The 72,089-nt window shown below is 38.0% G+C and overlaps 1 protein-coding gene across 4 annotated transcripts; it reads left to right on the forward strand.

The window, feature by feature from the left end:
- The first annotated feature begins 8,886 nt into the window (after window positions 1-8,886).
- LOC126848181 (LHFPL tetraspan subfamily member 6 protein-like) lies at window positions 8,887-38,291 on the forward strand. Of its 4 annotated transcripts, none has more exons than XM_050588856.1 (5): window positions 8,887-10,401; window positions 14,122-14,240; window positions 18,456-18,631; window positions 19,508-19,603; window positions 38,052-38,291. In XM_050588856.1, the coding sequence occupies exons 1-5, from the start codon at window positions 10,312-10,314 to the stop codon at window positions 38,183-38,185; spliced, it is 615 nt and encodes a 204-aa protein (XP_050444813.1). In that variant the 5' UTR covers window positions 8,887-10,311; the 3' UTR covers window positions 38,186-38,291. The 4 variants fall into 4 exon arrangements, with proteins under 4 accessions (XP_050444813.1, XP_050444811.1, XP_050444812.1 ...); XM_050588854.1 differs by having other exon boundaries at window positions 8,888-10,401; window positions 19,505-19,603; XM_050588855.1 differs by lacking the exon at window positions 38,052-38,291 and adding an exon at window positions 21,285-27,222 and having other exon boundaries at window positions 8,888-10,401.
- Window positions 38,292-72,089: the final 33,798 nt, after the last annotated feature.

Below are 72,089 nucleotides of genomic sequence, written 5' to 3' on the forward strand. Positions count from 1 at the left end.
ATAAATATTATGAAAATAAATATCGTTTAGAAATAATTTGTGTGACATATCCGTATTTTAAAGCAATGAAAATATATCGCTGATTTCATGATTACTACGTCCATGGTTATTTAATCATCATTAATACAACATTATACGTGAAAAATGCACGATGAGAAAATAATATGCCAGTTAAAAAATATTATTAAACAATTCATTTTCTGCATTAAATAAAATTAAAAGCTATTTTTGCAATGTACAATTAATCAATTATAAATTAAACTTTATTATTAAATATCAAAATATATTACATTAAATAAATAAAAAATAAATGTTAATATTCTAATAAATAATTAGTGAATTATCGTTGTATAATTTATGATTACGTAATTAAAAAATTATAATTTTTTTGAGAAAAGAAGAGTATATTAATATATAGATATATTTAAATAAAATGCACATGAAAATAAGCAGAGCTAGTAATTATTAGAGACTCTTAAAGGAAAAAAATGTCTCTCTTTCTCTCTTTCTCTCTATGCGCAATGATATAATAATATTAAAACATTCCTATGCTAGGAACGATGAAACTTGACGGCGCCGAAGGGATGACTAGTGGGCGGATTTGCGCTGTCGTATATTTACTGGAACAGCGGCTGGGCACCGTCGCGCAAAAACGGCGAGGCGCAACCGAGCATTCGGTCGTATATTTGACCGAGGCGTGAAATTAATGCTCCTCGAAAGTTGGACGCGCCAAGAGCGCGCCGGTTGTGACGTGATGCAAAGTTTTATCACGAAATACGTAATGTGGAAATCCCGGCGGCGATGGCATTTCCCGTGAATATTTTAATGTCATTAAGCATTCATAAACCCCCGCCGTCCGCGTCCCCCTATGCCAACTTTATACTTTCCTTCGCAAATTTCTGATTTAATTTAATATTAAATATTTTCGCGGCGTATGAATGATGGTAAAATTCAAAAAGCTGTAGATATTGCGCGTTCGTGCGGATAACACAAATCGTTTTATTGAGTTTCATTATGAAATATCAAAGATTGAACAAAGAACAAATCATGAAAAGCGAATTAACTTTTAATAAAATGCGGATGAATTGAAGCTGCCATTATCGTACGAAATAAAATCGTTTTGACATAATCCTCGCACAAAGGAAGCACTGTTTCGCTTCACCTTTTTTAAACAACAACCAGTTTATGAGAAATTCAAAAGGAACGTATAAATTCTCCGCACATTTTGCATACGCGCGGTGTTTGAGCTATTTTAACGGCAATTCTGTCAATTCAATTTAATAGTACATTAAATTCAGGGCAAAAGGCGCACGCTATTTCCATCAGGAATCTTTGAAATAATGTATAAGCGCGCTCTTTTATTATTAATGTATCGAGCGAACGATGACTCTTTCATGCGCGAACGATGTCGCGTATTTTTACATTTTTGCAACATTATGCTCTATGCGCTCGGTGTATGCAAATTATTTACTGCAAACGCATCCCTCGTTATTTTTCGCTGCTAGACGGCTACGCAATATCTTTTAACTCCCCAACGAAGTTTGCCAGAGAAAAAGTCGGCGATGCGCATCGTGGTCGTGTCACGGTGGACGAGAATCGTACATATCCAGCGTTATATATTCACGCCTCTGTGCGATTGCATTTCGTCGAAATTTTCCGTAAACTCGTTCTCTCTCTTTCTCTCTCTCTCTCTCTGTCTTTCGTGAAAGTGGCAGCAGAAAAACAACGAGCCGTATCCGATGTCGTCCGTATATTTCGTGACACGTAGCCGTGAAATTAATGCGTCTTGAAGATCGAAAGTTTCACGGCGGAATAGTCGAATACACGCGGCCGATCGAATATCCGCGAATATTTCATTAAGCATTCATAGCCTTTTAGTGTTTCCGAGTTATTGCGGCGTCAATAATTCCTGTTCGCTTGCCGCAATATTGCGTTGTACGCGTATATTGGGTTACGTGCTCGTGTAGCAGATCTAATTTAGAAACTAATGTCCATCCAGTCTGAGCCGATAGTATTTTTTAAATCGGTGCGCCGATAATACTTTCGATTGTATTTTCAATTCAAAATTTTAATTAAAAAGCGTGTAATTATATATTTTTAAATGATTAAATGAAGAAAAAATACACAAGCAAAGAACGTGGTTTCAACTATTTTGGAAAGAAGAAGCAAGAGATGAGCGGCGCAACATGAAATAACGTGGATAAAAATTTCAGCAGTTGTTGTTGAGTATATGAAAATTCAAGAGATACAAATATATTCATAAATTTCTACAGAGAATTAACAGCAACATTTTAAATCACGTATATAAGCCCATCGCTATCAGTGTACACGTTATATAGGAGCGTGCGTGCCGCGTGTCGTATCATCGTCCCACAAATTTCGTCCGTGTTTCATTTCCTCGCCCTTTCTCGTCACCCTACCCGTCTCTTCTCCACCACTACCTTTGTCGCCCTCGTTTCATTTCATTTCGCGTTTCATTCTATTTCATCTCATCTCATTCTACATCGCGCGCGCGCGCGCGTTACGACGTGCGAATGCGCACGGTAAGCGACGTTTTCTCGTTTTCATGTTTATCTTTTTTTATCTTTTTTTTTTTTTTGCTCGACACTTTTATTTGGCGGTGCTCGAGCGAGACGGGACGAGACGGGCAAAATGGACGGGGTAGGAAGGAGAAAACAAGGTGGGGAACGTTAGGTTTTATTCCCGTCGTAAACAATATTTTTATTGCCATTTCATCTGGGGGAAAAACGTGGGGCGCTAAAGTGCAATTTCGGGGATGTTTGCCGTTTCTGTGCATGCCGACCGAATCGCTCCGAGGCGTAACACGTTCGTTTTCGACTGACGAGCCGATCCTCGCGAGATGATGCAGCAGGCCTGTGATTCATGCTTAATCAACGTTTTTATGCGTAAACTTCTTCGATTAAAAAAATGTATAAGATGAGCAGTCATAATAATTTGGAATAAAGATCGAGCGAAGGATAAAAAAATTCGCTGCTGGCAATTTGATAATAATAGTCATTTTCCAAGAGTTTATAACATAATTTTTGAGAGATACGCAATATATATAAAACTTTAATAGCTTTAATTATGTATGAGAATAAATTTATAAATTCATAAAAATATTAAATGTAATATAAGAAAGAATAAAAATTATTAAGAAAAAGTAGTAAAAAATTGAGTAGAATAATTATGATATATTAACAAAAGCGTAGTATGATGACGTTATAAAATAAAAATGTTATAAAATTAAAATTTGATTTAACCGTAGCGAATGTACATAATTCATATTCGAAACGCATATTTGAAAAGTAACGTAAAATAATAAAATTGTCGATTGGCTGTATCATAAATATTCGTGCAAATATATTACCATATATATAATCTTTATATTTTATTTAATAGGAACTTTATATATCTATTTTTAATTATTTTATAATTTTTCAATGAAAGAAAAATATTGGCCATTTACATGATATTTCGAGATACGTGTTACTGTGTTTACTTTCCGCAACTTACATTGAAACGCGTTGAAACAGGTACGAAATTGTTGTACCGCGTACAGCTGATAATTTGCAACTGTCTCGACGTGAAAATTTAAGCAGATACGTTAAACGAACGGTGTGCTATCTATCCGATTCGCGCGTTAAGTACGAATTTCAATTCGGATTTAACTAATGGATAGAACAATTTATGGATGGACACATGCATGGATGTACGAGAGTTAACGGCGGCGGCGATTCCACAGAGCGGGGCTAAAGCGTCAATCTCGAGAAAGTTTCGAGTCGTTACGGCTCGAAATTTCGCTCACGTATTCGCTAACTTCGTCCGGCTATCGAGAATCGAATACAATCAAATTGCGGCGCGTACAGATGCATATACATATGTATGCATGTGACGTAGCGCTCTATTGCTATACGATTAGTTTGATATATTCAAATTGTCACGCAAGTTTCATCTAGTTTCGCATTTATCTCTGTGTCTCGCATGTCATCCTATCGCTATCCTCCCTCCCCCCTTCCGCCCTCCCTCCCTCCCTTCTCTCTATCCTTCTCTTTATACCGATAATTGATATCTCGCCGAAATAAAGACATAGATTATATCGCAACTGACTTTAAATTTTGATCGAACATTTTCTGTCATATTTCGATAATCCATTACAAATCCATTTTTTACGTTCTTATTTATCTGATATACAAAAACGAGAATGATAAAATTTGCCATGTTGTAGATTAATATTCTATATATGCGGTGATAACAGTGTACCGAATAACAGAGATTTGCACGTATTTTATGATTCCAGGAAGAGAGATATGTTCAAAATTTTTATGTCGCGTCAAAGCGATGTGTAAATGCCGGTATTTTATTTTTGTCAACAACCGTCATTTACTGTTTAATAATGCATTCTGTGATGTGCTGGCAGGCGAGTTTATTAGCATGATTCCCGCCTGTTGTCTACGTCGTCTAATGTTGGAGGACTGACGGCAAGACGCCGTCAGGTCGACGCCGAGGCTGACCCTCACGATCCAAGTTGGATTTCTGTCACTTAAATACTCGATAGCGACAGCCTCCGCGCTTCACGTTAACTATCTACCTTATTAAGCAAATATCTGATCTTTGTCATATAACAATGTCTTATCGATATTTCTGAGTGCTGTTATTTAATTAAAATGCTTGGAAAGTGCGGATCGCCGAATAGTCCCATGAGTGTCTAAATATGATGACGGCATTATCCATTTTAGATTCAGCCATAACGATGAGGCTTGGGAAAAATAAAGTGACGTTAAAACTAGCATGTTGGGGCCATGTGGCGACCATTAAGCCGAGGGCTACGTCAGAAAAACTCGTGGAAAGCATGACTAAACACTGCCAAGCAGTGTTCGATATGGAGATATGGAGATGGAACAAGTTGGCGCATAATGCTAATTTATAGCAATATTATTACAATTTTTCGATCTTTCGAACAAAAGATCGATCATTCCTAACATTTCTAATTAAAATAAGAGTTTTCGTTGTTTTAACTTCGGCATCACGTTCGTTTCACTAGTGATTCATGACCGATCCTCTCCTATTGGGAAGCACACAATTCACTCTCTTTCTTTCTCGAGTTAGATGACCGGGGATAGATCGGATGGATAGAATGATGGAAAAAATGCGCGTAATTAGGCATCTACGGGAAAAATGAATTCTTTCCGGCGAAAGGATTAATTCGAGCGCGGAGGGAGGGGCTCAGAGTCATTTATCGCGTGTACGCGAGAGGACGAGAAAGTTTCTCTGTGTTAGGTAAACAATTCTGTGCAACCTAGTTATTTTACAATTTTCAATATTATATTAATCCGTCATATAATAATTCATATATAATATCTTCATTCATACATAGGTTACATACTATTATTTATTAATTATTATTAATAATAATTAATAATAATTAATAAAAATTAATAAATAATAGTTCATACCACAATATCATGTATAAATTATTATTTGTGTGCACAATATGAGATATAAATGAGAGTTTGTAATTATGTCGCATGAATATTACGTAGCAAGAACGGCGATGTTTTTGCTCATAATTGTTTTCACGGCCATTCGTGAGATACTTATTCTCCCTCTTTCATGCTTCCTATAAGAATATTCTTATATGAAATTTAACAAAATAATATCACTTCTCGATATTTTCACGTACTTCTTTCTTCCCTTCCGCGTGCATTTTCAAATCCCCGCATTTTACATCTTACGGCGTTTCGAGTCCAGCCAGACAAATCGCAGAATTCTTCGGTGACGCGTCTCGAATCTCGACCTGTATTTATTCAACAGCCAGCCTCGCGACCGCTCGGAGACGTTCGGAGATAAGAATATTCTTTTCTCCATCCAGTAACCGCGCGCAAGAGGCGAGAGAGGAGGATCGGGTAAATCCCAACCCCTTGCGATCTCCTTTTGTAAAATCTATCTTATCGCAAGACGAGAGAGATAAAGATTCGCGCCCGAGGCACTTCGTTTGACGCATCGTATCGTAACAGCCGGAAGCGCGGCGCCGCTATCCGATAAATCATCTTTTTCAAGTGCCGCCCGTCTTTTGATCCTAGCGCGATACGTAATTTTCTCGGGAACGTGGGAAATAACGGTTCGTTATTTTACGCGCATCTTGTACGAACACCCGTACAGTTGGCACAACGTTAAACGTCACGCCGACGGCTATACAGCGACTGGGAGAGCTCATTATCCGAGCAAACAGAGGAAGATAAGAGCACGGAGATGGAGAAATGAGAGATCGTTCTCTCTCTCTCTCTCTCTCTCTCTCGTGCGCCTCTCTTCTCATCTTCTAATTTCCTACACGCGATCAACCGCCCACGCGTGCGGTTTGCGATAAACACGAAAGCGTATTAAAACTGATTCGTACATACGGTTGCTTTCGCATTATAATGCTATCTCCCGTGAAAAAGGGAAAAGCGTAATCCCCGATCGATTCCCTCTCGACACTCTTGGACGCCGTTCGACGATGATTATTTTCGCTCGTGTTGCTTCCTACAGAGGAGCGCCGCTATATATTTCACGGTGTCGTGGTTCCGAACACCGCTATCGAATCAAGGGAGAGCGGTGGTATCAGTTTGCCTCCACATCCACGGCGCGCAGATACGAATGCTGGGATCCGACCGTAAAAATAAATCCGAGACTCATAATCTGTTTGAGGGGATAGCGCTTTTCTCGTTCGACGGCGGAGGAAGAGTCCGGACCATCGCGATGATATCGCATGGAAGGAGTTTACTCTCCGTTCTCGGAAGTTTCTTCCCTGCATTCATCGCTCCATCTCGGACCTTCTCCTTTGAGTTGATTTCCCTGAAAGCGCTTGAACGTTCCCTGAACGTTTGGAAATATATAAGACATTACTTGATTTCTCTTCTCTTAACCCATATCGTTCTCTGGATATACGATATAATTAAAATTATGATATAATTAAATATAATTTGATACATGATATAATTAAAATTACTCTTGCAATGTTATGATCGATAATGTAAGCGCGTAAAAATGCATGTATAAAGATACGCTTACGCACAAATAAGATATCTCGCGCGTTACATGGTAACCGCACTGAAAATTCGATAAAGTTTACACCGAAATGAGACTTTATACGAAATCGTCCAAGTACTTTGCTCTTTCTGCTTGTCAGGTGTAGCCTGGATTCGTGTATATACACGCTCGTAAATGAGCACTGGTTGCGCTCTTTCTCTCTCGGCAGAACGGAAAGTTTTATACCGTTCCACGCGAAATGAAACGTTACATCGTCGCCGTTTCTGCTCCGAGTTGTCAGTCTGTCCTCTTTTCTCCACCGCATTTTCCGGTCTCGCTCTTATCCTTATTTCTTCAGGCTTTGTAGTCTCTCTTTATATCTACAGTCGCCGTGATACTCGCGAGAGAGAGAGAGAGAGAAAAAAAAAACAGCGGTTCATTTTCCTAATGCGACTGATAGCGATGCCAAAAGGGACACTCGAGTCCGTCGATAGCGCGGCGAGTATGAGCGAGAGCATCTCTATGTCTTTATGATGGATGATGGAAATGTTAACGAGATTCCACGATGGACGTAGAGCAGCATTAGCTGGAACAACAATGCGCTGGCAGATTCATCAACCAAGCGGTGTGTATAAATTTAAAAGATATAAATAAGCAATGGATGTATGTATATTAGAAAAATATATGAAATAACATGCCAAGAGTAAATTTTTAATTTTTTATGAGCGTCTCTCTCTCTCTCTCTCTCTCTCCCTTTTTAATCTTCAAATAATGTTTTTATTACTGGCCTGGTGGATTCTCCAATTTATAATGGCTCAATGATACAGGTTAACGTATTTTCAATTTCGACCTTGGAAGTTTTTACGGCAGAAGGGCGCATTGACGTCTCAAATCAATATTCATGAAATTGGGAATAACACAAATTCATTGACAATTATAAGCTTTTGTATTTTAAGCACAGAGAATTTGTACAATAAAAATGTCTGATTTCTGTTGTTTAGAAACAGAATCATTCTTCAAGCTATTATCTCTGGATTTGCGCCAAGAGTTCGGTTATCAAATATTACTTTACTGTTTCTCATCCGTTCATTTCCTGTGGACTGTGCAACCGCATATAATCTCTAACTTAATAATAAAATCCTCCAATCGTAGCATATTGCGTGTATAACAAATTCAAATAAAAACAAAACGTCTATTGTATAAACTGCGATTTTATGTGTCGCGATGTTATTAACGAGTAGTAGTATACAGTTATAAACTCTCAGTTATTTCGGCTTAGCGCATAACAACTGAAGCGTCAAGCTCTTCATCCCTAAATTGATACCCCAGGGACCCTGTTAAAGTCCGTCAGTCTATCGATTGACGTGCCGTTATACGTGTCAAAAAAAAAAAGAATACACGCAAGCATGATTAATGCTCGAATAGCAGCGGGATAACAATGAACTCTGTCGTCGCATAATAATCGGTATACGAAAAATAGGCCAGCGCGAGGCAATGTTCCGTAATCATCATTTATTTCTTCGTGGTTCACCACGACGTCGCATCGCGTATTCATCGCGCCGGAAACTTCGAGACAAGGACGAGAGATTATTTGATCTCCATTAACAAACGGGTACGGCCGACAATGTGATTCGTACACGTGTTACATTGCGCACGCACACGCCCGTGCGGTACACACGCGTGTATATGTACACCATCATCCGTGTGCCCGCCAGATGTCCGAGAGGCGGGATGCTGCGTCGCGGCACTCTCCGTTCTCCCACGCAGTGCGGTCGGGGCGCGGGTGGGTAAAGAGAGAGAGAGAGAGAGAGAGAGAGAGAGAGAGAGAGAGAGAGAGAGAGAGAAGGAGGAGGAACGCGCTGAATGTGGAGAACGGAACCGTTCAGTCGCAGCCACGAAGCAGCGCCGTGCGCGACGACGACGACGAGAACGACGAGGCGACGTCGGACATTCGCGCACGTTACATTTCTTCTCGTCGTCGGTCGTCTCGTTTTCGTTTCGTACGAAAGGATTATCTGAGAAGGAGTCTGAAATTAAATTTCGACAGTCGCGAGATCTCATTCATTTCGATCGAACGAGCCAACGCGGGTGATTTCTTCGACATCTCCCGCGTCGTGAGAGTGCGGTGTGTGTGTGCTCCGAAATGGATCGTCTCGGATGATACGACGGAGCGAATACTTATCGGGCACGCGGCGTGGATGGTGAACCGCGATGTGGCGGCCGAGTCTATAATTAACAGCGAAGAACGCGTCTGGCAGCGGAACGAGGTACCATCCCTGCAAGAAATTAAGCGACCCTCGATGAAAACATTCCACGATAAATCAGACGCAGAGTGAAAAAGTGAAGGATGTGGCCGTCGAATTACGGATTTATCGCCGGACGTGTTTCGATAAGCGTCGCGTTTCGAACTGTGTGTCGGTGAACTAGATCGATATGAAATAATAACGCAATCTATTTAAAATATACATCGAGGAAAAAATAAAGATCATAAACGAACAGCGTTGACAAGTTTTACTGAATAATGAACTTCTCTCTTGTTGGCAGTATTAGGATGTCAAAACGGAACAGATCGATCTTGAAACTTCATATATAGTGGCTGATTGTCTGGAAGGATAACTTCCTTATTAGTTTCCACGCACATAAATACGTAGTAACTTGAGATATCGTGCCCTTGTTTCATCGTCGTTCAATATCAATTTCCGAGATGCGACGAAGCGTATTACGGAACAAGAATCGAAATTAACTGCGTGACTCATTCGACGAAGTGATACTTTCGGTCACGTTTTACGAGCGGGATAATCTGGTAGAGGCCGAATTAACCACGGCGAGCCGAAGGTTCTTGCCAGCGAAAAACGACGACGCAGATCGGGGATGATGATTAGAGCATTCATGCTCAAAAAGAGAACGCCGGCATGACTTGATCCACGATTAAGAGATCGATCGAAGCTGATCGAACGCTCTCGCTCTCCCCTCCTCCTCCCCCTCCTCTTGAGAGCATCAAGCGAGCCGCGACGTGACCATCAATACCCTAATAAATGTCACTTGCACGATCGATTGGTACCTTTTGCCAGCCTATGACATAAAGAGGGGGCGATTTAAAAGCGACAGAGACGACGGGTCAACGTTGTCGAAAACGGCTGTCGACATTGGATCGCGATCGGATGGAAGGACCCTCTTCGTACGGACAAAGTACGTAATCGTGATCGCCGACGATCCACTTTCGGAGACTTTGATAATTATCCACGAATGGAGGATGAACAACGGTGCGTGAGGGAGAGAGGCGGACACTTTTAAACCGATGAGATGACAGTGCTGTGCGTGCTGTGGGCTACTCTGTCCACCGTAGCCTCGATTCTGGCGTGCTCCGGTTTTTATTTGCCTTACTGGATTCAGGTAAGCGATATTTTTTTTCCTCTTAATTGTGTTATATGTTACTCTATAAAAAAAAAATCAGAATTATCTTGCAAAAGTGTTCTTTAACTTTTTAATGTCATTAAAGTTTTTTAAGAATTGGAATAGAGTTAGATAATCTTCTCAAAGGAATTTAAGAAAGTTTCGAAGCAGCCGTAGATAATTGATGAAATTCAAAATTTTCTCTCCTTTTCCGCGCATTTTCTCTCTCCTCTGTCCTTAGATATAAAACTAGCATTATAAATATATATTCCTTTTATAATTAAATCAATACCTATTGCATCGTGCGATATTAATAGAGTGATAAAGCAGCCATGTCGATAAATATGAGAACGATATACTATCGAATCAGATAACACGCGATAGAATAGCATTATTATCGATCATAATCGAGTTAATTTTTCCCGACGATATACATGTTGACGATTCGCTCAATTTTCACATATGACTAGCGAACAGCTACAAAACAACCGACAACTTTTAGCCGATAACTGGCAACATCTAAAATTACACTTATCGAGTGCGTGGGGGAACTTCGCCGCGGCTACATTTCCTCGTTCCACGGTCGTGCAACTATACGACGTCGTTCTCGCGTTCGTGCAACTTTGCCGAAGGATCATTCCGGATTTTGTACGATCATAGTTCGCGCATTTTCAGGACTTTTATTCGTGTAAAGTACACGTGCACGAGCAACGACTTATGCGAAGACACGAAGAAAGCCGTTTTTCCTCCCCGGGGAGTCGTCGGACGGGCTTTGTATCGACGATTTTGATGACTCTGACAATTTCTTCGGGGCGATCGTAAAGCAATTTCACAGACATCGCGATAAAACCGGTGAAATTTGCGTGCTCGGCCCGTAAAATGTCAGTATCGAGATTCTCGTGAGCTTACGACACGTTTCACGATTGCGATAACATTAAGTTTATTGAATAACGAACGATTCTATCTCGATGTAAAAGTCCTAGTTTACGAGAAGATAGAGTTTGCATATTTTTTTTTTTTTTTACGTTATTTTTGCACTTTGTTACATTCGAGTATTCAACCGACGGTCCATTTATCACTCGCGCAGTATTCATCGGGAAATCGAATGGCTAAAACTCGTAAACTCGAATTTCAAGACTTGCCGAGGTCGAGTTCCGCGCGGAATGTTGAGAGCGACGCGCAGCGGCTGCTACACTCCACAATATCCATTAATTCTTGATTCCTGCTGCGTAATTAAGTGTAATCCGATTATACGTATATCGATGTATTTCAGTAAATTAGTTAAAAGCCGGAGATGGAGCGTGCACCTCCGTTAGAATACGGATTAACGGATTTTTGCTTTAAAGCGCCGTTGCACCTGAGCTCTAATGTTAAGACTGCAATGTTATTCGAGAGGATACAACATTACCTCGCACATAGTATTTACTTTTCATTTTCACATCGTTTCGTTCGTGTGCGCGAGATGTAAAGTGAGATACCAGCATCTGCGACAAAGAGGCGAGGCACGGGAAAACAGTGAGAAAAGAGCAACTATAGGAGGGAAAATAAAAAAGCGGAGAAGCTAGAGAAATAAGAGAAAGAGAGCGGCAAAGAAAACGTGAGAAATCGAACAAGCTCGAGTCGTCTGACAAGATGGATCGTGGAGCGGCGATAGTAATCGGATTCTTCGTTCTAAACGGCAAACGAAACAACGTAACTGAAACATTAATTCTACAGTGCACGCGTCTTAATACAAACACGTCTTTGTAACTTACCCGAAAAGAAACTCAGAAACAAAAAAAAGAATTATGACTAAAGATATGCAAGAAATATATCTCAGCGCTAAGAAATACTATAAATAGAACTCAAACCTATTTATATATTTTTTTTATTAACATAGAATCAAACTATGCAATGTTAATAAAATGAAATTAAAATTTAAAAAATATATTTTTGTGACAAAATATTGTTGCGACAAATATAATTACGTACCGGAATGATATAGTTTATTTTGTAGTGTAATTCGGATAATTGAATGATTTCGCGATGTAACCATGTAGCAAGCATTGTCAACAAGTGTAACAACCTTCTGGCCGTGATGCGAGGCAAAATTTCGGTCCTTGAAATTTACCGAGACGTTCGTTACGCGTACAAGATTCTTGAACGAGACAAGAACGCTTCGGGCACCGGCAACTTGGTCGAGAGAGAAGTTGATGGGACGAATACCGTTGGGTAAGGGTAACAACTTTGTACTTCGCGCGACTACTTGCCTTTACTTGGTCGTGGTCTAGTCGATGTTGCGTTGCAGATACAAAATACAAGTTTACAAACAAAGTCTCATTTTCAAATGGAATAGAAGACCAACTTGTTCATATTCTTCGCATCGCATGATAAATGAAATACTCTTGAAAAATAAAATTTTATCTACCAATTAAATGATTGCGGGTCTGTGTTTCTTTTTATTCGATAAATCTATTTTGCTTCTTCTAGGCAACAGCTAATTTGTACAATTTTTTTACAAACTTTTTTATAAAATGTAGATTCGCGGATAATGACAAAGTTAATATACAAAAAATTTTCTCTTTTCTAAAATCTTCTTAAATTATTGCTTGTGATTCTATTTCTTTTTAAGTTTGTTTATACTGCTTAAAATTGGTAATCTAATGCTACTTCGCATTAGAGAATCACTGAAAGAATTTAGATTCATAAGAGGAGAGACTTGCAAAAATTTTTTATATCATGTATAATTTTTTATGTATTTTATATCAACATTCAATAAAATAAAAATTTTTAATATATTAACTGTTTGTATAATATGATCACTTTCAGGATTTTTTGTTTCAAAATAATGATTTAATTCTTTTTCCATTATTATGTCGGAAAATCGAGTTTAATATAAAAAGAATAATAAAAAAATTACTGATACGCCTCTTTTGTATTGATTATTAAATATAGCTTTTCAATATTTTACATTTATTTATGGATATTATGAAATATTGAAAAAAAGAGCTTGTTTACAAAATCGTGCAATTTTACCTAGACACTTTTATTACGGTTTGTTAATGAAAATAAATGCGAAAAGAACGAGCTCTCTGAAAGAAAATAGCATTTGGTAAACGACAAGCAAGCTTATTACGACCTCTTTCCGCTTCCTTGTCCTTTTCCGACAGACGGTTGTGTTATATTTTTTCCGTATTAAGAGAAGCAATCAAAAGCATTCAAACAAGGCGGCGAGACATTTTCCGTTTCTTTGGCGCCGCTTGCAAAATTTCTTAGAAAGGGGAGAAAATTTTTCTCAATACACTGTAATAGGGTTTCGCGTATAAAATATGTATTTAGAACACCTAAGTGTCTTACTCCAGATGTTATTACGCTCGATCGACACAATGATTTTCCGCGTCGGTATTTAAATAATGTTGACGTAACATCTATCTTATATTTATTCAAACTTTTAATGTTTTTATTATTATTTTCTATTTCATAAATACGTGATTCAAAATATTATACTTAAAAAAATGTAAAATAAAGTCGCAAAGTTTTTTGTAATATTTATGAACATTATTCAACTTTTTTATTAATATTATATAATTTTAAGTACGCCTCCTCTTTAGATCTTATTAAATTTATAGTTAGCGAACTGCCCTTCGATTTTATAGAATCTTATTATAAAATCTGGCGCTAAAACACAGTGCAACCACAGTAACGTAATGGTTACCGTTTCTGCGGCCTTGTGTATTTCAGGGACGACTTCTGGGAAAGGCAGACGCATACTTCAGTTCCTTTCGGCGTTGCAATTACCCGCGAATCAGGGCTCCCAACGCCACGCCCGAGATAGTTTACGAGTGCGCGAGGTACTCCAGGTATGTATTTTCGCATTAATGTATTCCCACATCAAAGCATAGTCGGTGCACAGCCTCCTCTATGTCCGCGATTCCTAAAGTGCGAGAAGAGCGAAGCTCGCCCACTAAATATCTCTTAGATTATGGAGATTATTTCAGAAAAATATTAAATATGATAAGACGTAAAACTTATATATTTTTAGATTAATAAATATTTAGTATAATATATATATATATTACAACCACCGAGAGAGATATAATCAAGAATTAAGGGTTTGTCAGAAATGGGCTTTTATCGCGAATTATATGTAGCAGCTTAATTATACAAATTGTTCTGTGCATGATAAAAACAGGAACTTTACACGTATTCGCGTATTCCTCGCGCAGGCGCGAGGATGAATATTTAAAATTCAATAACGGATTAATTTGAGTTCGAGAAGTGAATCCGAATAATTTAAACCGAGCTCAAGTGGCTTGTGTAATTCGTGTCACGCGACCAAAATAATTTCACGCTAATGCTCGTGCAGGTCGAGAGAAAACGGGGCATAAGAATTTTTCTTCCGAGCGATCGTAAAACTCGCAATTGGCTCGCGGCATGAAAACTATACAAAGCATCGTTATTAACGAAGGAAATTATAAAAAATGGAAAGGTAGGGAAACGGCGCGACTTTTTCTATGCATGGAATAAAAAGTTATATGAAATATCATAAGTTTCAGTCAAAATATCATGACTCTTTAATCGTTTTACTCGAATAAAAGAGAATCTCTCGATTATTAATACAGGAATTAATTCGGGATCCGTTTATTTTAACTTTTGAATGCATACGAATAATTGAATTAAATGTCAGTCATTCGATCATCTCTATGTATATTTTCAACAGCATATCTCTTTCTCCTAAAATAATAATAAACTATGATAACTTTAAATTAAATTGCTTAATAAAAAATATATGCATTACATGTAACCTGCATTAAGCACGCGTTAAAATAAATTTTCCTATATTAATAGTAATTATAATAGAGGGAATTAATATCAATACAGTAAATTAATCGGAGGATATATAGATTTGTTTGCGCTCTATTCTCTATTATATGGAACTGATAATGATAATAATGGGAATAACAATTATCTCACTCGCAATAACGGTGTGTAAGCACGCGAGATTAATAGAATTGAATTGCGCTTTGGGAATGCGATGTATTAAGGTATCCATGAATCATGTGTTTTTCGAGTACCGCTCTATCCGATCGGCAGCTAAACGATGCATACCAAATCCCCGTATTCGCATCGTAGGATCAGCGAAAGAGTTAAAAACAAGAATTGAGCTATTCCGCGCATTCGTATTAGCGCCCGTTATCGACTACCGCGAGCGTTTGCCAGAAAGGATTTCGATAGATGCGGTCGAAAATACGGAAAACTTACCACATTTTCCGCGGTAAAAGTGACGTAACGATCCGCGGTAAATTATAGAAGTTTCATCTTTTTTTTTTCCACACTCGCGTAAAGTTGACGAGATAACGACGTGATTTGCTCAACGCGCGCGTCGATCAACACGTGATCGAGAGAATAATTTATGTCGAGTTTGATCTTACTCAAATCAATAATATACTACTTTACAGTTAATCATTTTTTTTTTTGCAAATGCTTGAGAGAATTAAAATTTTCACGTTATATGAATTGTAACAGGCAATATGTTCGGTTCAGCGATATATGTTGATGACGTCGGTAGCGGAGAATTGTATGGAAATTGTTCCGACAACCTACTTCATGACAGCACGTGTACAATGATGGAAAGCATAGAAAATAAAGTTAACGCGTGCACTACTATTGCGTATTTTTCAAAGCGCTCGTCAATAGACACGGAAACTTTATCTTTTTGTTTTTAATATACATTATGTTTTTGAATTATTTTTAAAGAGAACGTGATGCAAATTTTTGTGTTAATACGTAATATTAAAATGTTTAAAAAAAATTATAAAGTAAGCTGAGAGAATTAAAATTATAACATATGTATATTGCTTTGTTTATGTATATTTCCACATCCATTCCACAAAGGTATCGTTATAAAACGTATTTCTCTCGCCGAGAATAGTGCACGGGGAGACAAGCGCTAACAATGAGTCACCCGCAAATTTAATTCCAGATATACTCTTTTGCACACGAGATCTCGCTAGCACGCTACGGAAAAATGATAAAAAAAGTATATTCCGCGTATGCGATCTCTGATTTAATTTTCGCAAATTCGTATGTAGGTCGGGGCTTCGTTGGTGTCAGTACCATCTGACGAAGCTCTCTCCATCCTTCTTTCTTTTTCATCGCGATGGCGATGTATTCGATCCGAGCGAAGCTTTACTTATTCCGTCAGATTTCATCCAATGGAGAGTCAATTGAATATAGTGAGATGACGTTTGCTCCAGCGTAATCTCGTGTTCGATTTTTCGGCAAAATGCCGGTAAGCTTTCGACAATGTCTGTCCTTAATTTTAATAATAGATTCATTAGAAGAATTCGATCTCTTTTGAAAAATTTATTGTGCATGTCAATAAAATTTATGTGCAATGGCAGTATCGCAATCTGGACACAAGATTATATTTGTTGCACTATCTAATTAATGTTCAGTGGTGAATCGGGTACAACAAGCGATTCTCGATTCTCGGCTAAGCGCGTGTGATAATATAATTGTACGCGTGTAAAATACGTTTCTATGCGCGACTCTCCTCTTCTCATTCCAATGCAATTGGTATAAGCACGGTAGGTGCTAATAACAAGCTCATTCTCTGCAAATCGAGATTGATTTGATAACTCCATCTGTTTCTATAGACTTGTTATCTCTCGACGTGGAGTTACGATAACTCGAAAATTCATGCAATCGTTTCATTACACAAATCTTAGAGAAAGAATTTAAAACGAATTGTAAAAAAAATAACACTTATATTACATTTCGTTAGATACTATCTTTTAATTGAACATGTAACAAGATTGAAACATATATTTGAGATAATTAGAAATATTTAAAGTTATACAAAGCAAAATTAAGTTACTTAATTGAAATCGTGTAATATAATTCACAGAAAATAATCCCAAAAATCTCTATGAGAATAATGAAAAATATTCATAACAATGTAGCATTGACTACGATTAATATCCCATTTTTTTCGAAACAGGAGAGCGAACGATACGATATTTTATGTCAGAATGTGCGCTGCAAAAAAATATTACATTTGGTCAGTTTAACGGGTCAAAACTTTGGGAAGCTAAAAACAGATAATACGATATTTTACATCACGATATCTCTCGCAAAAAATATTTGCATAAAACAAAAAATATCCTGCATAGTTACGTGGTTTTTCTCGACATTGATAATCTCACTAATTTTCTTTATTTGAAATATTCAATTTACATTTTTCAAATTACTATAATAGTAATATGAAATTTATTTTTACATCCTAATTATTTATGTGGCGCAAATTGTTTATTATATTTTAAACCAATAAATCTCGTTATAGCGGAATATTTTTTACATTTAAGAAATTTGAGACAAATCTCTGATAGAAAAATTTAAATTGGAAAATCGCCAATTAACGTGCCAATTCATGGAATAATGCGATTAAATTACTAATTATCGCATTTATTCAAAATTCTACAAAGCAATGATATATAATTTATGGCTAAACTTTGTTTAATTTCGCCTTATGACAATTTTAACTCATTACATACATACATCAAAATGCAATATAATTTTATGTTTGAGTTAGTAGTTCTCGTAATATTATTACATCGGGATGTAATTAGAATAAAATATATTTGCTTTTTCGTTTTGCTTAAATACTGGCTTCGATAAATCCGCGCTAATTTCGTCATATAAGCCGCATCCCTTGTTATATTAATTAATGTAGAACAACTACAAATACGTAAATAATATAATGAATAAAGCTTATTCCAGTTTTCGATAAATACGCCGATTAGAGCTTTATTCAAATTGTTCCATTACATTATAATAAAACATTATTTTCGTGCAAATAGCTTGTTGGATTTAACGTTTTCTTTTTCCTTTTTTAATTGTACTTTAATAACGGGCAAATATAAGAATGAAAAAAATATTTACGAATTTTACGATTTGAAACATATTCTCTATCAACTAAAATTAAATAATTTTTGATATATAAAATGTGAATATTAAACAGGCGACTATTGATTTCAGGAATTTATTATCGTGAGTGTGATGTTACATTACAGCTTTTGGGACATACCGAGTGCCTGGTGGCAAGCGAGTACAGTCACGATGGGAATCGGCGTTGCGATTGCCGTGATCGGCGCCTTGACGCTTCTGGCAGCAGCGTCATCATTCCTCCCACACATTCTAAAAACACCGAAACACACGAGAATACTTGGCTCCTTGCAACTGCTCGCTGGTGAGTGTCATATGCGCGCATTTTTTACATTTTGTAATTAAAAATTCAATAATTCGATTCGAAATTAATTTCATTTATTACGCGTCAAATGCCATTATCGATGTTACATCAATGTGCCGCAAATACTGTGAAAAAGAAAAATACATATCGCACACACACACACACATACACATTGAATTATAATTAAAAATTCGTAATTTAAGTTCTTTTTATATCTCGTACACAAAAGAATGATGCACCTTTAAAAATAACCAGGCACATCTGTCCGGTCACATCAAATTGATGGGAGGTAAACGTAATGGACCGACGAGAAATTCACATCTCGCGACGAAATAATGAACTGTCCTCGAATAAAATAGATATCATGGTAACGTCATCCTTCTTCCAGCACATTGACGTATTCCATTTACGCGCTTCAAGTTAGTTCGTTGTTCTCGATTTGCTTCTATTCGCGTTCGAGGGTCGCTTTCGAAAAATGACAGAATCGCCCGCAGGCTCTCTGTAGGACATGATCGATGCGGGATGACGTTGGGAATCTCGTAATACTGATTTCTCGGGAGAAAAACGCGTACGTGACATCATGTTAGATTCGCAAAATTCGTTACTATTTCTTCCTTCTAAAATTTTGCTTTTTTATAAATAAATACGACACGCAATTCTACAACATGTGTTTTCATTTTATATATTTAATATATATATATATATATATATATATATATATATATATATATATATATATATAAGGCCATCGAGAAAATTGCAAAGAGTGGATGGAATAAATAAAATCTATTAATACGCTTCTTAATTAAGGCATATTAAACTCTAGATAGCATAATTTATAATTCATTGACTATTTTTATCTATTTGTTACAGCAGCGATGATATGCGGCGGTCTGTTCATGTATCCGATCGGCTGGGATAATCGGGAAGTCCGCGAATCCTGCGGGAAAGGGGCCAATGTTTACAATCTCGGTGAGTATTCTCCGTTCGTATTCGGTATAGAGCGATACGAACGATACGGCGAGCAGCGGAGAATGGCAGCCCGGAACTTAATTCCGGTGGAATGCGGCGCGAGTTATCGATCTAATTCGATAACTAATTAACGCTCGACGAACTCGGGCGCGCGCGGGTGGAAGGGGGAGGGGGGGGAGGGAGAGGAGGGGAGTTGCGCTTTAGTTCCTCGTTTCCTAGTTTAACGACGTCTTCAACGAGAAATTGCCGTTCCGATGTGGCGCAGTAGAAATCCGCGGACGTGTGTCTGTACGTGATTACTCTTAAGGCGTTACACTACGACGGCGACGACGACAACGACGACGGACTAGCATCGGCGGTGGAAGTTTCCCACACTTTCGCAGGCGAATTCCCGGAACATTTTACGGAGCACTCAACGACCTACAGCCATTCCGAGACTTTACGCAAACCGGTCGAGACTTATGGCTCTTGTAACTTTGCGGGCCGCGCAATCCACGTCACGCTGGTCTCGAACGCAATTCCTCTGATTTTCTCGTAATTTTACAGCGTACCCGTAACGATCTGATTCGACGTTGGCGATCGGGTGGTGATTTGCCTTTCAATACCCGGGGGATTGTTATTGATTTGCTGCGAATTTGCTGTCGTGACTGCGGATGCGTACATGTTGTTGTATTTCGCAGGATCATCCATGATACTAAATTTGCATTCGGATAGATTTGCCACGCGATATAACTGGGGGAAAATATTTCTCTATATATTCGCGGCTGCCTTGTATTCTCGTATTAAAAAATTTTTTATTTCTCTCTTGTAATTCAAAAACTCTACATCGACGCTTCGATATTTTATAAATAGGATAGTAGGAAGGTGATTATATTCTGAAAAAGAAATATCGATGCAAAAATTTTAACTCCCAAAAAAATAATCCGGAACATTTTACGTGAGCGCGGATCGTTCATTTTCTTATATTGACAAGATTTTGTAGAGTTATCTGGTGGATGGAGAGAATACATATAATCCATGCGCTCTGTGTATTCGATGCATAGGTGACAAGCGTCCCCAGGTGAATACCATGGAAATAGACCAGTTGGTGGGTCAGACCGACATCAAACCAAACGTCAAAGCGATGACGGGATCGTATATATTTCGATAGCACGTTCCGTCTGTTAAATGATATCTCCTGTGGATTTTATAAATTGAGTTTAATTGTAAACTTTGATAGAAATACGAAGGTAATCTCGTATTTCAAATTATTTAAAGACAACTGATTCGATCGCTGTAGCGAGTATTATATTGTACATTTACCATTTATTTATAAAGTAAAACAAAATATTATTAAGAAAAAAAACTGACAATTGTAAAATATTGTAAAATGTTTCAAAATGTTAAAATGTTGTAAAATTCTTTTTATTCGGTTATTATTAATCATTAAGAAAAAAATTTCTAATTGCAATTCGTAAAAAAATAACTTGTTGCCTTCGGGGCAACTCGTGGAATAAATCCGTTCATGTCGTTTTATTAATCTACTCCGCGAGCCACTGATTAAGTCATTACGGCGACAATCAGATTCAACCTCTCGGCACGACGATTAGGCGGCCGAGCTATCCGCCGGGAAATTCCCGGGGGGTGTCGACGCCGCAGAATATTCGTCGAGTCGATGACAGACGGATGCCATCTGTTTCAGGGAAGTGCTCGCTGTCCTGGTCGAACCACTTACTGATTGGCTCAGTCGCGTTGCTGATGCTGTGCTTCGGCCTGAGCTTCTGCGCGGCGCAGCACAAGCCCACGAATTCGCACACGGATCCCCTGCGCATTTGACAATCGAGATACTCGCAGTCGATTCACGCCTACGCCTCGCCGAAGACGACCACGCTCTCCATCGTCACGGTCTGTTGATCGTCGCGCCTGTTGCGTGCATGCGCCGTGCGTAAGTATGCGAACGTCGTCGCCGCCGCCGCCGCCGCCACCACCACCAGCGCCTGTCGTCCACCCACATCGCGGTGCGAAACAAGATATACATGTGTTATCGCGCGCATATAAACACGTCGCAACATTTGCGCGGGATCTGTCACGCGCGCGCGCGCGCGCGGAATATTTTCGCGAGTCGCGGCGTACTAGCGTGACGACTGCGAGTTGCGGACTCGCATCTCATACATATTTTACGTATTTTTCGATTCGGGGCGAGAATGCAAATTTTTGCGCCATTTCGCGTCCGTTTAATGCATGGTTTAACGCAAACGCGCCAGCTGCGTAACTAGCCCTTTCCCCCCATTGACACATCTCACGCTACCGGTCGGCATGACGCGAGCACTATAAATGAGCGTCGAGCTCATAACATAGTTCATCGATGAATGAAACGATTGACTATTGAACGATTAAGTGGGTAGGTACGAGTTGACAATTTGAAAAAATTAATTTTCCTCTGCGTACTCTAAATGTAATGTGTCACATTCACATGTCGAACACGAAAAAAGTATACGATCCACATTTAAGCTTGGTAAATAACTTAACAAGCGTGTTTCCCGTAGAAAACGTTTCTATTGTGAAGAAATTTTCCTTTGCAAAAATTTAGAAATTTTTGTAAAAAAATTTTTGATATCTCCGTTTTTTTTAATATGACTAGATATTTTTCCGCAAAAAAATCTCAGGATTGCATCCAAAATCCATCCGGATCTCGGAAGATTGATGAAACTTTTGACAGGTTAACGCATATCTACCCTCTCGAGGCAAATCTTGCGCCTCTGTATATAGTATACGCGACCTGTATATGTACGTATGTATATACCGCGCTTAAAGTGAATCTTATAGTCTTGTTTCACAGCACAGAGTGCTCGAGAACTGTTACAGTATTTCCAATTTGATACCATAGTAAGCCCCGGGTGGAAGCGACGAAGCAATTGGCAATTCGCCTTTCAGCACTTTCAATTCTCTCGCTGAGTATATATACGGTGGCGCGCAAAGATTCGGACCGAGAGAAATACGAACACACATACACACCTCTTTCGCGCCGGGACTTTGCATTCAGATACGTCGTAACGATCACGGTATCCGGGTGGACTGCAGCACTCTCCCTTCGAAGACCGAGAAATCGCTATGTGTATCCCGGAAGAAGCCCTTCGGATATATCGATCGCACAGACATGGAGAACGTTTCGACTCTCCAGAGATTTGCACGTTTCTCTTATTTATCCTCGTCTCCGATTCTTTCCTCAAGATGCTATTTCTTTCGTGAAAATAATGATATTGGTTTAACGATGATTGTCAGTGCGTGTTTATCTTAGAATTTATCCAAATAAGATCCCAGATTTCTTCGGATAATACGTGTCATATTTACTTTCCGCGCAAAATATCTTTTTACCTGACATTTTTGTAAAATGACAGAAAAGTGTTTTAAATATATATAGGAAATTCTCACGTGGAGCCACTCTATCAAACAAGTAATTGTATCCATATTGAATCGCGCACGCAAGAGCGAGAGAGAGAGAGAGAGAGAGAGAATGTCGAGAAAATTGGGTTTAAGCCAGACGCGGAAAATTTAGCGGCTAGCGAAATCCGCGTAATTAAAAGATAAAAGGATCAGGAAAGGTCGAAGTTCTGGGCTTCTATAGCTGCGGGTAGTAGTTTATTTGTATCGTGGCTTCTATCTAAACCATTCGCAGATCTTCTTGGCTTCATTCTATTTTCCAAACAAAAGAAATCGTAGGACTGAGCCGAATAGTTAAAAGAAGAAAAGTATTTTATCGTTTTATGTTCGTGATCTGCCTCGTTTGATCTCCTATCCGATGGTTTAATCACGAATCGTGATATGTATAAATGATATATAATTTTTGTAAGAGCATTCACCAGAGATATTTTATTTTTCGTTGCTTGAGAAAATTCGAAAACAATCAGTGCTTCCGAAAGTTTTGTCGAAAGGAAAAACGGGTTGCGCGCAATCCGGTCTCGCGGAATCTCGCTATACAATTGCGCATTCACGAATATTGAGTCACCCTGTACGACTCTCAGGTAAAAAAAAGTAGCCTGCGGTATTTCTGCGCGTTATAAAAAATGTAATATTCGGGATACGTATATGTGACCGAGGTATATAGGTGTAGCCTCAGTGAAATTCACAACTGCGGACGCGGTTGAATTTCACGTGTTGACGGAATGGCGCGCACAAACGATGGGCGCGCGTTATTCGGTGAAGGCATCGCTATTGGCCGGATAAAAATCCAAGCTGAACAAACAGACCGGAGCACGCGCGGGATCTCTATGCATCGCTTACTTCTTGCATCGGGGATTAATCGCGGCTTTTTTTCAACCGCATACACACACACACACACACACACACGCGCGCACGCGTGCGCACGAAATAACGTACTCGTCGTGGTTACGCGTCTGATAAAAACTGTTTCGCCGTGAATAAAAGAATCCGCGGTGATATGGTTACTGATTCTGATGCACTCTCTTTCGTTCTCTCTTTCTCATTTTTTTTTTCCATCGATACGCGCACGAAATATGCGGATCATGGAGATCGTCGCAAATTCGAAAAATATCTCGGTTACTCGTTATTGACGCAAAACGAAGTCATGTTATATGCGTTGACATGGCTTTCCCGAGGACAATTTAGAACGCAACTGGTAAAGGTGTCATAAAACTTGAAAGCTTTTTGGATTATACGCTTCGTAAGTTCAATCTGGATAGAGTGCTTATCAATGCATAACGTTTCAAAAATATTGATAAACGGATCCCGGATCGAGAATACTGCTCTTAAAGAAAATGAAAAATTCGAATTTAAATATTATATGGAATAAAATCGAAAACAGCTGATATATAAAGCTATATATAGAGCTGACAATTGCGATGTTATTATAGTTTATTTGAATATTCTTCTCTCACATCTATCAACGTGCGCGTCATATCCTTATTTTCCAACAAGACTTTCAGTGACTTTCGCATCTCAAGACTCTCTAACTCGATTCGTTCGTTAAGTCGTGATTCGCTGACAGTATCAAGAGGTGGAACTACTGCATCGTGTTTTTCTCACGAGCTATAACTTTAGGCTCCGTCGACGTATCGTCCCCCGAGCAAAACTTAGCTAAAAAAAGGAAAGAGAAAGAGAGAGAAAAAAAATGGGAAGGAAACGAGCTGCTGGTTCGGGATCTATCGATCGACGGGTCGGTTTGTTCGCTCGTAGAGCGGATGTACCGTCGTCTCCCTTGAGAAACTTTCGCGGTAAAACCTCTCCCGTTCGCATGCGCATTTCCCGTCGCAGTATCCCGTCCCTCATTCATCCCGTTCCTCTTTCTCTTTTCTTTTTTTTTTTTTTCTCTCGCTCTCCGCTCCTCTCCACTACTCTCGTATCACACCGATCCCTTTCCCTCTTCCATTTTTCGCTACGCGCTTCCACCACACGCCGCTGCCCGATTCCACTTTGCCTCTTATCGACTTCCGCCTTCCTTCCTAACCTAAGGACTCACCCGGCCATTTCTCTCTGCGACCACTGTGTCGGCCGGTGAGGAAGGTGGGGAAAAGAGATAGCCGGAAAAGCGAGTTCGTTCTCGTGACTAATTGAGCTATCGGTTTATCCGCGAGAGAAAGAAAGAGAGGAGATGGAGAGAGATACGACGGGAGGGCTCGTGGGGGAAGGAACGGAACGATTCAGGGGTAGAACGAGGAATGTTTCAGCAAGCCAACCCATCGTTTCCCTCACTCGGTCTTTCTTGTGTTTTCGCTCGCTCGACTCACGAGCACTTATCGCGTGACCGGGCAGAGCAAGTGGCGGCCATTTCACTGTCTCCATAAACGTACAGTTTTGTAACCGGTTACCTTGCTTAGTTGTCCTTAGAGAGGCCATAAGGGTCGCGAGCGGATTCCTGTGTCGGTTTATTCTCTCGCCGCTCTTCCGTTTAATCTTAATTTCGCTGAAGTCGTTTCGGCTTACCTACCGCGTAATTCGGTCTCTCGGCAACGAAAAGTGAGACCAACGATAAAGTACATCTTACTTAAAAACGTCTACGAGAATTTCCTGTCTAATATACATTTATATTCATTATCGCCGTGGCAAAAATATGAACAATAACCAGATCTAAGTATTATTGCATTAATATTATAGCACTTTGTCGCGAGTCGTAATGACGTATAAATGTGAAAATAGTTAACAGGATTACACGCTCTTCGACGTTATATCGAGAAATGTCAATTTCGATAGCGAAGAAGAAACTTCTTCTAACTTAGACGATTTCGATGCCTCCATTGTTCGCGAAGTTTCCGTTATGTGAGTCTCGTCGCCACGAGACAATTTACAGCGATTGGTCGTGCGATCAAATAATCTCCTCTTTTGTCTGATATTTATTAAATACTTCTAAAGTCTGCTTATTGATTAATTATTGATCTAAATTGCTGCTGTAGTTATTAATTGTTTATGTAATTTATATAACTTAGTTATTTCACTGATTTGGTCCCGTTTTACTATTTTTGCAGATGTAATTTTTTTTTAAGGATACCGAGTGTGAATTGATGAGGATGCGAGTGTGAATTTTCTCCTAATTAGCGTTTGCTTGAATTTTTACGTCTATAAAATTCAGAGAGTTTTTTCTTCCAATTTATGATTAATTAATTGATATTTAATTCCTATTCTTCAATTATACTATTATTCATCCGACAGAATGGTTACAAATTGAACTGTTTGGATGCAAGGTCGCAGCACAAAAGAGCCACGCTAATTCATCTTTCGTGTGCCCTTTGATTAGCTTCTGCCTGTGATCGAACAGCGTAAAGCTTTCTCGCTAATTTGACACTTTCGATGCGCGATCCAATAATGAAGGATATTGGTTGACGGTGTTTCCCGAGAGTCTGGGCGATGGTTGAGCGATTGTGATTAATTCTGTCAAATTGCTAGCAGCTTCATAAGACGATTATCATTATAAGGCAATAAGGATTCGATTGATCGATCGGTTATTACCTACCACATCCTTAATCGTTTGTTTATTTTCCTCACAGCATGAAGGCAATTGGTCTCAGTTGGTGTTATATTACGACCACATAATTTTTTAAACATTTTTATAAAAAATTTCTTAAAAAGTTAGGTTTTCCTCTTTTTATTAAATTTTCCAAGCCATGATCGATATATCCGAGCAATATGCGCGTAAATGAAATCGACGAGGCAAATTGATTATGACATCCATAATCAATCGCGCTTCCCATATGTCGTTATATGTACATTTTTTCATCTTCGACCATACTATCAGAATCGGTGTACCGAATATTAACTATATTAACGTATTTTCATCTAGTGCGATTTCATATTGCAGGAATTAAGGACCACGCTAATTCGGATCGATACATCGTGAAAGTGCGTGTAAATATGAATTCTTGATGAGAAAAAGAGAGAGAGAGAGGCCATTGCTGTTACACCTATCGTTTTGTAAAAGAAAGACGATTGTGCGTTAGAGAGTATGCGTTAGAGAGTATGCAAGCATCATAGTTTTATCAAACTATTTTACGACATTCGCGGAGAAGCACGTTGCACAAAATAGTATTCAGAAATAATATCCTCGCAATAACCGATCAGTCTCTAGAGAAGAGTTTTGTAATTAAAAGTTTTACTTAAAAATAAATAAATTTTTTATTAAAAACAATTAACTTATCATATTGATTTGAAGCTTTAGTGTATAATAAATATTAATTTTTTTCTCTTAAATTTTCATTTTTTTTGTATAACGTGTTTCACATCGTGGAATTCTGTCGTATCATTACAATCAATACATTTCAGCGTCAGAGGTAATCATTTCCTTAATGTATATTAAATGCGCACGTGATTAGATGCTGGAACATAATAATAATATTTCGCTGATAGCAGTATTTTAAGCGAATGTGCTGAAGAAGAGTTTTCGAACTAACTAAATATTTGCTTTTGATCCTAAAAATGTAAATTTTTTCTGATACGGTGCATATTAAGATCTAACAAAAAGCCCACGAGACATTCGAAGTTGCCTCCAACTTCTTCCCAACTTTTTCCTTTAGAACAAAAAGAATGGAAATTTATTCGTTAAAGTTTTAAGAATAGTTACACGAAGAGAAAAAGGAGAGTAACACGAACAAAAAATGTTGAGATTTGTTGAACTTTAGTGTGCATCCGCAATGGATAATTTTAGGCTAGCAAGATTTGATATGTAATTTTTTTGTAATACATAACACATAATACATCTCGTAATGTCAAATGCGTTTATGAAATATTATATTATAATTTATTCGGAGAAATATTATTAATCAGATCTCATTGGTTATATTCGGAGAGAAGATGGAGCGTATATAAAATATTTGGAGCGTGATCCGCATATATGAAATGCAAAGGAGCGTGACGAGCGTGCGTTTAGTTAGAGCTCGTGCAAATAACAGCGCGCGCATATGCATTCAACGTGAAGGTAAATAAATGCTGTTCGATGTGCAATCCGACACACAATTAATTGGGATCATCTCTTTTTTTATTCTCACACATTACTGATTGCAAAAATCAGATGATATATGCTGTACGACGTGTTATTTACGATATAGGGCACATTATTATAAAACCGGTCCTCTTCCTTCGTAATGTCAACCGTGACTATTTCCTTGTAAACGACGAATGTGTACATACTATTACATGTATTCATCCGATGTAAATTTTTTGTTAGGTATTAATATATTTTATAATAAAAAGGAAATATATATAAAATAAGATAAAAAAAATTATTGTATAGATTTTCCCGCCAATTCTTCCCCTCCAATTAATTATACGGGTGTTTGAAAAAAATAAATTAATTTTAAAAATTATTTCTTCTTTATATATTTTATTATACATAATATTATACATTATTTAAAATTTACTTTTTTAATTTTATCCAATTTATTATACAGTTTAATTTAGTATATTTTAATACATTTTTTTATTTTAAATCCGTTCTATGTACACATATATGTTTTTATAAATAACCGTTCAATCATCGTGTGATAACGATCTAATTGCGAACGTAGTCTACGCCAATCGCATCATCTTCTCTCGAACAGGGCGGATGAGAGGATTTATGGGAAAGGTCGCTTTTGAGAGCAAATGCTCTTATGGCATGAAGTAGTTTCCTATAAGCGGACTAGTGTAACGGAGAAGAGAAGGTAGAGGATAATGACATTGAAACTGAGAGAGGAAGAGAAAAGTGGAAGAGAGGAACGTGGTGACGCGGCGAATCAATGTCACGATAAAAACAGATGACGAGATAAGTGAGGATGGAGAAAGCTGCATTGTACGCTTAAATGAATTGGATCGATAACGATCGCGGAGAAAAATTTCTGCTTCATTAATTCGATAATATTTCATGTACAGAGAGGCATGCAAGAGGAAGATAAACGTAAAATAAATCGTGCAGCGATGAGTAATATTAAAACAAAATACGCGAGAATAGAATAAAATACGCGATGAAAGAATCGCATTATCTTAATAATGCGTGTTTTTTATAGGCACAGTTCTTCGACTGCACGCGTGCAAGTAATCGTTTAACGGGAGACATTACGAGAACGACGATGATAAAAGTGCAAATAGCAAGGAGTAATTTTTTTGCCAAATGCATTTATTGTGCGAGAAGAAATGTAATAACACTTATAGGAAGCTCTCTCAATAATGGAATAAAATTTAACTTGGCTTGTATGAAAAACTGATCCGCGAGAGGAAATAAAAAAAGAGGAGAAAGCTAACAATGAGAGCTCGAAAAAAATATTTGAAGTCGTTCTCTCGCGCGGCTTCCACGTGGATACGTACGATCCTAAATTAGAAGAAAGCCTCGGCTTTCTTCACTACTCGCAAAAAATTGATACGCGATTATAAGAAGACTTTTCGCGGCTGCAAACCAGGCGTTTCTGTAGGAGTTCGGGAGAGAGGTAAGGTAAAGTATAATCCGTGTCTACGGTAAGATCCCGGCGGGTTAGGCGATTCGTGCTCTGAACTCCGCAAGAACGGTAACGCTTATTAGAGTTTGCTCGTTAGAACAATCGCGGAGAACAGACGGCAGAATTAGCGGGCATTTGCTGATAGTTGCGCGCACGTTTCTTGAGTAAATTATAATTAACAATGGAAAATTGTCAGCTATTTGTTAGATCAATTGTCGTTTGCGTCAAATTGATTTAGAACCATTATGACTGTTCTCTTTATATATATCTCTCATCTTTCTTCAAATCTCTTTTTAGCAGATGAAAATGAAGACTTTGCATCGACGCATTGTATAAAGTAAAAATTAATGTTCGCGATGAAACACGTTGGAAAATGAAATAAACAAAAGATACGAATCATGCTTTAGTATATCAAATTCATTAAGAATCTAATTGCATTCTAATGTCTCGACAACGCGGATAAACCTCTTCAACGTTTCTCGAGCGCTCGATAAACTCCATTTAGAAGACGAGCGTAAAGGTCGTGCCTTCGCACGAAGTAATGCAAAGCAGAGACTTCGCGCCGTCGAGGTAAAGTCCCGATAATGCAAAACGGAAAGGCGAGTCCGTCGCGAGCCGAGATACCGCATTGCTAAGGAGATTGGAAACTCGAATCTACGTGCGAAGTAACACTTGTCGTTGCATTCCCTCGTCCTCTCTCCGAGAAACGACGCCGCGCCGTGAAAATATCTTTTCTTTGCACTTTTCCAGCTCGCGCCCGAACCCGAATCCCAGTGGCTTGCAAACGAGAAATCGCGGCGTGCGTATCGAATTACTTTAAGGAAAAGATAAAACCCGAGGAATTAGATCGCTCTTGAATTTTATTGCCCGGGCTTTCGCCACGCTCAACTCATCTCATCTTGTCTCATTCCCTTCGTAGAAAATATAATATAATCACTAAATAAAAAGAGAAATCATTTCCTGACCGTACTTTTTCTTTTATTTATGACTCTAAAATGTTAAGGAGAGAGATATACGTGTAAAATATTATATATAAATATTATAAATAAAAATTATAAATAAAATTATGCAAATTCTTATATAGTGGGATAAAAAAAAATATTCACCGTTATTTGATCGGAATGTACGGTTACGTTCGCTGTTCTTTGTGCAATTTTCATGGTAGAGGGTCTCTTGTATGCATAGCTATACATATGCTACGCAGTTATGAAGTCACTATGGTTACCTTGCGCCTGTCAAGTTGCCCGGAACGGCTTAATGTAACGACACGGCTTCTAGTTTGTAAGTTATAAATTCGTAATTCTATATGCAAAATACGTATGCTATAACTGAGGATTCTCGCATGTAGAACGTGTATTGTTTATTTTCTCCGGAATAGATTTAAATGTGCAATCTTTGTACTTCGCAGAAAATAAAAAGCTATTTAAAACTTGAGCGTAAAAGTAAAAAGTAAAGTAAATTTTATTTGAATAACTAAATTAAAACTTAACTCGCTGAACGGAGATATAATCTCTATTCGCCATGCAATTATCGCGCAATTTTAATAAGACAGTTACAGTTTATAAAAAATTTTCAAATATTCGAAATTATTCATTTTGTCTGCGTATCTGAATCATGTGTGCGTGTATACATCTCTTTAAACTTTCAAATCTTGAATCGTACTCTCTCAAGTATTATATTCGTTTATTCGAAGATTTATTCCTACTTCGCGAGAAAGTGGAAGAGCACAGCTACGTGTGCGCTCATGTATGTATACAATATATACATTCGCCCGGTATGTCACGTACAACGTGAAAAGTGCCGCTTAACTCGCAAAGTGATTCGAGTGGATGGAGAGCTAGTCCGTAGCTTCTCTCGAAAAACGAAAGTCCCTGCCAATTCCTGTCCTCTTCTTTCAACGTCGAGTGCTTCAGTTGTAATGACCTCTTGAAATTGAAAAACGGAATTTCAAAGCTCAAAATTAAGACCGAGAATACGATTTAATTCTAACGTTGCCGATAATGTGGAAGATAAGGACATTTAAGATCATTAAGATCATTTGATTCTTTTTCCGTACAAATTTAAGCGCACAATATTTATCGCAATTTTGAATTTTATGAAAAATTGCTTCATCGATTTTCGCGTGCGAAAATAAATAAAATGTGCTTACAAAAAAAAAAAACAAGAGATTAAAAATTTGCGTAACTAATTGACCACGGGGTACCATTGCTATTCAGACCTTGTCGCTGCCTAATATTTACTCGCGTTCATTAAGGCAGCCAGTTTTCAGGCGGTACAATTTGTCGAGCTCCTGCTCTCTGCAATGCCGCCGCCGTATTTTTCGCAATCCACTGCTAATCTCCATCTTCTTGAGTCTCCCGCAAATGGTCGCGAACGCGAGTCGCGGACTACGTGACTACGTGAACTTTTTAAGCTGTTTACCGAATGTCGCGTCTATCGCGAGCGGTTTTATCGCGGCTTATGAACTTAGTTCGAGTTCGAGATGATCGAACCCGGACGAAGGGGTGGGAAGTTATAAATTCGTTATAACTCGTATATGAAATATCGACAAGATGCCATGGAGAACGATGACATTTTCAAAGTAAACAGACGGAGGATCCTACGCGTGGTTCTTTACACGACATGTTGCATCCATTACACAACACGGCGGAACCTCTTAAAGGTGCTTTCGAAGGAAACCATAGGGGCACTGTCTGCGAAGGGATTCTTAAACGTTCCCTCGATGTTTGTATCGCAGATTATTATTCTCATCACGGCGCGAGTTCCGGCGAAGGGCGGGTTTTTATTATAGTCGGGAGGTGTATATCGTTTCTATTCATTCTCTCGCGGCGACGACTGTGTGAAACGAAATATTGTACTTTGTTCCGGCGATTTAAATTCACCGCGCCTGCGACGCTATTCCCTTTACTTCATTCGGCGCGAGGGGAACTTCGCCTCGACCAACCACCTACCTGGCGGAAGTAAAAACTTCCTCGAGAGATCGGGATAAATGAATTAAACGATACCGTACTCCTCGCGTTTCGAGCGCGCGAGACATTCGCGGCGCACGCTCTTATTCCTCGTCTCGCCTTAAATTCGCCTTACCTGTTCGCCGATATTGTTTCGCCTCCATGCCGGCGAAAGTTTGTTTTTAATTACTTTACTTTCGGCATAAATTGCTTGTAACGCTTACTGCCGCGTGCAATAACCTTTTGCTCATGCACGCGATCGCAAATCTTTGAAAGTGCACACTTGCCGCGTTGTACGACTACACGCGCGGCTTTACTACTCACGTGCGTATAATGGCATTTACGCGAGACTGTATCGAGAGATCTCACCGTAACATTATAACATTCTCACGTGTTTCTCGCAAAAATAAATATTTCTTCTTCAAAGATATATATCAGCGCAGAATTTTCAATTTTTTTATAATTATGAATTGAAAAAAAAAAAATGAAAAAAAAAAAGAGTTATGTCTATTGATACCTTAATTTTTAATATTTCAATTCTTTTTTCTTTAATAATATACTTTTGCAAAAAGTTAAAAATTTCTATCTCAATTGATACCTAAAGGAAATCAGTATATACCGAAAATAAAATAATATCTCGCGATAGCTTCCCTCGGATATTTTTCTTTCGCGCTATCCCGTAGAATCCCGTATCATCTCCTCCGCGTCATCTTGCACCACGTCATCGTTGTTTCCGCCAACGTAACAACTAGGGGGCAACTTTGCTGGCAGGTAGAACGATTATGTTTCGAGACCTGAATGAATATTTGCTCGACTTCTCCCTTCCGGGAGATAGATCGGGCGGGCACACTGTCCCGGTATACGGTGGCTATAAATACTGCTTTGTATGCATGCCGAGTGAGCGGACCGCCAAGCACGGATAATAGGGAAGGAAGCCTCGGAGAAGCTACTTTGTCCCTTCGTCCTTGCCTCGGCCGCCGGCTACTCCTCCTCCTTCACGTGCATCGATGTTGTATAATGCGGTAACATAATAACGCAAGGCTGCTCTCGCGACGACGTCCGAGCCCCCGTGTCCGTTCACCACACCTCTAATTATAATTATCAAAGGATTGACGGTGTGGCGGCGGCGACTCCACCACAGTCCTCGTACCTTGCGAACATTATTTTGATCCTTGCGGCGCTTGTTAATGGAGCGATTACCCGTACGTGTGCTCGCGCGTGCTTATTATCTGTTACTTGCAATAATTTTCTCAGGAAGTATCTCCGCTCTGTGATGTATAAACTTTCCTTCAACCAACGCTATCTATCTTGAGCGCGTTAAAATCGTGAGTGCAAAGTGAGCGCTCTCTATTCATTATTATTTATAAATAATTATCTCCCTCAAGTAATCTTGATAATTAACAATTAATATCTTTTTCTTCTTGACAATTATAAATATTTCCACTTATAAACCACATTTTATTACAATATTCAATATCAACTATCGCATAATGAAGAATATTACATAAAGAGTATTAGTTTTATACGGAAAGTTTTCTCGTAATATTATCTCATTTCCTTCGAATAAGTTAGAAGAGCAGCACACATTTCATCGAAATATAAAATAAAAATCCCATAAGCGTAGAAGCGATATTTTAAAACGAATGTACTAACTTATTCAACTAGCGTCAATCACGAAACTGTCCGAATTACTCGGACGATATCATTCGCATTAATTTCATTTTAACATCGTCCGTATTAGGCAACACACGTATCACGAATCGCGCGTACGTGCTCGCATGTATGAAACATACATCACGTACTACGTGACTAACGAATCGCGCGAGCGAGCATGTAGACGCAATTTGCACGGATAGATTTCGCTAAACTGCTATTATCGCGATTCTATTCTAGCATTTTGTCCAAAATACTACTGTTGCCCGCTCGCAACGGAAGCGGATTCCCATTCGTCCAAAGCGCTCCCCCTCTCCATTTCGAATCCGCTTCCTTTCGACAATGCCGAATTATCATTCGAAACTTTTATCAGCCGAATCGCTAATTACACTGCCTTTATGCTACCTACATCCAGTAAACTATGTCCGGAGTTATCGAAATTCTCTTTTACCAAATCTCCAAACTAAAGCTCTTTTTTTAGAAAAGTTCCATTCTCGTATTTATTTCTCTTTTTCAGCAAAATATCCGCTTTTTTCCGAAATAGATCTCACGAAAATAACGTCAATCGAATATATAAAATTCAACGTTGCAATAATATTGGCAATATAATACTTCGTATGTATTTTCTGTATCCAAAATACGCTCTTATTTTAATCCCATCTAAAGTATACGTCAGTCTCATTTGATTTAAACCGACTTGAGGAAAAGACGTAAAGTAGCTCGATATCACGGCGTGAAACTTGGATGGATTTCCTATCTCGCGGCTAGAAGTTTGTGTAGCTTATCAAGAGAGGTGTACGTTGAAAGAGATTGAAGTGATAGGAAAGCGGAAACGGCGAAAATTCTTCGCAGTTTTCGAGAAAGGAGCAACGAAGAACGGGTGGTACGTAACGTATAGGATAGCAAGAAGAGAACACGCGAGATTCCCATAAAGCACAGTCGAATATGTCGGTACAAATAAAACGGTTGTCGATCAATGCTGTGACCATGTAAGCTCGAATATCAACGGGGAAAAAAATGGTCGGAGAGAGTGGAGAAGAGCGTTGCTTTCATCGAGTTCATCCAATTTTGCGTGAGATTAAATTACAAAGGAAAAAATGCAATTTTGTTGATAGAAAAGTTATATCATTTCTATTAAGTGTGCTCTCAAAACTGTGAAAAGGGAATTGTTTTTAATTATGCGCACAATCCTGTTTTATCCCCTTCCAACTCTTTATTCTTCTAATATTAAAATCTTCAATTGCGACTTTAATAATACGATATCACAATTATCGCTAGTGTCATTTGCTATATTATAGACATATGACTGCTTATTTTTAAATGGTAATACAGAACATAAAACAACGCGTATGATATTTTCTATCGCATCAATGCCAGTAAAAGTGCGGGAAGGGAGAGGATGCAATGAATATCATCGGAAGCGCAGATGTAAAAAATAAAAATAATAAAAAAAAATAATAATAATAATAAAGTGCACGCAAAAACTTCGTATTTCATTCTGTGTCACGTCCCGTCCACATCGGTGCGGCGTTTTAGTATAATAGAAATGTCGGCACAATCCCGGTATGGCGTTTTTCCTTCTCTCTCTCTCTCTTTTTTTTTATTCCTGTGTCGACTTTTTCCGACAACCCGTCAAAGCAATCACCCAACGCCGCGCGCTCGTCCGGCGCACGTAAATTCACCGAAAAATCCAATTAATCTTAATCAAGAACCGATTGCATAAAAGTCGTATATACGCGCGCGCGAGATCCAGTTGGCGCGAAAGCGTCCTCATCGCCGGCGGCGTCGCGAAATTGATATTACGTGCTAGGAACGTAGAAATCCCGCGCTGAAGATCGACAGCTAAATGCCATTATCTGAGAGGGATTGCTATATACGTCACAAGCCATAGCTCGCACAGCTCTCTCTCCAAATGCTCTCCTCGATATTCATCGTGCAAATAATATTATCGCTCGAATCGCATGCAATAATCGCACATTGTCAAAAGTACTTTCACCTTTGTGGAAGGAGATACGCGTTCGATTGTTAAATAACGTTCGGATTGGATTTTTAATGAAAATTCTCGTTACAAAGGTGTCTCGATGTTTTCACGGAATCGTGACTATCGGAATTCCGCAGCTTTATATCATATGTTGCCAGCGAAAAATATCGATGGGACGACGATGGGAGTGTCTGCCTTCGACGCGATCGTGTGTCCTGTAAAACGACGCGAAAAGAAAAAGGGAGGTAGCCGGAAAAATGTAAGTGAAATACGATGTAAAGGGTGTAGCGAAGACAGCGGAGATATAACGGAGCGCCGGAAGGGGGGGTCTCAGGTCGCCGGCACAGATGGAGTGGAAAGAAACGTAATTACAAATAGTTCTACCTTTCGTCCGCAGTCCACATCACTGCCTACCCCCGCGCTCGCTAACTTTCGCCGGCCATTTGTTCCTTTCTCGTTCGAGACCGGACCGAGAGATATGGGCTAAATTTGATAAATGGCGGTGCCGATCGAAGGAGTTTCCAGTACAACAGGTAATTTCTGGAAACGTTCAATGCTATCCCACGTTTATTAGATCGTATCATGTTTTTGACAACGAAGACTGATTTGCGTTATCGTATTCGGAACCGCCATCTCGCACATTTAAAAACATCACTCGAATATCCATTATATAGGTATTTTACGAAACATTTTTCTCTCATATTGTCTTGCATATATCTTTATATATATATATATATTACTTGTTACAAAAAAATCACAAAATATTAATAATTAATATATTGTAGTTTATAATCTTTTGAAAAAATTTATTTAATCAAAATTCATCAACCTTAAGTATTTATGAATTGATGTATATGAGTTGATTAAGCGTACTTTAATTTAATAATGATTACGTATTTAATTAGTAAATAACAATTGATACAGTTCCGCTATCATAAATTACTCATTCTAGCTATTGCGTGAATTTAATGAACGACAGGTTTGATTATTCGAACAGCACCAGTCTCGTTTTCAATACGATGCAGTTTAAGCAAATTACATTTTACGGCAATTCGATATGTTTCAAAAGGTAGCGAATTAATGTATCTGCGTTTACGTTCCGTAATTTATATACACATACGGAATGGTAAAAAGGTAGTAATAAACAAAAATATTTGATGCAGAACTGATGGCGGAACATATAATCATGACAGATATTACTTTTTCATAAATCAATTCATTAACTACGATTATTTGTTGCATATTTATTGAAATAACTCTCGATCTAGCAAGTATACGATTGATTATCTCTTTATAAAATGCGACAATAAAAATTGCAGATAACTAGATCCCGTATTTTTATTTATTTATTTTTTTTTTCGAAAAATTTGATTAATCTTAAATTTGATTCTACCATTTCAAAAAAATATTTGTACTTAAATATTGTAAGAAAAACAAACATGACATATTTACGAGCAAATATTTTAACTATTCGTCATTTTTCTTTCTCTTAATCTAAACTTTGATTAACCGACATGTAAACAACTTACATTTATTTAACAAAACCGAATGTTTTCTATGCGTATAAATATGAGAGGAGAGATGCTATGTGTACATTTTCAATTTTTACTGTTGTTTATTTTAATTCATATTAAATGCGATCCAAGCGAAAAGAATGCTAAAGTATTTATACACAATTATTCCGGGACGCGTAATATTAGCGTTTTTACCCGTTTTACTTATCCACTCTAATTCAATTATGTTTTAAATTAACCCAGCGCTATCATTCGTCACTTATTCAACCAATCAACGAGAGATTAAAGAGTCTCATTCGTATGCTTGTTAAATCTTCAACTAACTTGAAATTGCACAATGGTGATTTATCCGCATATTTCCGATCCGGTAATTGAAGTCAATGTGAGATCGTCTAATCTTGGAAAATATAATATTTGGACAAACGTATGTTGACGATATTTTTGATGGAAATGTTGCAGTAATGGAAAAGCGGAAACGATGTAATAATGCGACGGGCGTGATACTCTCCAGCTGTCAGACTATAATCACGGTTATTCCCTTCCACTGTTTTGGATTTAAATCATCATCAAATAACAGTATGGCATACGGCTGACATCGCATTTCCGTCCCACGTCTGGACAACTGCGTGATTAAGCTTTAGATATATCTCAATGTCATTTAATGTGTGCGACATTTTGTAAACGACATGCGTCCCTAGATACATTTATAAGCTTATAATTATCAGCTGAAAATGTTGTACGCAAGCTGGGCTTGCGAATTTTATGAATGTTGCTATTATTAACGCGAAATATTAATTTTACAAGAAAAATAAATAAATATTTATTTCAATCTTTCTTGTGTATATATTTTAGTAATGTAATATAATATTTGTAACAAAATATATACATATATATATATAGGAAAATCTTTCAGCCAATTAATAAATTGAGATTTTCGATTTAATTTTTATTGGATTACATAATTTCAATATCATTTCATAAATTCAATTAAGAAAAGCTATGTTTCGTCAATTTCCTCCTAAACATATCTTTCATCTCTGCAGCGTTTGCATTGCGAAAATTACGTAAAGCGGAGAGGAGCTCTCGATCTACTCTCGTGTCGACGACAAGCAAATGAAATCTCATTAAGGAGCGCGTGATTTCTTAAAAGCGGTCGATACGAGATCGACGATGTCGTCTTTGCGAGGAGCCGGAATTCATCGCGGACTTGCACCGTTGTGATGATGATGGCGCAAGTATTTGCTGATTGCGCGAGGGCGACTTGTCGAGTTAAATGCAAACCGACCTTGCAAAATTGCGGGCTATACACACGAATGATCACCCATCCGTCCCAGGCAGCCACTTTCCAGTACAGAAGCGCAATTTCGGCAGAGATAGACAGGCCCCGACCAAGCTCGATCTTGTCTCCTCTGTATACGCAGAATTAACGGTAGCGCCGGTCCTCTAGTCGGCCGAGAGAGCCAAGCCGAGTGCTTCGTTAACTCGTGGAATCCAGCTGAAAGACGTGCCGAGAGTGCGAACAGAGTACAGGTTTCGATCCGGCGCAGCTGCTCTACAAGACGAGGCGACTCACTACACAGAGAGCTATTCGCGTCGAGAGTGCTCTCTGACTGTCAAGTCGTAATAAAAAACAAAAAAAAAATACAAGCGGCCAATCCATATATAATAAATTAAAATTATATTTAAAAATTTAATTGTGATAAAGAAATAAGATCTAATTAACTTTTCACTAAAAGAAATCTGTAATTATGAAATAATGCTTAATCTGATACATTACTGATAAAAAATCTCATGCTTTTTCCTGAATTAACATATCTTATTGTTTAGTATTTTAGTAATATTAAGTGTGGTGCAACTTTTAACGTCTTTTTAAAAAAGTCAGACTATTGGCGGTGTTTGAAACTTCTTCCTGACTAGTTAACTGTTTCATTGGAATTATCTTGCAGTATTTATAGAGAGAAATCAGATAGCTCGTAGGAAATAAAACTTTTAAGCCATCGAAAAATAGCAGAGCAAAACACACAAATAGGAGAAGATGGGATGAGCCGACCGAGTCCCAGGGGAATGAGTAACGATTACCACCGAGTTCGAGTATCTCTGCCAAGATAAAGAGAGAGGGTAAGAAAGAAGGGCGAGAGCCAAACGAAGACGCGCGTTCATAGATTCCGTTAATTACACTCGACCGTCGAGCGAATCCAGTTCCTTCGCCCCTTGATTCTTGGATATCCGTGAAAATAAGTGTAACGGGCGACGGTAAAAATCTACAACGATGATAGCGTTGCTTTTTTATCCTTACTCTTCGATTTAGTCGCGAAAACTGAACTCAATTATCGAGCGATCGTTCATGCATATAATATCAAGATTCAAGTAATAAGCATCGCTATCGCGCTTATTATTTGCGCGACAACATGTTTGTTATTGGCACGTCCGCGTTGCCTGTAATATATTATATATAATAACAACTGACGTGCACACGCAGATCGTATATAACCGTGAATACTTTAAAAGCGGGGAAAAAGAGAAACGCGTAAAAATAGTTGGCGCAAGCCGGATACTCCTGACGCTGGTATTGCTGTGAAAGAACTTCTGCGGAACCGTACAATGTGGTGCGATGAGAATGGCATGGCGTATGAGTTTTATGAAATTTTAACGATGTCGGGCAAGGAAGCGCGAGCGTGAATTCAAGAGCACGTTCGCAATCGCCGGCGGTGCGCGCGGATCTAAAAACAGTCTCGATATTATGCTCGCTGTTATTGCCCGCGTGAAATATGATCCGATTGCGAAATGAGACAGTCTGACAAATGGCAACAATTCTCGGACGGTATATTATATCAGCGCGCTGTGTTTGAAATTTGTGTGAGAGGCGTGGGAAAATCATAATAATAATCGACGATGGATTCTCTCGAGCCGGGGGATTTATTCGAGACATTTAAATCGAGTTAATCAACTAATGACAGAATTTAAATCAAAGATTCGCGAAACTCTTGTTCCGTTGCACAAAGAGACATGCAAATGACACACAGAGTCGGTAATTGCGAACGAAAAAGAGAACCATCTTAAAAAGGATGGTTTGTTCTCGTCATCTAAATATCTCGCGTGTGCTCTTATCTCAGAAGCAATTAAAGCAGCGTATAATAAGTACGCTGCTCTTCGCCATTACTTTGCTTTCCTCATTGTTTACATTCAATGGGCTAATTGCTCTTTAGATGATCCCGCCAAAGGATTGTCAAAAGCAAATTTTTTCCATGTCGTTATTTTAGGATAATGGTATTCCACACACACACATAGATATTTTGTCGATATATCACAATAGAGCAGATTACATTTTTTTTTTTTTCAAATATAAATATTACGCGTTGAAAAGAGGAGCATGCAATTTCGTAAAATTTAAATTAACGTTAAACCACATTGAACAGGACAAATCACAGTTTTGCGACGCTGCATAGTAACGGAAAAATACGACAAGAGACGAGACGGCGCTTTGTCGTATTCTCTAATGAGAGATAAACAAGAGCTCATCTGTGCTTCCACGTTTAATTTTCCGACTCCCGACAATCAGGAGATTAACGTTGTCTGAGAGTTGAAGGCGACTTGGTCCCCACTTCTTAATACAAGCACAAATCGCAAATGAGAGGATGCCGCCTTGTCTCAGGAAAGTTTGATGTACCGAGACACATATACAGAGCTGCAATTCATACTAACAAGGTAGCTCATTAATTCTCAACAAATAAGATCATCTGACGATGCGTAAGACAACTCGAGGAGGAGGCGACTCAAAACCTTCCCTCTCTCGCACATCAAAAGGTAATTCTGATTATGAAAAGAATTTAATCCCGCTCTCAATTATATATATATATATATATTTTTTTTTACATCTCTCTACATTCCCTTTTACGCGCTTTGCTAATGAAATCTTTCAATTTCTAATTACTAATTGCTAATTGCGTCCTTTATTCCGCTCGTCTTTGCTGACGCTATTAACGAATACTTTACTATACAGAAAGCATCAACCGCGTTATCAACAAATTGCAATTTTATCGCATAATTAAGAAACAATTTTATTCGTTTATCACATTATTAAAATTTTAATTATTTATTTGATTATTATTTGATTTAAAAGTTGTCTCGTTTTTAAAGAAAAGTATATATTGAGCTTCGATTAGTATCACTGAAGATCTTTTTCCCCTTTTTTCATCAAAAGTAGTAACACCATATAAAAAATTCATGAAGAATCGCAAAAAAGAGCTTTTTCGGAAGCTGTCCCTCGAATTGTTCGCCTTCGTATGGGGCCCGCAAAAAAAAAAGGGACTTCAATCAACAGGATATGGCTGGGTTACTCCGCCGTATCTCTCCTCTCGCATTAACAATGGAACATCCGGCGTTGGTGTTTCGTGTAAACACTCGTGGCCCGACACACAGTGCCGCACCACCACCTTACGGTATTCAAGCACCGAGCTGAAAAGCCCCCGTGGAAGCGACAAGGGTGCGAATGGCCCTAGTGATGGTGGTCGTGATGGGGAAGAGGGGGGAAGGGGGAGGAAGAGCCCGCTCACGCCCGCTCGAGCCGTCTGTTCTTTATTGCGGCAGTTAAACAAGCGAGCCTGAATATTTGATTGGCAATTCCACGGTCTCACAAAAGATCGCGTCGGGACTGACTAGTCCGGAGGGCCACGGGTCCTCTAAGCGGGTATAATCAACCGCGCATAATCAAACCTAACCCGCGTCTCCTCCATCAGCGAGGGAGATGCAAGGGTGGGAGAACGCGATCCAGCGATATAATCCCGTGGAACAAGCGAACACGCTTTCACTCGCGATCGGCGAGCGAAAAGCTTGGATTAATCCCGGTGATCCTAATGAAATTCGTCCTCGGAGGATTTTCGCGAAACGACGGGCTGTAAAATCTTGTCGACCAACCGTCCCTCCCTCCCTCCCTCCCCGGAAAATTGTTCAGCCCGGAAGCGCGAAATTGTCTCTCCCGGGTGTATTCTGCGCGTGTTCTCGCACCGGAAGAACGATTAACCCGATGAAATTCGTTATCCTGCTGTGATCGCGGAAAGTTAAGTACAGCGAGAAATAAATTACATATCGTAGAACAGGAAATCTTAGATGTGATAATTCGAAAGAAAATTTTATATCGCAAAAACCTATTAAAATAAAATTAAAATCTATTATCTTTTATCAAGAAATACTATTTATCCAAATTTATTTAATTAACAATCTTAATAAAACACACAATATTATATATCTAAATCTCCACGTATAATATTATTAATGTTTATAAATAAATTTTTTTCATCTCGTTTCTATTTCAATGAACAGCGTAATAAATGTTTCTAAAAATTTAAAATTGAGAAATAATTACAAGGTAACTTTTTAGCTACAATTTAAAGAATTCTGACAAATTAAACTTCCCTAAGGACACAACAAGTGGAGAGCAAAAGTCTTCAGTAAATGTCAAGTGAATTTTAACTTTAAACTAAAAAGTTCTATTTAACTAAAGTTAATTTAAGACTTGCGGACTTCTTTAATGTGAAGAGTTCACGAGTTACATAATATTGTATGACCGGCCGACAACCAACCGAAATTTCGTTGAGACAAAACTGTTTCTTAAACCGTTCTAAGAATACGCTCTTATTGTTAGTCGAAATACTCTGCAAGCATATATATAATGTGTATATTATTTTAGAAAAATATTAGAAGGATATTCACAGATCTATATTAAAGGTATAATTTATTTAGCGATGAAACGTAAAGCGCGCGCGCGGTTTCGTCTGTCGTCATAAAACGCTTCGGCACCCGTCATCATTTTCTGGGAAATCGTCTCGCGAATAGTCTCAACTTAATAAACATAATATCCTTACCTGAGAGGCAACCGCATAAGAAGAAAGATGGGGAACCGCAAAGTAAGGTCGAATTAAAAGCGTCGCGGAATGAAGCGACGAGCTTCGACACGAATAAGCGAGATACGAGAAGAGGAATACGAAATGAAGGAGCGCGTGAAAAACCGTCGACGTCGCGAGCGGATTGAAGAGAAAAGACGAAAATTATCGTCTCTCGAGAAGAGAGAAGAGTATTCCTGGCAGGATAAACAGAATCATTTTATCCTGGCGACATGGAAGAGCGACTCTCTCCGCCTCGCCGTGTGAATGCCTGGATAATATCCTCGTGCCGTTTGAACTATTAACAGTAAGAAAGGGTGTAAAGGCAAAGTCGGGACTCGAGACACACTCGTCAAGTAATATCAATCGCCGACACAGAGGATGACGAGTGGCGATAAAATAAATTTCCATTTTTCTATTTCGAGAATTCTATCTAAGCGGAGGCGAAATGGAATAGAGGTAGGATCAGACCCCATCTCCGAGGAGAGATCATCATTTCAGACTTTAGTAAACGTCGACGAAGAAGATTGTATAAACAAAAACATCTCCCTGAGATGTTGCGCACACAAAGTACAAGGTTAAACGCGAGGAAAAAACTAACGTACGTTGAGCGTATAGATGTCTTATTTATTTACCGGCTCTGCAGATAACACTTTTAACTTTGCCCTGCTAGAGACCGCGAATTCGTGTTGTAGAAGTTTTACGGAAGATATACATCTCGGGTATATATTCAGAGAAAGAGAGACAACTCTACTGTCTAAGTCAACGACGCGTGTTATCAAACTTTCTTCATTTCTCTTCGAACACGTTTGTCCATTTTATAGTTTCTCTTTCTCTCCTTCGATCTCTATTTTCGATATAAAATTATATCCACATTCACTTTTAAACATATTACAATAATTGCAAAGATCTTCTTTGTTATAAAAAGTAGATTTAAATGTAATAATTTCCTCACAGAAAAAAAAAAAATAAGAAATATACGTAAAAGTCAAAATTAAATAACGCGTAACTTTAATCGCTCCTGCTAATTTATTCGCGTCGAATTTACTAACGTCGATTGCTTAATTGAACCCGAGAAGACAAGCTCGTTTCGAAGCCGATTAGAACCTTCTTCGTAGCTTCTGCGAGGAACTTGCAGATACGGACCGCATTTACCGCCCGTCGCACACCGTGTCACAAAACGCTATCTATATATTTCAAAGAAAGTCTCCGCGTGGGAGGAAAGAGGAATATGCCATTAAGCCTTTCAAATGAGAAAATTAGACCTCCAACATTCATCGACTGGATGTCTTACAACTCGCAGCCGCCTAATCTCTCCTGATAAATAAAGTGAGCGTAATCGCTTTTCAACAAAGTTCACGATGAAAATTTAAGTACTTGCGTAAAAATTAGATGTGTGCCTATAAAAGTAAAATAAATAAAACGGCATAAAACTGTACTGAATATATAAATTTTAATTTATGTAGATCATTAAATTTTTTTCTTCTCTCCAGATTTCTCTATAGAAACTGAAACTTGAATTACATTTAGTCGAGATTAATGTACGGCTTATAAAAAATATATAAGAGAACGCATCGCAAACTTTTAAGTGCGCGCATCAATATCTATCAGCTGTGAATTATTTTACCGAAAGACGTTAACGATCGAAACTGTTATAAATAACAGATAAGAGAATACGAAATTCCTATAGCGTGTATATTATTATAGATTTCTTACGTTTGATGAAAATCGAGTGATAATCTAGACGGTTGAAGTAGAACTGGTCTTGAAGTAATGCCCAAGATTGAATATCCGACCTGATGAAGGAAAATTCCCGGCGCTTGACGCCGTATAGCCTGAGGTGGAATACGGCGCCCCAACCAAGTTGCCGTATTATGATAGACTTAAAATTCGAAACAGCAGTTTCTACGAGAAATGCCGAGCTAACGATAAGTTGCTTGCGCCTCTATCTGTAATCCGCACGCGTACTCTCTTTGTGCAAATATACGACCCTTTAAGAAGATATATCGATTCAAAATTTACTAAAAACATTTACTTTTTTCGAATAAATATTTTCAGAACGAATATAACACATTAAAATATTCATATATTATGCTGCTCTCTTTCTCTCTCTCGTGTAGTTTATTATTAGAGGAAACAATTACTTCCCAAAGGCATATTAATATTTTAAATATTATTTGACAGATTGGCAATGTGTTTGTATTTTAATCCCGATATATTAATCAAAATACATATATGTTTTATAATAATTACAATATAAATTAATTATTGATATGTTACAATTATTATTTATTAATTTTACATCATTATAAATATCTTTCAAATATTATTGTGAAAATTACAAACGATCGTAATACGTGAATCATGCTTGTTTAATCACAATATTTATATCTGAAAATATTCTCTTAGAGAAAGTAATCGTATGCATGATAACGAGTGTGATATAATAATGTAATCACAGATAATGCAAAAGCAAAAATTGGTTCTGTATTGCAAGATATTCTAAAATTTGTTTAAATAAAATCGCGGATAAAGAATTCTTTATGTAAAAATCCTCGAGTTATCGCTTCGTGATACGATGAATTATCGATCGTTACTATCGCTTCGTTCAAGAAGCGCGTGTGTGTGTGAGTATCTCTATAAATGAACAATTTCCATCGTGGATCAATCTCGCGTTCATCGATGTCGTTGAATAATTAACGTACAACGCCGGGTCAAATCGCGTCGTCTGTGCGCCGGAAATCTTCGTCGGCGCACTCGTTTATTTGTCGATCGTGACATTTATATCCCGCGAGAGAGAGAGTTTCGTCCAGCCAAATATAATTAACCGATGCCGATTATAAATCCGATCGTCTGAAATTTTAATATCCGGCGAATCCTCTCATTACAGAAGATTTGAATACACATATATATATATATGTGTGTGTGTGTGTGTGTGTGTGTGTGTGTGTGTGTGTGTGTGTGTGTGTGTGTGTGTGTGTGTGTGATATCGGGGTATCAACCGTGAATATGTATTTGTGAGATACCAAATAGATCGCCGCGGGCTCGATTTTCGCGTATACAATTCCATACACATATAATTGCATAGATTATAATCTATTATTTTCTAAAAATAAATACACCATGCGTATTAATTATTATTATTACTATTAATTACGATAATATGATACTATATAATTAAATGCAATAGTAACATCAAAGGTAATTATGGAATTCAACAAAAGATCAAAATTTCTGTCATATACACTACAAAGTATGCTATTGTATAAAATTAGCGTAATTTTTCGGTGCTTTCAAGCTTGATTATCGAGAAATACGACAAGCAAAGGACAATTGAAAATGCGACAATCGCGAATATTTTCAGGGAACGTACCGAATCCAATTTCTGATCCAAGTTTGGAGGGCGATCGTTGCCGAGTCCGTAATGGGCAAACAAACGCGCAAATGTCGCGTTGGTTGCCTCTAGGATTGGCCTAACAGAGTCGGAAAGCTGATTGCGATTATCTGGAGGGAGAGAAGGAAAATACGACGTGCATTTAACCGACACACAGCCTCGTGCAATTGAATACGCGAGCAAGCGACGTGGCCGCGCGTTTTCGTCAAAAGCGACTCGGTGAGAGCGACTCGAGTTTTACGTGACTTTAATTTTCGTCGAATTTCATCGAGGTAGAAAATTGAAACGCGAAACCCGCCGGCCAACCCTGGCGACGAAATGATCCAAGTGCTTGAGAAAGCGAGCGTTTCGCTCTAATATCGTTTTCGTTCTCCCACTCTCTTTCTCTCTCTCTCTCTCTCTCTCTCTCTCTCTCTGTCTCCCTCGCGACTCCTGCTACCTTGTCAATCCAAAAGTATAAATTGCGAAAGTTCAATCTTTCTCGATACCGCAGAGATATAGTTAGCATGCAGTTCGCGTTGATTATCGATGATTGCGAAAGATTGCGAAATAGTAACAAATCTTCTGTCTTAACTATAACTTGCGCTATTTTTTAGCTCTTTAAAATAAAAATGCATTATTAATATAGATACATCAGTGACTCTGATACAGAATTAAAGAATATTATTATAAATTAACTCTATTTTCTTGTAAAGAAAAAATAGAATTCTTCCATTTCATTCTCTCATTCAAAAGAACCGTCCGAAAACATCGCGCTAATTAAAGTAAATAATATATCGTTGCCAATATAATTGGCTATTGAATACGTCGCGTATAAGAATATGCGATACGAAGATCTATGTACTCGGCGTGTCGTCGGTTCGTTTGCGATTCGATTGCCGTTCGAGGGTGTGGAATGGGGAGACGAGAGCGCGGAAAACGGAGAAAAACGGGGAAAGCGGCGGTTTCCTTGTCGCGGAAGGAACGGCGGCGAGACTGCCCGAGATTTATCTCGTCGCGTCGCTCGTTCTCCTCGGCGACAGGTCGCGTACGGCAACGGGAGAGCATAGGGCAAGGTATAAAATATCCCCAAGTTCCTGTAACATACCGAGCGGAAAATTACAAATAGTTGGCGGTGAGGCCGCGACCTAGCGCGAAAATCCGATAGTTGAAATGTAACAGGATATGTAGCGATAAAAGCGAAAGGAGGGAAAACACTAGTCCTGGCACGTCGATATCATCGTAGACAGAAAATACGTATGCTGTCCGAGGTCCGTGTGTGTCCCGCAGTTTCCTCTTTTTCGCAAACAGTCCAGCCAGATATGTATCGAACGATTTGTTTGATATCGCGCGGCGCCTCGATCAAAAATATTTGCGACGGCAGAGTACGTTCTACGTGACGTGAAATTTGGAAAAGCAGAAGAAAATTTGATAAAGCCAAGACTAAACTATCAGCGCCACACGCCAAGGGCTTTCCCTTGTTTCACCGTATATTTCGCAAAAATGATTCGACTCATACGATCCTTCCGCGAGCTCTGCACGACACTTTTCGCGAAATAATACTCGGTGCTGAATATAGGAGAACTCGCGGAACTTCAATATACTAAACACACCGCATTTCTTCCCTTCATGCCTAAAGTTTCATCTTTACAGCCGCAATTTTGCGCGCTCGTTGACGCGAGTGCGCGTTGTATAAATATATAATGTGACAATAATGTACTGTAAAGCCATAATCTTCGATCGAACGCGGCAATATACATTCGATGGTCGACTAACCATGATAGCGAGTGTGGAATGGAGTGAAAAGCAGGTAGTAAATTAATATTTAAAATAAACTTGCCAATTAAAATATATTAATTAAAATCTTGAAAATTACATTTAAATTCGAATAATATTTTATTAATTAATTAAAGCATAGTAAAATCTCTTTCTCTTAAATGATTTGTAACTTCAAAATATGTTATGTTAACACATATGTTAACACATTTTGACATCTTAATTTAGGAAAATTGCTATTAAAAGATTGTTTGCAAACTGTTGAAGAATTAAGGCAATTTAATCAAAAAAAAAAAAAATTTATTATTAAAATTAAGGGCAGAAATTTCGGGGAGGATATTGTATAAATTAAACTATTAAATCCTATTGAGGGAGACAGCTTTAGTTGACATGATTTTGTTTCTTCATCGTATTTTTTTAATCTAAAATTTTAAAAAATATCCAAATTATGTATGTGTGTGAATGTAAGTATTCCACGTGAAAATATGTCCATCTATCGTATTGTACTTTCAAAGTGAAAACTAATGTAGCGTCAAAAAATCTCAGAAAATTCCGGGTTTCATTGAGTAAAAACTCGAAACTCTCAATGTTAAACGTTGAGAGAAAATAAGCGTGTGGTTCGAGAAATGTGAGAGTGCATCAATCATGCAGCAACAAGCGTAGCGAGTGACGGTCCTTTGAAGTGTGTGTGTGTGTGTGTGTGAGAGAGAAAGAGAGCGTGTAATGAGTTTCGACCCGCGCGGGTTTTTGGACCGCAACTCGCAGTATTTCAATAAACCGACATGTACGGGAGCATGATGGGGGAAAAGCGATGGGGAGAGGCAGTGTTCGAAGACAGGAACCGCAGCGGCATTCCGCGACTCCCAGGCGTTTCCGACATCGGCTTTTCTTGCTTCGCCGAGCTTGAGGGTGAAGGAGGAGGAGGAGGAGGAGGAGGAGGAGGAGGGCGGGCAACAGAGAGGGATGGAAGGTTGGAGCAAAGTTTTGTGCGAGGGCGCGTGCTTTCAATAAAGTTTTACGGTTCTTCTCTCGCGCTGCGGCTCGTCGTCGTTCGTCCCGTACGCCGGGAATGTCTAACGGCTCCGGAATCGCACGCCGGTTTACGCACGAAGCCAACCGCTCTTCCTGCCTACCGCGCGATACAATCTTTTTGCCCTTTCTACCTTTACGCCCTTCCGTCGGAAGCATCCATCGTGCTGCTCTTATTTCACCTTTACGCGCGCCCTCCACCGCGAATTCTTCAGCCATTCTCTTTGCTTCGCGCCGCATCCTCGCTCGCTCGCTCGCTCGGATCTCAAGAAGCACTTTCCTGCTCGAATCTCCGAGTTTGGTTATCCGAGATGTACGCAGTTACACGGTTATTGGTTTCCGCCCTAAGGCGCGCTTAAAGCTCTTCTTACGCGCATTTTGAATAAATTTCGAAAAAATATTCCCGCGGACGAATATAAATTCCTACATAAATGTCGTAATTTGAAGTATTCCGTGAGATATATTCCGTACGTGTCCGTGGCTTGTATAATTAATTTTATTTATATGCGCTTAGCGACACGTGAAAAATGTAAGCGGTTTCACGGACGCGTTAGCTGCAACGGAGAAAAGGAAGAATAATAAGGGCGGAGAGAGGTAGACGAAGCACATCCTGTAGGATTAAAGCAAAGCTCCGCGAAATTGCTCGAAAGCCACAGAGTTTCAATAAACCTAGACGCCATCGCTAAGCATGCCGTCTCACGCGCCATGTGATGGATATCGATTTTAATTTAAAACAAATGCGCGATCTTTAAGGCAAGTAGAGCCTCATAAATAGCGACAATCGAAATACGAGAGGAAGGCAAAGATATAACTTTTAAAAGAGATTTAAGTGCACGCGCACTATCGATGAAATTCTCAGCATAATGTAAATTAAAGAATGTTTTCAAATAGATAAAAACTTATTAGTCGCGAGATAAATAATTGGAACAATGCAATATGTATGACGCGTAAATAAAATCTAATATTCTTTCCCGCGAAGCGCGTATATGAATATCACGTGCCACTTTCCGTATCCCGGTGATTTGCGCGTTGAAGCTTGCTAAAAACGGCGGGAGCCTCGCCGCATTTGCACGTTGATTGGCTTTGTGCAGCCATCAGCCAAACATAATGCAAATCCTACGTCGTATAGTCGGGGGGCTCGCAAGGGCTCGCGAAAACGATTTGAATAAAGATCCTATATGAATAGTGAAACGAGCGCGAACAAGAGAGGATGTAGTTAAAAAGATTTTCGCGGAAAGCGGAAACAAGGATCGATTATGAATATAATTTCGTGTAAAAACTTGTTTTTTTTTCAAGTGGATACTTGTTGATTAAGAAAGCATATTTGTTTAAACTCTCGAAAAATAAGTACATTTTCTAGATATTTTTTGCAGCGCAACGACATAATAAATATTTTTTATTTTTTTACAATATTATTAAATACTTAACTATTAAAAATTTTCAGCTTAAATTTTTTTTTGTTTTTTTAATGTTATACGAGTATTTGCAGATTTATATTTTCATGCACGGTGCGCCTGAAAACTCATGCTACGTTCGACAGATTGACTTCAAATTTTGCATCCTAATAAGATTTCGCATCTGCTAACAAAGCCTTTTTTTAATCCGATGTCCTATTTTTTGTCATAAACAAAAAAGATCGACTCTTAAAAAAAGAAAGAACAATACGCCGTCATTTTTGTATTGTATCAAAATTTTGGGAGAACACTTGGAAAGCAAATAACTATTAATATGTTTAATAAAAAAAACTTGTATTTTTCGGATAAACGAACGTTTTTATGTATACCGTATAAAATTGAAGGAACTCTGCAAATATTCGCATAATTTTCAAAAAAAAATTTCTTTTTAAGTAGTTAATAATATTGAATTAATATTGTAAAAAAAAATTGAAAATTTTTATCAAGTTCGTTGCACTGCAAAAAAAATCTAGAAAATGTATTTCTTTTTCGAGATTTTAAACGGATATGCTTTCTTAAATTTTATTTAATATATCTTATAATCGTGATTAAAACAATGCGCAAATTATTTGTCTAAAATCACTCGATAATTTGCTCGTTAATACTACATGTTTTAATTTTAATTATAGATATTTTTTTCAAGAGATGATAACACATCTTAAAAACGTTACAAATTAATGTGGCATATATTAATTGTCTCGCAAAATAAATGAATTATGATATTCTGAGGAACAATAAAGGAGACACGCGCAGAAAGAGCGCCGAGTCAAAATACATTGGCGATGCATTCCCAGAATGCAACTATTCGTTACTTTGAGGTCAATCCCGTTTCGCGCAGTTTCTGTTCTTGAACTTAGTTTTCAGCGTGTCTGTTGTTATAGCTACTAATTATTCTTGGAACGTCCACGCCAGAAAGCAGTAACTAGAGACGGGACTAGTTCGAAACCAGTCCTGGGAAGTTACGTTAAGTCTCCTCTATGTACCAACCAACCCACTCGACATAAATCTACTGGCTATTGCTTTGGAAAGCAGCTGTTTAATTGAATGTTTAAATGAAATTTCACGAAAAATAATTAATAAACGTAATATATTGCGATACATTAACCGAGCGTTTCTACTGAAATGTAAAAAAGGCTGAAAGTTCTTCAAAAAAAATCTGCATAAAAAATACGATACTCTCATAACGGAAATATATGGCGGAATTGTTTCGCTTGTTAAATGAGTTTCGCGTTCCCAAGTTTTATTAAGGATCATAGCGGTGGTGAACGATACGACGCTTAAATAAATTGCTTCCGGCTATGTGGTAAAAATTCGATAGATGGGAAAACATCTCGGCGTATACTGTTGATTGATTTAAGTTGTTAATGCTTCGGTTAGCCGAGCGATAGTTAATCAGGTACTCGACGGTTCGAGTTCGAGCAGGCTAAATAGAATTTAAAGCATAATTAAGCGACACGTGCGCATGTCCAACAACCCACGTTATGCGTCAACCACGCATAATTACTTTGATATAAACTGCTAGGAAAGCTACTTTCCGAAACCACGAGACACAAAAGTTATATAGAAAAGCCGCTTTCGAACGATCGCTTTGTCACTATGAACAAAAACTTAGCGCGAGAGGTATTATTCGGAAAATTACGTTATTGTGCTATAGTCGCATTCGTGAGCTCCATAACCGGGTCGTAAATGTTGCATACAAAGGGAGGTTTCCACGTAATGCACGATGCAAACGATATTATGCGCATTGCATCTATTACGACTGCGAGTGTATGCGATTCACGCTCGCGCCAACATAATAGTTACTTTAACGTATATCATGATTAGTCATTTAAATGTAAAATATTCATTTTTATAATATTACCTTGTGAAGCGTAAAATAATAAATCTAATGCTCCCCGAAAAAGCTGATAGCGTACATCCTCTCATTTTTCCAATTTATCAATTTTAACTATCTGTTTCAAATGTTATTCGTTATAATGATACCTTAGCCACACACATGCACAGTAATGAAATTATGTTTACAGAAATTCGCAAAACTTTATTCGCAGGCTGAAATATTGAACACGAGAACCGCAAAATCGTTTCTGCATGCCATTCGTTCTCGTGATCGTAACTGCACTTGTAAGCGGAAAAACAAACGGAATTTCACGCGATTGCAATTTACGTTCGGCAATAGTTTGACGATAAAATGAGAAGTATATTGCGGGAATAAAAAAGAATGTGAAATACATAACGCCTCTGTTATATTGATCGTTGAGTTTTTCAGAGTTTGGGATCTAAAGAAAAAATTAATTGACGTATACCATAAAAACAAGGATAAATGAAAGATTAAAGTTATATGAAGATTAAGATTATAAAGATTAGAAGCTCCCATGCTGAGGCTCGTTAAATGAAATTCTATTATACGAACGCCTACGAAACAAAGGATGCTCGCGACTTAAGAAAGTTTAAACCGTATTAATTCGTCACTGACGAAGTAAGCAAAAGAGAACTTCAAAATTGCCGCATTTAATAAGCTATACTTGAACCCAGAGCCTGCACCGAGAGAGAGTTCCACGTTAATCTTTTGATCTTAGCGAAGACAGCGAAATTTCTTCTCCAGATAATTCTACGCACTTTGAAAGGAGAGAAAATCTTTAATTACAAAAATTATCGATGCAAATTTTAGGTATACGCGCGTTAATATCGATAATATCAATCAAAAAGTAATAAACTAATGCGTTCTACGTGTAATAAATACAGAGAAAATACTATATAATTACTTAGATTAATTAATTAATATTCGCGTGTATCATTCACTTAAGCATATCACCGGAATATTTTGCGTGTGACAACATGCATGTGTGAAGAATAACGTGGACTTTTCGAGCGCATACTCGCGTATACATACACAATAAGACGAGTAGATAAAATATCTGGCGATAAACATGGACGATCTTATCCACGCGGATGAGCGTGTTATCCTGACATGAATATAAGATTAAAACGCTATACCGCTATACGATCCTCCTTTACATTTACGTCGCATTAAATTAAAAATATGTTTAAAACAGCATCTCATGCGAACTTGACTATGAGAGTACACTCTCAGAGTTTTATGATATAAAAATGTCGATTAAATTTGCAACGCTTGCCTTGTTACGCAGCAACAGTCCGCAATAGTCCGCAAACACGTTACACTCGCATTACGATGACATTAGGTCGAAACAGCTCCTTAGGGGAAAGTACTCCCGCCGAGAAAAAAGATCGTTCACTTACCTGAAAAAAAAAAAAGAAAAGAGAATGTTACTGGTTACATTAAGCTAGTTTCTTATAATACATCACTTATTCCGCACGTATCCTTATAAAGTACAGTATTATCAAAGAATGACGACATATAATGTCGTTTTTTATTTTTATCTATATACGCCATTCCGAAGGCGTTTTAATAAAAATGATGAATAATTGCTGCAGCTATTTTTTCTCAATTTATGTAGCCAAGCTTCTAATTCGCAATTATATTTTCGTACAATCAGAAACAATAAACAAAAAGAATGAAAAATATTTTGAAAAAAAAAAAAAAAAATTGTTGAGAATTATAAAGCATCTCTAACGAATTCTTTCAACTGATATTGCGTCCATGAATAAATTCGTATCAATCGCTTCGTCAGTAATAGGATAACAGGAAAACAATTTTTTTTTGCGAGCTTACGAGCTTTATCTCCTTGTATTTTTGTTACTTGCATCCCTACGCGTTTGCTGTAAAAAGGAGACGACCATGATAGCGCATTACATCGGTTTATTTAATCGCTAAAGAGCCGCGCATTCTCTTAACAAACTATCATTAAATTGATGTTAACATGGCTCAATTGCGCCGGCAGATGCGCAGTTTCAGGGATCTATACGAGTAAGACCGACAAACGGGAATGGTCAGTAGGAATCGGGAGAGTTTAGATAGTTCCGGAGGACAGTGAACAACATTCGGCGGGGCGAACAGTAGCTTCATCGATCTCTCTCGTTAAAGCTCCCTTCTCTTTGCTTCAGGCATTCTTTTTCTTCGCCGAGATCGGTCGGCGGCCAAGGAAACTCTTTCTCTCTTTCTGTCTCTTTCTCTTTCCACCTTTCTCTCTCATGTCTTTCCTCCTTTCCAGTGCCTCTCCCGAGATCCTCCTCCTCAATCCTCTTCAACCCACTATTATCGCTCGGCTGACTCCTGACGCCTCTTCGCTCCATCCACCGTCTTTGCGTACCTCGGGACCGACCGTCCCGACCAACCAACCAGCCCCACAACGTCGACTTCGCAGCCAGATTACACCCGCGGGGGAAATTTTACCTCTCCCATCCGCTCTGATGCCGCTCTATTTAAATGCCGCCGACGAGATACTCCGCGAGATTCTGCCCAGACGCGCAAATGCGTATGCCATTGTACAGAAGCTATATGAAACCTGTCTGCAGACGAGTATAAACGTAAAGTGGCCGTCCGTCGTCGAAACGGAAGAATGACGGGCGGGCAAGTAAAATGATGAGCACGATACGCTGCGTAATGAAATGGTCATTAACCATCTGCGCGCGATTATCATTAAAACGGATATGTCAAAAACACACTAGGCAGCAAAATATAAAATATACAAACAAATTGCCAATATTTAAGTTATTTAAAAAACTATAAAATTTTTTGCTCTCTTTTTGCACTCCATGTTTTCAAATAATTTAAATAGTTCCTATATACCTATATGCAAGGTGGGCTCAAACGTTCCGACTACACTTTGAGATTTTATAGGAAATTTAATTCTAAACAAAAGTAAGTAAATTTATTTTTTATATAAATTATTATTACAGCTTTATCTTATTAATTAAATATCTATCCTTGATCGACTATCGCGAAATTGTCATAAAGCGACGCACAGTTTACGATATTCACCGTGAATAAGGAAATTGGTTTCCTTTGTTGTATTCTCGAACTCTGGTTCGAAAGCGATTAGCAGTTACTCGAAGTTAAACACTGGGATCTGTGAAAGTTACTTTCCAACATAGACAAAGTAAAGTCAATACTTGTGACAATAGCTGGAGTATTTCATCGATTTCGCGGGCTTGATGCGGATAATAGAGTGGAAGAGGACATGGTATGTAGAGCAAGCGAATTGAAAAGAGAGAAAGGGAGGAAGACAAAAAGAAAGAAATCGTAATAGATCCATGAAATAACATGACGCGTCCTTCGCTAGCGGTTATAAAAAAAAACACACACACACACATACACAGAGTAAATATTCAGGAATGCGTCGATAAAGTTTCAACTTTGCGGCAGTCTATTAATCTTTCTATGGTATTCAACGATCGACAATGCGAGTCACGATGACATCCGGCTATCGATAGTAGGATGTCAATGATACGGACGATGTGTATCGTGCTAACAGGATTGCCACGAGGACGCGATATACATACACGCGAGGAAATATAGATCGCAATCGATAATAAAGCAATATATTTGTCTCTGGAATAGATGAGGGAGGAATATCTCGCTCTTCCGTCACCGTTATTTTTCCGTTTGATTCCGTCCGCGAATCGCGACTTGTCATCATTTTCACCTTTTGTCTGCGGGACACCAAATGCCACCGTGGCCGCAAAAAGTGTCAATTTTCACGATGCAAAAGCTTCAGACCGGATTGCGATGACAGACGGAATTAACCGAAACCTTTCTCTTCTTCTTGCCCCCGTGGAAGAGCCTATGATGCGTCTTTTTAAATTAATGATTCTATCTATGATATAAATAAAACAAAATCGAGTTAGTATTGATAAACACCTTTAGATTCATTTTTATGTATATAATTCAATATTCTTAAATCTTGCTAAATGATTGTTGCATTAAATAAAAAGCATAAAATAACGATAAGTTAGTTAAACGATAGTTTAATCTAGCTCAAGAATGATGTGATAGCCGAAATATCATCATAAAATAATAGAAATAATAAAATAATAAAAATCGTCATGCTAAGCAAAGAAAAGGAGGAAAGAAAGAGGGAGGAAGATAGCAAGGATATGTCGTAATGTGATGGTGGAAATTTTTTTATGTTCATTTCGTAACTCGTAAAGTTTTGCCAACTTAGTGGAGAGGAAAGGCTTTCCTCGAGCACTTCTCGAAACTTCACTCCGAGGGATTTGGACGTCATCCTCGAATCTCCAGACAGAGTCTGATTGCAGCTCGACGCGAGTCCATGAGCTTTATGTTGCTTCTGACTACATTCAGAAGTACGTTTCTTCGAGTATAAAAATATACTTTATCAAACACGTTGTTGACTTTAGTGTTTTGTTAATTCTTTTTATATTCTTGCGGCTTATAACTTATCGTTCTCCTTCACGCTCTATTAGCTTCACGTCATCTTATACGACGTATATATAAATTGATGATGTCAGGGTGCCATCAATATTCTATTTTACTACTCAAAAAATATTATTTTTGCGTAATCTTTAAATATTTAAATATTTTGAAAAACGAATAATATCGAGTTAGTTAATTTCGCATCATAATCTCCATTCGCAGATTTAATTATAAATGGATTTGATTTATTTGATTCGATGATTGTTCACACAACGCTTTAAAGCCAAGCATTTGCAGCAATAATAATAAATCAAGTATTTTACGAGATCCGTAAAAATGCCTCGAGAGACACCAAACATGTAAATAACGATAAGCTGCGAGCATTATAACGCGAACTGCCGGAAAGATATCCCCCTTAAAAGTGGATAATCGCGCGTCGGGCGCGTATAATACTCGGGGATGGAAAACTGCCATCGTGAAGTCTGATGGCGGCCCCCGAGAGCATTCACGGGGTCCCCCGAGGGGACAAAGACAATATATCACGTCGTAATTACTCGGGATGCCGAAGATAGGTTGAAATATAACGCGAAGGTGAAGGACGCGGAGAGGCATCGTTTCCGCGATGGATATATTTGCCGGTGAAATATATAACGAGCACCTTTATCACCCGATATTCCCGCACGCATAATACGTATAACATATACGCGAAACGACGCTATAATCAGCCGGTAACGATATGTATTTCGAGGAGAAGATACGGGAGATAAGTGAGACATAGTATCCTCGCCCGCCATTTGTTTGACGCTTTTCCATCGAGTGTAAAAGCAGACGGTTAAGCCCGGATTATCCGACTTTCATTTAATTGTTCTGTCGCGCCGCGGTTTAGTTCGAATCTCCGCTCTCTCGCCTGACTTTAATCCCTACTGTTTTTAATTAGCTCGATCTCGAGCGAATGAAATTGTCAGGAACTGCCCGAAATATAAAGAACGATTTGTGAAGATATAATCGCCAGCTTTCGAATTTCAGATCTGTAACTTGCACATAATCGCCGATTAAGATATATTAAAGTCAGTAATTTATACATTCCTTCTTCAAGTAATTTGAAAATTTCTCAAAAACAATTGACTCGAAACTTTGGAAAGGAATGGCGCAGCACGCTCGAGTCCAAGGATCGCATTCATCTTTGCGCCGCACAAAGTGCATCGCATCTCAGACGAGATATACGGTGAAATAAATGGCGCTCGCGGGGCGCAAGGAAGGGAAAAGACGGACAATACGGTCGAGGGAAAAGTTTTATTCGCTCGTTATCCACGGTTGTCTGAGAATAACCGGTAGCCTCTCCTTTACACCGATCCTGCTAAGTTCGGCCGAGAGAGAATGCACTGTGACGAGAGGAGAAAAGATCTTATTTATAGGCGCGCTAAGTTTCCAAGTTCGAGAGCTGTTCTTAGCGCGCACTCGAGAGATCTTGCCTCCAAACATCCTTTCTCTACCCTTTCGCTTCCTTTTGTCCGCTGTCTGTCGGTGTTTCCGATCTCTATCCTCTCTCTCTCTCTCTTTTCCTTTCATTCCTGTGCACGACAAACTTTTGTTTACGGGAGCAACGGCCGAACGAGCCCGAAATGAACTTGCGTCCAAAAGTTTGACGGCGTATACAAACGGTGTCACATCTCGATCTCACCTTTATCCACCGACAAATTACATCTCGAAATAAAAAAATAAATCAGAATTAATTATTATTATTCCATCAGTCATTCGGCATAGAAAAGCGATTTATAAATGATGCCTGAAGTATATAAATTATATGATGGAGAAATCTCGATTTCACTTCTTCATGCCAATATGATGTCAATTTGTAATAAATTCTTTTTCTCTCGGAAATATCAACTTAATCCAAGATTAGATTATAATTTAACTCTTAACAGAAATTACTTTTGTGATTATCATGGACTCTGCGTCGATAAATACGCGAAAAGTAATAAGAGATTATTCTATTTGCGCAGTTTGGCGGATTACTTTCCAGATTTAATTTTGCAAGGCGAGAGAATCACAGCCGAGTAAATCGTCCATGATTCCGCTATTGTAATATCGTCGTAAATCTTATACTCGTTGCGACTCTACGTTTATCCGAGTTTCCAAGTTTTCTAGTTGCGCTCGCTTCTACGAGAAGAAGGAGCCATTATTTACCGCGTCTTCTTTAAGGAGAACTTATCTGGCTGGTAGATTACATAACAGCGGGCGTTCCTCGCAAAAGTTTTACACCTGTTGCGAGTGCTACGGTGAAAAATGGTAACATCGCGGGCCGTACGCGACATTCAAAAACTATGACATCGTCGTCGTCGTCGTCCTTAACGCTCATCTACGACGGCGTGTAATTTTGTTGTGCGTGAATAGATTAAGCCAAAATTCGTCTCTCTTTTTGTCGATCAACGAACTTGCCCTGCCTTGCCTTGCCCGACGCAGATCCGATTGATTTACGATCAAAGTTCCCCGATATATCCGCTATATAGTTACACGATGCTTCCACGAGATGAGTTTCGCGATCGAATTAAGCTCCCATCTTTGCGATATAGACATTACCAACTTCCTGCCGGTCCTTACAGCTGATTTCCGACGAATGCCGGAGGTCGTAGACTTACAGGATAGAGAGAGATTCGATTTCGGAGGAGTCTAATATATGTTGGTGTATGTGAAGGAAAATATTTCAGTCGCGAAACTTCAAAATCGATTTAAGAGGAAATGAGAAGTCGATCAAAAGAATCAACTCGAGTATTTTAAGCGTGGAAACATATTTTGCGCTTCTTGATAGCTTCTTGTTTTAAACGATATGAAAATATGTTTGCAAATTTTTCATTCTAATGTATAAACCATTTTTTCATTCAATTATTTCATATAATACATATAATTCTGTACTCTTATAAAAGTGTTAAAACTTATCAATGATATGTGTTATATAAGCATCTCGCGTTTTGTATGAATTTTAATCATAGCCTGCAAGGAAATATGGCTTCTATTTTATCGTGTTGCATAAATGCTTTAATGCCTCTCTCAAGCCAGCAAAAAACGGAAGATTTTACATATTCGCTATCGGCTGTTATCCTGTGACGGCCATTTAAGATCATTTGAAATAAAATATGGCGAGATTATACATTGAAATATATGAAAAACCGCTTGTGAAATGGATCGCGAGAAAAAAAAAAAAAAAAAAATATGCAGTCCTTTGCCGTCTTTATATGCGTCTCATCTTTTCTGTTAACCAGAATTAGTTATTAGCGCATAGAAATATATTTATATACAAATTAATTTAAAGTTATGTTAATATGAAATGTTCTTCACAAGTTAAGAAAGTCGTGCATAAAAAATATCTTAAAATTTTTAAGATTAGATATTAATAGAATATGTGCTTTAATGGTCTTATAATTTTAAAACTCTAATAAGAAGGAAATATCATTGATAAGTCTCAATGTGTAAAAATGTTGTAAAAATTATTCTTATTTTCCGTTGACTCTTTTCAAATATCTCGCAAAAAATCTGGCACGCGTATTCGCAAAATTTATTTTTTATAAGAATAAAATAACAGTTTTATGCAAAAGTCAAGAAAGAGATATGTAATTCAATATGACATGTTTTTGTATATGCAATATTATCAGCTACAGCTATATTTTAAAAATATAAGAGACACAATTTTTATAATTTATGTAGCATGCAACAGAATACTTTCTTTTATGGAGCTCATCCCACAGAAAAATTCATAATGGCACACGATAGATAAGAAATCAGAGCTTTTATGCTTGAGAGAGGCGTGGCGTTTTCGTTTGAAAAATATTTCTTTGCGGGCTACAGCGCCCGTTATCGGTATAGCGCGCTTCTTTGCTTCTTCGAAAGTCGACGAGCTTTTTACAACGAATACAAACATGCACGGTGCATGTGCGTGGAACAGTAAGCTCCGAGCTAGCTCTTCCATCAAATCCTTTTATATTTTGAAAGGGTCTGCCCCCGTACTTTTCTCATATTTTGAAATATACAGACAATTCTCTGAAGAAATTTATCATACATAATTTTGATAAAATTTTGTATTACAAAGAGTTTTTTTTTTTTTTATTTCTCAAAGATTAAAAAAGCTTATTATATATATTTTAACATTTATTATAATTATTATATTAAAGTTAATTATAAAATATATTTCTTTATGACTCTCTTTCAGAAAAAAATATTCTATTTCACAATCTAAAAGTTCTATGCCAGCAAAATAATATTTATCTTAAGAAGAAGAAAAAGACATAACTCTCTTCTATAAAAAAGTTATTTCAAATACATGAAAAAGTTTCAATAAAACTATCAAAATTAAAGAGATTGGAGGAGAGAAAAATGTCGGAAAGATATATAAATCTCTCTTTTCTTGTCCTTCTCTCAATTCTTGTCTTATATTGGTATTATTTGGAGACCGTCGTTGCAGACAACTCATCGCGATCGCGGTGAAATTATGTCCGCCGGTCGCGAAGATATGAAAAACATATTAGAATCCCCCCCGACGGGCGATACTGGCAGCCAGCCGGAAGGTACCGGCAACATCCGACGTCCCCGACGTTTCCGCGGAAACGAGTATTCCACGCATCGAATATGGACCCGATGGCGAACATCAAAGGCAATACGATCGCGGATATCCGCCGTCGTGGATCGACGAGACCGCGCCTCCACGCGACGGAAATCGCAAAGATGACGCGGTCGGATAAGGAAAAGTATTATGCAAGATAGACGGTATAACGGGATATATCCGCTCTATAGATTCCGTATGTGACAGCGGACGGAGATATGCGCCCCGAAGCTACTACCCCGACCCGACGTCGCCATGGAAAGTAAATCTACGTATACACACACTCGCAAATTATCCAGACATGCATAAAGTTAAAATGCTATTTGAGAAATAACATCTCCTCGCGTCGTTCACGTCCTGTGACAGCGGACAGAGAATATTGCGTGGAAAATTAGAGCTGTTATATTTTTTACGTTGGACAAACAATACTTCAACTTATTTATCCAAGGTATAAAACACAATCTTCAATTCTTTTTTCGCATTTCGATGTGCTCGCTTACTTGTATGAGCGCACAAACGAGGTAGCGTACACAACGTTCTCGGTAATCAAGTTTCTTTGGTCCGAACCGGTAGGATTCGACTCCGGGAAGAACATTTCCCCGGAGGCTGGATTCAATTTCGCCAACTGAGATTCAGAATTTTGCTATGCTCGGCATTAAGCTGTCTGTAAACTCGCATACGATCAAAACTTGCGCAATAAGTCCTTTGACTATCTATCTTGTACATAAAGGAGGTATGAATGTAGAACGGGAAAACAGCGAAGAGATTGAAACGGACGACAAATAGATAGATGGAATGCTCCATTTCTGATGTTTGATTTTTATAAGCGCAAATAGATTTTCTATGCAGGAGGAAAGAAATTCTGCTTTCCGTTGTAATGAATTACATTAGAAAAATTGATAAATTGATACATATATAATTATGATTACATAATATAAAAATAAGAAAGCTTTAAATTAATTTAATATTTGTTAAACAAATATGCTAATTTAATATTAATAAAATTTAATTTAATAATCATTTGTCATTAAATATAAATATAACATTTTTATTTTGTTAAATTATTTCACTGTGCGAAAATATCTCATCACTCTTGAATCATTATTATTATTCGCTTAAAATGCATATGGAAATGAATCATGTCTTTGTATGTTGATGTAACCGATATTTTCCTTCCCTCCCGAGAACTTCTTGGTTCGCGTTCAAACTGGGCAAAAACTTATTGGCTCTGTATCACCGCGGAAGTCTCGGTAAAACGAATCTACGATCTAAATTAAATGAAAAGCAAAGAGAGAAACTGCGAAATGAAAATGGTTCTATCTTGTGTTTAATCTTAGCTGAAGAATACTTGAATTTGTTTGAGTATTGCGTTTACTTATTTGTCTCCTATGAGAAAGTTTATCGAACTTAATTGAAAAAGAAAAAAAGAAAAAAAGATGTACATCAATATATATATATATATAACTTTACGCAAAACAATTTATAAAATTTAATTATTTAAATATTTAAAACATACAGAGAACATATATATACAGCGTAAGTAATATACAAGTCTAATTACATTCACGTTATGTGCAATATATATTTTATCGTGTAGGAATCTAACAGCCCTCTTAGAAAATTACTGTCGTGGAAACGTGAAATTTCCGAAATTTATGATAGAGAAGATTAAATCTCGTTTAACAGAAACAATTTCATTCTTATGTACATTATCGACTCGAAACGGCACGATTATGTGATAATAAATATGCTTCTGTCAAAAACAAATATTAAAAGACCCCGATGTAAGGGTAACCTATTCATCAGAAATTTTGCATGAATTCGTCTGTATATTTGCGCAGACGAGGGAAAATGTAGGAAGCTTTCAAAGGAAATATGGGCTGTGGATATTTCGCGCATCGTTGGAGAACGCCACGAAGACGCGACTTTAAACATTGCGCGAAAAATGAGCAAACGGACCAAAGAGCTCCATGTATAAGTCTCGCTTGGCAGAAAGTATACATATATATATTATATATATGAGGCGTTACGATTCAAGTTCCAAGAGATCGTGCATCTTGAAACTTAATAGAGATAGAGAAAATCGTCATAAAAATATCAGAATATCAACACTGATAAAAATATGACATGTAGTAAAAATTTCGAGACAGGGCGAAGAGAAAATGCAGTATTTTTTCCGGTTAAAAATATAAAAATATAAACACTAAAATTTACATAATTTACATTTACAATTCTGTATGCATCACACAGAAATATAACTCTCAATTTCATTTTTAAAAATTAATAAATAAAAAAGCTTATGACTTGATATGATGTATATAATATCGCTGAAATATACAATTTGATAAATATATGTTTTGCCTTAATCCATGTAAATCGCGGCTGAGGTGTCGACGAATAGTTAGCGAATGTCGCAAATGACTGGGTAACGGATTAGAGGCGGATGCGCCGAGCGGGTAATCGGCAGAGCTTACAGAGAGATAGGAAACGCGATCATTAAGCGGTACCGAGTGAAAATGACAAACCGACACGTCCGTTTCGCGAAATTTCTTGCACGTGTTCGACAACAACGGCCGGTAGTTGCAGCGATTGCAATAGGATGCAATCTAAACGCTTGCAACACGCGTTTACCATCCGTATAATCGCTCGCTGACGTTACTAAAACTGCAGCAAATGAATACGTCTGTATAAATATTTAATGAATCTGAATATTCAGATACAAGCATTTATCATAAGTATAGCGATTAGGAATATTTGTAAAATTATTTGATATTTTTTATAGCTTATATAAGTTTAATTTTGTTTGTGTAAATATAGTTTTGCATTATTCAATATAAAAAATATAGAATCGAGAATAAAAAAAAAAAAAATGTTTCTTCAATTTTCTTTACAGTCTGCTTAGTCAGACTGAAATTCACTACTGTTTGATACGCCGTTGCGTATCTACAGAACGTGTCTAAAATAATATAATACGAGTATAATTTGCTATTTCAATAAAATGAACAGGAACTTTATCGCCCTGAAAACATTAAATGTTCATGAAATGTAAAAAACGGAAAACACGAAACGTACATTTCACGAAGTTTAACTCGCAAATAAAATTGGCTTATAAATAATAAAAATTTCTCGGTATCATTTTCTGTCTGCAACGCTATTCCGAAAGTCTCTCGGTGACCATTCCCCGGTGGAATTCCGAAGGATATACCCAGAGCTTCGAGAATTCTTTAGATATAAGGCAACGCGCGCGCTAAGGCTCGCATTCTCGAAGATATACGGAAATATAGCGGCTGTATTTCGAATCGGAGATATATAGAAAGTGTACATATATACCTCGAATGCATCTCTCGGAGACATCGAATGCTGTCTTTTACCGAAATCTCGCATTTTCTATACACATTTCGTACACGAAGAAATACGTATTTCTTACGCGTAAAATATTTATAATAAAGTTAAAGAATAAATATTAAATGGGTATATTATGTATACCGTGGAACTGGTATAATATACTTATACTGAGATGTGGCAAAATATATGGCGCCACTAAAAGCAAATGATTCGGAAGGAAACGTTATTCGTTGTTCCGAATCGACGTATGAAAATATTTCGTTATTGGAGGTTGTCTTTCCTCAAGATATCGATAAACCATCATACGTACGATGTTTTCAGAATCGCAAAACGATTTTCGCACAATGACCGTAATCCACGGAAAAATTTAACTGTATTATATTGCGAAATATTGCGTAAATTAATTCATCATTACCTTATCAACCCCTTTAATGATACTTATTTGTGAAGAATTTAAAATCTATTCGCTTGGCAAAAGAGTTCACGTAAGTCAGCATTTTATTTCAATCCTTTATATTCCGTTTATATTCGTGTGACTAATTCTTATGAATTATAAATTACAGTAAAATTGTGTATAAAAAAAAATTGTCTAAATAAAAAATATAAAGTTCAAAAAATGATCTTTTATATCATTTACAATATTTTTCGTAACAGATGCAGTCGATAATCTCAAATCAGCCTAGTTCATCGCTACATGTATTTTCTGACACAGGCAGAAAATTTAGGGAGAGACAGAAGTGGAACATAGATGAGAAACGTGCCAATAATTTTCGGTTTGCATCGACCGAGTTCGTACTAGATCTCAGGCCGAAGTGAACATTGTGGCGCGAATGCTCGTAAAATGTCGAGCGCTTGCTTCTGTTACTGCCGCGGTAGGCAATAAAATAGCGGTACTACAGGCTGGAAACGTTGCACGTTATTACGACGCGAGCGTTTCTCCTGTATTTATTTCGGAATCGTGTGGTAGAACGCTGCTGTGTGCGACCGAATAAAAGATTTGCACGCGGCACGCCGATCGAGAGGGAAATCAATCCTAAAATCGCAAACATGATCGCGATTACAGTTCTTCTGTTATTGAAAAGTGAACTGGCATCTTCTCCATCTACGCTGTGTCTACTAAGTAATAACGCAAATAATAGCTTAAATACACAAGAAGAAGAAAGTATAACAGACATATATTAGAAGAGCTGTTTAAATTTATTATACGACGTTGTAAAGCTTCTTTTGGAAGAAATAACGATGACGAAGCTAAAACATGAAAATAATTTGTAGGATCGTAAAATTCGATAGATCGAATCTCCCCCGAATATTTCGAATGTTGGGGCAAAAAAAAATAACTCGCGTATTCTACCTGAAATAAATAAAACGCAACCATCGAAATATAGGTGCAGCGACCGACTGGCGCACGGCAGCTTTGTTCGCTCCGGTACGCCGTGCACGGATCTTGTTTATGTCATGTACGCTTTCGCTTCTGATATCGCCTATATTTGTCAGGAGTACTGACCAGAATGAAGAAGAGCAACGCATACACTTGCTTGACCCTTCACTTTTGTTACGAAGATCAATTCGCCGTTTCTTTTCTCATACGATTATGCACGCAAGAGTGACGGTGGTGACGCAAAAATTTAATACAGTGTGTTCGAGATACTTTTATAATCAGCGATAAAGTGATGCATCCGAAAATTAGAACACGCTTTTTTTTCGGAGAAGGGTTAGTTAATTTTGTTAAAAATTAAAAAAAAAAACTCGCAGAATTTCCATTAAAGTGCATAGTGAAAAAAAAGTGAAGCATACAAAACGCAAGAATGCTTTAGATTAAAAATTCCTCTTTAATGTAAATTCTGCATGTGCGGGTGGTGTTTTAAAAAATTTTTTTCATTCTTCACTTCCGTGCATCTATAATTTATTAAGAAATAAAAAATTAAATTTCAGGATTTTGTGTCTTCCTTTTATCGCGCTTTCAATGTGAAACATAAAAAAAATATCTATTTTGAAATACAATGTGTATTGTAGTCGGAATGTTTATGATGCATCGATACGAGAAATTTACTCCAAGGGTTCGTATGCACATATTACGATTCTAACATTTCGCTAATATACCGTGCATTTGTGCACTATAATAAACGCACTGTAATTTTAATTTGCCCGGAAACACGAACGGATAGCAGAGCGGATCCATAATTTTAATCATATGGTATTTGATTATATACTACAGCCGATTAAAACTTTCATGCCGAATGATACGGAGCAACAATAATTAGCATTCAATAACAAGGGACTATATTAAACCTGCGTTGATTAATATTTACAAAGTAACAATATATACAATGAACAATACTATATTGAATGTTTTATTTGACTGTTTTATCAAATGGAATGATTGGTTCTGTATAATATAAGAATATATAATAGAAGATAACACGAATATCATATTATCACACAAAAATATTTTTACATGTTTTCCGAGAAAAATATCACATATGTTGTGTGTGTGTGTGTGTGTGTGTTATTAAACTCTACAATTGTAAATTTCGATATTCTAAAAATTTCTAAATAATACATGTTAAATAAAAGAAATTTTGTGCGATGCTGGAATTTAAGCAGAGTTCATATCAGACGATAATGCAAACCAATAAAACGGGGGAGAAAGAGAAGAAAACGCGTTTGCAGTTACTGCTATCCATCGATTTCTTTATTGCCTTCTACATTTCCTTCCCGTTTCTGATCACGGCATTGGAAATTGCAAGTTCGTCTATTGTCGCCGACGGCGCGTGTCTAAAAAAGAACAAGCCGAGGAAAGGATTGGGGAATCGCAATAAACTCGATGGAGAGAGAATCGAATGGTTGCCGCGTCGCATTCTCTTTCGCGATCAAGTCAAGCGGAAGGAGTTCCTCGTTAGAGCTTTTCTCTGCGGGTTTTGTTTCCCCAGCCGAAAGACAAGAAACTTTCATCACCGAGTGCTACAGCAAAGATGATCTTTAATGAACTAAAGGGGCGAATTTTTGTCCCGATTCTCGGCAAGAAATGACTTGCGCGAAAAAATCGTTTTCTCCCCTCCAAAAAAAGGACTCCATTTTGCATCACTTTACAAATTCTACGAGATGCGATCTTTGGTCGCTTTCTTCGGTCGCGCTTTGTTCGATATTTCGATTTGATATGTACATTTTCTGTATATGTGTATGTGTGTGTGTGTGTGTGTGTGTGTCACATATACAACGACGACATTTGCTTTGTAGAATTCACATGGTGTACACTATTGCGAACACAATAGAGAATGATTTCGATTTCAAAAATGTAGTTCTTCGAAACAGCTGCGTCAAACTGAATTGCATTCCTGCAAATCTATATGTCTGACTGTGCAAAAAGATGAGAAATATACATATTGTGTACTTTTATATTAATTTACAGAAAAATTTTTTCTTTCTCAAAAAATTAAAATATATTTTTTTTTTATTTTATCCCTAAAATATATAATGTATAAATATATCTCACGTATATACGTTTTATTCTTAAGATTCTATTCTATTCCAAATGATTAAACGCTATTGAATTTTCCTCTTATCTGACTTTGTGTAAAACGCTGACTCCGAGAAACAATCGTAGATGTAAGATAAATGCGATTTGAGAATGGCATTATACTCCGGGATGCAGGAATAATACTGGAGTTAAATACAAAACAAGAATCCGAGACCGCAATTCGACGATGCCATTGGGATCGCACACAAGTTTGATTAAAATTTCAAGTTCTGCCGTTTCGAGCAAGTGAAGCCCGCCCGTTTAGTTCGTGCATACGCGTCTGATTTTTATTCGCTGTAACATATATGCTTGGCTGTTCTACTCGCGCGCGAGAAGAGCAATGTTTCGACCCAGCGGCATGGCAGGAAGGTTCGTGTTTCTACACATCCCTGGGGTGTGTTTCCGACGTACGAGGGTGCAGATACGTTTAGACACGGACGAGAGGAAACGCCGCAGCGCCTCTCTCTCTCTCTCTCTCTAAAGCGTACCGATGGAAACTTTCTCGTACCCTCGATGCGCGTTATTGTGAAGATCCGTGCAGGTGCGGCGGAACTCTCGTTAATCATCTCTGAGCGACTTGATCCTCGCATCAGATTATTCCTTGTCATACAGTTTACTTGTGATGCAATAATAAATGGAGAATTAATTTCATTTCAAACGGCTATTTTACATATGTTCAATCTCGTTCGTATAATTTCGAGCAAAAGCTTCATGCGCTGGTGAACATTTATTATAGATGAATTTAATAATCCACAGTTTGCTAAAAGAGTAGATATCAAAAGTATCTCATGAATATTTCCACAGAAGTTTTTTCATATTACTTTTTACATATTATATCAGAGATATAGCGTTACGTAATACGATTATTCAGTCCCTCGGAATAATGTAGCCGCATAGTTCTGCTTCAACTACGCTTTAGTATTTATTAAATAAGTAGAAGGGATTGAATTTACGAGTGTTTTCCTTTCATTAATTAATACTCGTTAGTTCGATGCATTATAGGAATATCAGGGATGCGCAGAAGGATACTCCTCTCCATTAGAAGCAGATTTATTCTCATACGTTTTGTAGCGCTCAGAGAATCAAGAGTTCTGGCTCTTATTTTAATTTATTTTCAAGACGGAGAAGAGATGGTAAGATCTCTCGACTAAGTGATGGAAAATGAAAAAAAAAGAATCTCTCTTCGTGAACTAAAATCTTGAGAATCAAGGAAGAAAATGTACATTTATATATATATATATATATATATATATATATATATATATATATATGTACACATACAAGACTGGCATTCCTTTCCGATGTAGTCGAGAAAGGGCGCGAAGGGCGGCAAAGCGAATAGGATAAGAGGGTGAATAAGAAGGGGGTAGAGATAGTGCTTGGTCGGGCGATGCACCGAGGTTAGAGTCGGCTATTATGTAAATTTTAATGCAATACTGCCTCGGCTGCTCCGCACTCCCTGTAACTGCCTTACATTCCGCCATTCTGCGGAGCCGCTCTCTTCGCGGAACACTTATAAAATTATGCCAACCGGCTTGTTTTCCCTCCCACCCTCGCTTTCTTCGTCTTTTAGAGGAATCGCTCGAGATACACGCAATTCGCGCGCATTCCCCACCATCGCTGCAGTTAATTGCGAAAAATGACAAAGTGCTCTCATGCCACATTTAACGCGTTGCAAAATGTCTGTGTCCGCGGTGCATTTTTTTCCCGTTGAGAATTTTAAATAAGTAATTTTATCCGAATTGAATTTTAAATAAGGATTATGAGCGAACATATAAGTCATGGAGGGATGGAGAACAACTTCGAGAGTAATAAAATTTCGTGAAGAGCTCGTAAATTCTATACGTACTATTTTCGCCCACGTAAAAAAAGATTTTATTACGTAAAGTATATTAAAGATGCAGAAATGTCGTGATAGTCAAATTGCAGCTTCCTCCTTCCGGATAAATATTCCAGAATATTGTTTGAATGCTCAAAATGCAATTTTGCAATATGTCACATATGTTACATTAAGATTTCATAAATGTAATAGTCTTCTATTTGAGAATTCTAATTTCATATAATATGTTTAAATTCATGGACAATGCAACGTTATAACTTTATCTTTACATTAATATACGTGTATGTGTTTGTGTGTGTGTGTGTGTGTGTGTGTGTGTTATATCTCTACTTGCGAATCCTATTTAAATCAGTTATATGCGCACATGTAGATTTGCCATTGTATATTCTACGTGCATACACATGGGATAAAATTACAACTGAATATTATTAAAAATACGGGAAAAAATCAGAATAAAGTGTGAGAACGCTGCTTCTTTAAAGAATTTTTTTTCTCCTTACGAATAAACGAAAGTTCGGAATTATGTGTCCCTCTTTGCCTCCTTTCGCCACCTATTGCGGCGACCTGGTGATATAAGCGCTCCCCGGGATATTAAAGGGAATCGACTTCCACTTCCCTGGAAAATGCATCGCCGCTCGAGCGTTATAATCTTTCTTCTAACCGCAACTCATTGGTTGCTGATCGATCGTCTCCGTGTGAGCTTCCTTAACCTTTTATGTTCGGGTAAACGAGTCGACACAAAAAAAATCCCAAATTATTTAAACGACATTCTTTCGTTAAAACATGGAGAAAATCACAAGTAAAATAATTAATAAATTAGCCAGTTAATTTGTATAGAAGGAAATCTTGAGAAGAATATTTTAAGAACGCTCGAGTTAGAACGCGGCCACAAAGCATTAGCATAACCAAGTTAACGAAGCAACTTGGGTCGAGTCGATGAAGCGACTATACTCGTTATAGCGAGAAAATAGCTACGCGCTGCAAAATTCATTTTCATGTGCGTAAGTGTCGAAAGGGGTTTTTAGTAATTATCATATTCTTACGTAGGCGCGGATAGTACCTCAAGCCGGATCCATGAGCCGGATCCCGTAATACGGTTTGAGGTCGTTACGTTAAAAACTCGTTAAGAGGGTACAGTTGCGTTAAAACCTCATCGCAATACAACTCTTGCGCGAGGAAAGTTTCAACGATAAAAACTTCACTGTTACCCTTCTACTTCAGCCACGAAGCCACGAAGCCCCGTGTTCTTTCCGCCCGAGTCCCCTTTCCCGCAATTACACGCGATGCGTTGAAACCGACCCGCTTTACCTTTCTGCGTTGACTTTAGATAAGATACCTCGCGGCTTTTATTATCGTTATGAACTTTGTCGGTATCTTCCTGGGTGTATTACTTAG

Source organism: Cataglyphis hispanica, chromosome 3 (genome assembly GCF_021464435.1).
Source record: "Cataglyphis hispanica isolate Lineage 1 chromosome 3, ULB_Chis1_1.0, whole genome shotgun sequence".
Taxonomy (NCBI): Eukaryota; Metazoa; Arthropoda; class Insecta; order Hymenoptera; family Formicidae; genus Cataglyphis; species Cataglyphis hispanica.

What these genes read in the sequence shown, in the direction of transcription:
- LOC126848181 (XM_050588854.1), top strand. Translation starts at nt 10,312, where the DNA reads ATGACAGTGCTGTGCGTGCTGTGGGCTACTCTGTCCACCGTAGCCTCG. An exon ending in ATTTGCCTTACTGGATTCAG is followed by an intron (nt 10,402 to 14,121) that starts GTAAGCGATATT and finishes TGTGTATTTCAG; the next exon opens with GGACGACTTCTGGGAAAGGC. An exon ending in CTCCTTGCAACTGCTCGCTG is followed by an intron (nt 18,632 to 19,504) that starts GTGAGTGTCATA and finishes TATTTGTTACAG; the next exon opens with CAGCGATGATATGCGGCGGT.